Raw genomic sequence first — 72,089 nt, forward strand, 5'->3', positions numbered from 1 at the left:
ATCAGAGAAGGCAGGGAATGCTGCCTGTGGTGTGATTATGCAGGCGGGCTTTTGCTGGAGAGGGCACTTTTGATTCCTTAAACGGCGACTCTGTCGACTGTTGTTTTGAGCATGCGGCAGAGGGAGCTAGCATTCGCATGCTGCCATGTGCAGCACACTCGTACGATAGTCACGTATTCGCAAATGCTTTAGCGGTTGCGTGCTCCTGATGCTTTACCCACTAGACCATTGACCCCCCAGTGACCGAAGTTGGCATGAAAGAGGTTAGCCAAGGACAAACAGGCAAGGCGCAAAGCAGGTGAAATTGACGAAGAATAGCAATCACAAAAAAAAGAGATGATAAAATTCGCGCAAGGAACTTCGCTGTGACTGTAGCCTAGTGTGGATGCCCCAAATGACAGCGTTACAGAAAATACCTAATCTTAATCGAATATTGCAAAGCAGATCTTGCGAGTAACCGCTTTCTAGGGTTTCAATATCGTAGGATGAATAAAAAGAAGTACTCCATCAATTCAATTTTGCTACAAGTATGGCTTAGAAGGGGCACGGCAGCGTACTCTGGTGTACGGAATATCCAATTGCCGGGAGACGCCACTGCTTATTCGTGCAAGAACGGAGACGGGAGTCTAGAAACGTTGCCTGCAATAATTTCTTCTAGGAAAATGTTGGCCCTGAAACCAACAAAATATAAAAAAATGAAATCTTTATTGTTCGAGGTATGGTGCTGAAAACTTTCGCAGGTATGAATTGCTGTGTGGTTATTTTGAGTGCGAGGTCTATTTTCTTGTTTTTTATCGATTGGTTCTAATTTTGTGCAAGTTTCTTTGAAATAAATGTCTGCAAAATTTTTGCGAAACGTCAATACCTTAAGTTTTCCTAAACAGGACATCAAATGGTTTCCGTTCGATTCAGGGAATGCCTTTAGAACAACGGTTCCGAGACTTCCAGTTACGCTCCCGAGGAACACTATATGTCTTTTTCTTTCAACTCGAAGTTCTCGCAAGTCTTGTAGTAGGGTCGGCAAAGCAGTGCGGTTCTTCTTACTGAGCTGGAAAGCCACCGCCTCTGCTGCTTCCTCCCTCCGTACTTTATGCCTCTGGCGCACGTGGTCTTGCCCTTTCCTCCTCTTCCTCAAGCGTTGCCACTTCTCTTCTGTATTTCTATCTGTTCTTTGGGGCGCGGGCTCTCTTCTTTATTTCGTCTTTCTATATTGTTTCGCGTTTTCTCTCTCTCTCTCTCTGCCTCCGTAATTTACCAGAAAGTCGGAGGGGCTTGCATGTGTGCACCAGCTCCATATGGCTGCCGTCTTCGGGTTGTCGCGATCGCGCGGGTCTGTGATCTCACAGGCGGAACACAATACAAGGTGTCTCGAAGGCAGCCGGAGAGGGGGATCTATCTTTTTTTTTACTTGAGGGTGTGGACAGCCTGATACGTTCAGAGGAATAACTTTTGGTCCTCCCGTTCCCGGTCACGTTGTCAGGAATCGTAACCTTTTCGTACCGTGTTTAAAAGGACACCAAAAGAAAGTATTAGGTAAAGGTAGATAAATGTTAAGCATTCTGTTAATTGGAATTTGTTTTTTCCTAAGAAAATTAAAATATGAGGAAACTGAAAAAAGATATATGGTGGGGCTCCTCCTGTTCAGGACTGCGGTGCATCTCCCGGAACGTCGGTGCTGGCTGCATAGAGTTTCTCACTATAACACCTAGAGGGAAATCTGGTGCCACCGTCTAGGGAGTTTCCTAAGGGGCGCTGTGCCGTCATGGTAATAACGGTGTATGTGTATGCGACGCTTGTGTTGGTTGGTGTGGTAAGAGGCTTCGTCTGAAACTTTGATATGGCTAGGCAAATAACGCCTTCTTAAAGTAATATCTTCGTAAAGTGTTCCATTCTCGCATATTACATCTTCCAGTGAAGTTTGCTCACATGCAATGCACAACCAAGCGAAGAAAAGCAACAACAGACGACAAACTGTTCCAAAGCGAGCGCGAATCTTGTCGTCTGTCCTCCAACTTTAGCGGTCCGCTGATTGATTTAGCACCGTTCCGTCTGTCACAACGATTCATTTTCTACTAAAACTGCACGTAAAAAACTGTTTTAGCTTTATTATTACACAAAAACATATTTTGTGTAACTATGATAACTTGTTATTGCATGTACAATTATATGATAAGTAAAAAGTATCAGCGGGCCGCTAAAGTTGGAGGACAGACGACAAGATTCGCGCTCGCTTTGAAACAGCTTGTCGTCTCTTCTTGCTTTGCTTCCCTTCGTCATGCATTGTAGGTGAGTAAAGATGTAATTTGCGTGAATGGAAACATTTTATGAAGATTTTACTTCAAGAACGCGTTATTTGTGTATCATATCCACGTTTTAGACGCGGCCTATTACAACACCAGCCAACACAAGCCTTGCAGACACATATACCGTCATTCCCATGACGGCACGGCGCCCCTTAAGAAACTTCCATAGACGGTGGCGCCAGATTTCCCTCTTTGGCTGGCTGATTCTTACGAGAGATCGCGTGGAATTTACGTCACTCATCCGCGTTTGCGCAGGCGATTCAAAGTGGCGGGCAGTCGTGAGACCTTTGACGGCAATATTTTACACAGTGAAGTGACGTATTGGCACGAGGAAAACGATGACAGAATCTAGGCGAATAATTTATTGATCTTGGTCGACTTAATATTTTCTTTCAGTGTCACTTTAAAAAAGTGTCGTATGATTCCTTTAACATCAGGTGGCCGCCTAAGAGGACTCTGGTTATAAGTTATGTAGTGAGTGGTATCGGGGCATAGCTATCAACGGAATATATCTAGCGTTAGTAGCACCTGCTTATGCAAGCTTTGTCGCAGCCGTAAGTTGTGTAAATAATGTTTATTTAAGGAAAAAATGAGCACGGTTATTTTAGTATGTAGTAGGCGCTCAGAGAAGAGAATTATTTTACTGCGATATTAGGAATGTAGGGACACTCAAGGCACCCCTCCATGACCATGCTTCCCCGCGTAAGCCCACACATGTTTTGTATTTACCAACATGCAGCAGCAGCACCAGTAGCAACGACGAGTCAAAGCCCAGGACATGTATGGCGGGGGAAGCGGTAGCCATTTTGGAAGACGACGCGAGGTGAGCACTGCCAACGAAATGTTTCGTTAAATGAAATTTAATTTAAGGTGGTGTTGAGTGAAATATTCTGATTTTATTTTGTGGCCGTGCAGCAAATGTCAGAATCTATTATTTGCAGCGCAAGTTTAATATTATAAAGTTATATACAGAGCATGCACTGTAGTACTGAAGTCGTAGACTTGTCGCATTGTTTGATGATATAAGGCTATTTCGGTTAAAGGAGTGCCGAAATGCTTTTTGAACACATTGAGAAAGCGTTGCCGATTTGGTAACGAGGTTACTGTGGCCATATGAGCCAAATATTATTCGACTGCACGATGCAGGAAATTCAGTCTCGTGCCAAAAGAAATGAGCAGACGCAATGGCCCTCGCATCCACAATGTCGTCATCGGAAGCTGATCGAAATCAGTTGGACGACCAACGCTATTGGCTGATTTGGTGATCGCGAGAACAGTCTCTGTAATGCATAATTGCTAATTTTGAGTTCAGTAAATGAAAAAAATATATACGCGTGCGATCTAAAAAAAAAGGCAGAAAAATAATTTCACGTTTGCACAACGCGTAGCTGCGTCTGCTGCGCGTAGCCGTCTGCAACGGCAGCGGCGTGCTCCGTGGCGTAGTCCACCGTGGCTGCCACGAGGTGGCGCGACGAGCGCTTTCACTGCCGCGTCAGTGAACTTTTGGCCCTCTTGGCTTCTCCGCTGTGTAGCTTCCAGCGCGCTTGCTGAGAGAAAAAATAGAGAAAAATTGGGGTATCGGTGCGATAACTCCACTTATCGTTGAAGGATTCGAAAACAAACAACAACATTGCGGCATGACGTTCGTGGGTCGACTTACTTTAACAGTGAGTCCATTCGATGATTAGTTTGAAAACTAATTCGTGGCCCTTTTAACATATTGCTTGCTATGTAACATATATTTTGAAGTTTTTTTTCTCTCAATAGATGAGCATTAGTCGCTTTTTTATTATTGTTCATCAGTTCAGTTCTTTATTGCTCTACACTAATGAACACGACTAACTCGCCTGAGGCTTGCACCTGGCTTTTGCAGTTCAGAGTGCGATACGCGTGATTGATAGGAAACTTGCGGAGGTACGTTAAGCAGCGCCGTACTATGTTGCGACTGATTTTGCAAAAAGAAGGACACCTGCTTGCGATAAGTATGTCTCGTAATGCTGATAGCAGTGTACACTCAATTAGGAGAACCATATTTAAGTAGTATCCTTCATTCAGATCCCTATGATTCTATTTAAAGCCACAATGACTGTGCGTGAATATGCTCGTTTATTTATTTGTTATTTATTTGTTTAACTTGGTAATTTATTTAGCTGGGTATTCAAGTATATATATTACGTAATACAGTCTAGTTACTGTTCAAGCAGGCGGGGCTGCAAAATATCTAGAAGGTAGCAGCACGTGGGTTCAATCATGGCATAAAATTTTGTGAGCCCCGTAAACAATAACAAAAATAAACGTAAGTTTGCAAATGCATAGCATATCAGCGGTAAAAGTAATAGGGGCAAATTTTCATCAATTTGCGAATTTACTTGTTTTACGGTCGGCACAGAAATTCGATCCAGGAAGTGTGTCTTCGTATTCCCGATGTAGGGATGAAGTTATGACACATGATGTCCGACGGCGACTCAGTTTCACGGATGGTTATCAGAAATAACGCGAACTGTGCACTGCCTCTTAACCATTTGTAATTTATAATTATTGCTAACGCGGAAGAGGTTATAGAGGACGAATACGTCTTCCCGTTGGGCGAAAGTCTTTTTAAATATCGAACGCAGCACTTCCGTGGGCACATCTCATGACTGCATCCTCAAAACTCTTAGTTTTAGACTCGAAGGTGCACGAATATTGTCAACGCTTAAACCAGGTAAGCTTCTTAGTAAGAGTCAATCCCAGATATTTGTACCCACCTACTTCTTTTACATGTAGGCTACGTTTCACGTATTAGGCCAACAAAAGGAATTCCGTCTTATTCGCGACTCGAAGGAGGACCGTTTTTTTGTCAGGGTTAGGCGTCGTAGAGCGCCAACTGCACTAGTCTTCGATTACTGCTTAATGAGAGCCCAAATCGAGCGATAGACACAAATGCACGAAGTTATCACTGAACTCAAATGAGATTAGTTCGCCCAGCTCTCTAATTAACGAAAGCGCGTCGCAGTCTGCCGGAACAGCAGTCGGTGCGCCATTTTAAACCGTTTTGTCGGGCTGTACTTGCAGGAACGTTACCGGAACCGGGGAAAAGGAACGGCAAGAGTTCGGCGGTGACGTCTGCAGCGGCAAAGCCTGCAGCAGACAGGATGCCTCGCGCAAGAACGCCGTCCAGCAAACGGAAGATGAAGCCCGCATTACCGGAGCACGCATTCAGCCCCCCGCGAAGAAGTCCAACTCCGCGGGACAGCGTCGAAAGCGCGCGTGCCACAAACGCTCCACAAAGTCGCGCGCCACCAACGCTCCGCAAGGTCACGTGCCACCAACGCTCCGCAAAGCCGCGTGCCACCAACGCTCCACAAAGTCACGTGCCACAAACGCTCCACAAAGTCACGTGCCGCCAACGCTCCACGAAGTCACGTGCCACAAACGCTCCGCAGAGTCACGTGCCGCAGACGCTCCGCAAAGTCACGTGCCACGAACGCTCCACAAATGCGAGACGTGCCCAAAGTCGTTCGCGCGAGCCGCCAACCTTCGGGCCCACCAACGCGCCCACACCGGCGAGAAACCATACAAATGCGGCGCGTGCGACAAGTCGTTCACGCAGAAGGCCAATCTCAGCGCGCACCAGCGCACGCACACGGGCGAGAGACCGTACCTCTGCGAAGTGTGCGGCAATTCCTTCCGGCAGATGGCGACACTTAACGTGCACCGACGCACGCACACGGGCGAGAAACCGTACAGTTGCCAAGCGTGCGGTAAATCCTTCACGCAGAGGGCGAATCTGAACGCGCATCGATGCGCCCCCTGGCGCGAGAAGTCCCACGTCGGCCAGGAATTCGCTGAATCGTTCGAATGCGAGCGAAACCTCGGTGACTGGCTCGACCTGCCTACGGGCGCTGGAGCTTCCGCTCGCGAAATGTGCAACGAATCTTTTTCGGACACCTCAAGTCTCGGACTTGACCGTAGTAGCCACGCCGAGGAAATGCCGTATCAGTGCGATTACTGCGAAGCGTTTTTCGCAGACAGGTCGTCCCTAAACGGACACATGTGCCAGAAATTCGCGTGCGTTTTGTGCGGAGCGTTTTTTCCGGACACGGATCAACTGATCGCCCACCTCAAAGCGCACTGAAGTGTTCGGCGCTCGCAGCGTGACTAAGCACACGGACTAAGCGAGCTCGCTGCAAGACAAAGTCTAATTAGTGAGCCGCAAGTGCTTTGTGTAATTAGAGCGTCGAAACAAATGTACGTCGGGCGTTCTTGATTCCTCGTTCAGTGATATGTTTTCTCCGCAAGCGTTTTCACAGTGTTCTAGTAAGGAACGTTTATTACAGTTTTCCACCCTGCAGGGTGAATAAAAAAAGAACGTCTGCTGCCATAAAGTATTTTTCTAAGGCAATGGCGTGTTTTCTAGCAAAATAGGTGGGAAGCTCCACCAAATATTGAGGTACTTGAGGGCCCGTTGCCTACGAGAGAAAGTACTTGCAGATACTCTTGCGATAATATTTAGCCATATAGTATGCAAAACATTTCTTCTTTATTGTTATTTTGTTCGATGTATTCAGCTTTTTCTTTCTGATTGCCGAGACTCATGTGAAGCAGTCTTTAGCTCTTTTATTGATGCAGAAGGTATTTTCTGCGCCCCAAACTGGGAGCTGATGACATTGCATGGTAATACTGCATTAGGTTCAAATCATTGTAGTTTCACTGTACTGTATAATCTACTGCAATTTTTTTTTACTTAACATTGGTTTGACTTAGCGAAACCTTTGTCAGTCTTAAAGAGCATTTTTTTTTACCCACTCGGAAGTCGTGTGTTTTGACTCTCACTTTTCTGTTAGAGCTGTAGAATGCTTTTAGCCTTATGTGAGAAACATATTCGTGCGAACAATGACTAGGCAAGTAACGTATGGTGCTTAGGTGTATGAATGATTAAGCCTTGTCTTGACGGAATTTCAGTCGATAAATAAAGGCAAGCTTCTTATCGAATATGCAAAACGTCTGTGTCGACTCGCGCTGCTCTACTTGAAGATATGCAATCTATTTTTTTAGTCCAATGTAGACAAGGGAGAGTTGCAGTGAGGATAGCTGTACTTTGTTCTGCCTGCTACATCCCATATTGGAATGGGGTGAACATGTTGGATGAACTAATAAGCCGGGCAACAACATTGTGCTTGGCTGTGCGAATCATTACGTTGGTGTTACCACTCGTACATAAAGAAAAGAAAAAAAAAACGGCTACCGCCTCCGCCGAATAGTCAGTTAAATATTATCCTATGGTGGGAAACGTGCCTGGAAAGTGCGCGATTTCTCGACCGTTCTCGCCCATTCTAAAGTGCAATGAACACGTCTAATGAGTCTTCACTCGCTAAGTGAATAGCGTAATACATTATGAAAAGCACAAAAGCGAAACGAAAACAAGGAAAGAGGATGGTGAGACAAGTGAAAATATCGGACATAACTTCAGACAGACAGGCTTTCATTTCAGTGATGGAGCGTGTATGACAGTGCATCAAGTGGCAATAAAGGAATCTGCGCCCTCGTCCAGCCGATTCAGAACTGAGCGGGGAAGAACTATCGACTTCTTGAGAATTGCTCTCCAGATGTCGACACCCCACAACTGAAACCATGGTAAGACAAATAAAATGATTCTTACGCGATAACTGAAATGGGGTTGTGATTTCGAGGTACGTGCAACATTTTTCTGCATTGCCAAACGCTTTGTCCTTTGTAAGAAGGAAATTAAAACCACATTTACGCAGGCTACGTTGCCTGATTATCGCACTGTCCTAACTGCAGAATGCGGCAACATTAACAATTAGCTTCTATGCTTCTATAGCGCACTCGTATTGTATGTCTACGCTCCTTTCTTTCTTTGTGTCTACTTTGCTATCACTTTACCTCCCCCTCCCCTCTCTCTTCAACGCAGGGTAGCAAACCGGATCTTCCCATCTGCTTAACCTTTCTGATTTTCCCCTTTCTTCTGTCTCTCTCCCGTACAGAGCACGCGCTGCGGTGCGATGGAAGTAGGTATATTATATTGCATTCCCTTCAAGTGCGGCGCGATCTTCGGAGGCATTCAAATACTGGAAGTTCTGCGAGGCAGAAGCCCTCAGTCTAGGGTACGGTGGTCAGGGGCCCCTCTGAGCGCCGGTTACCCTTGTGGGAGTTGGACAGCGCAACTTCCCTGTGCGGAAATGGCGGCTGAGCAGACGAAGTCGGTGCAACTGACTGTTGGCGTAGAGCGGGTCTTCTCAGGCGTGCCATGAGGTCTAGGGTGGAAAGTGCGCTCGCGCTCCTTCGTTACTTGCGACACTTCGCGTGCGCGCGGCGTCCCGATGCTGTGCGAATGGACCGGCCATATCGAACGAGGCACCACGACGTAGCAGAAAGAGGGAGATCCTTTAGACGTGCACGAAAGAGAAACTTGTCATTTCCGTGTATTGCGCCTCGCACGAGAGCAAACTGGGAAAAGGTATTCATTCTGCAATGCACATGATTGGGCTGGACATCGTTGGCGTTAGCCGGTGATGGTTCTCGAGGCGAACAGTAGTGGCAGCGGATGCTGCCCAGTGAAGTGCTGGCGGACCAACTCAGGGCTGTCCAGAGGGCCCGTGCGACGGCAGAGGGGCTCGGCCTCTCTGTACCGACGTGGGAGCGGCCCGCATCAGTCCCAGACTGATCCCTCAGGACCTAAATAAAGTTATTCATACCATACCATCGTGATAGTGTCGAGTTCATGCGATCGGCAGAACGTTGTGCTCACATTTTCTAGCTATGTAGACACAAGCTGCGAAGGAACTCGGATCTGTCTCGGAAGTGGTGCTTTGTAAACTCTTTAAGGGACATTAAATTGGAGAAGCCTACCGGCGGTTGTGGGCTAAAAAAAGTTTGATTTCTGATTACTGGCACCAGTGGGCTCACGTTTATGAATGTGATTATGTTATCGGTCTGTATGGACATTCTTTTTCTTTGTGTTTGACATATCCTGTGAATTAGCTTGCCAGAGTAATCAATTGAACGTCAGTCCACGTGACGCAATGTTCGATTTATCCGGGCTTTTGTCGTGTGTGCTGCGGTCGAGCCAACCGGAAGTCGCCCAGCAGCTCTTCCTCGTTGCCCGGGCCATCTTATGTTTTTCCTTTCTGTCTTGCGTTGACGGAGTAATAACGCAATGGCGCACTGCGCAGAACATCATACTTCAGTGATGGCTCGGCGGTGGCACGAAAGAGGTGTCGAAGCGGTTCTCGTAAGCTAAAAAACAAACAAACAAAGAAATGCTCATTCACGAGACAAAATATGCCGTAAGCTTGCTGGTCGCAAAGCGTGCTGCTGCAAACGCGGTCTGGCGTTAATTGTTGTTGTTTTGCGGGGGCAAGAGAACAATCAAAATAGATCGGTGACAGCTTTTTTTCCCGAAGGTCTCAATCGCCCAATATTGCTTACAAGTGCTTGTGGTGAACAAACGCGCAGTTAAGGTAGGTCTACAACGCCACGTTCCTTGTTTCTTCTCAACTCATCCGTTCCTCTTACCTGGGGCAGCGCAAGAAGTTTTTTAGTTCCCCGTCTACAGCACCTTATTTCTTTTAAATGCGAAGCTTTCTTCGCCTCTTCTCCTCATCGTTGTGCACGCTGGCCGCTGCTGCCTAGTCGATTGTACAAACTTCGGTCACTGGGTATGTGAACATTCTTGGCTAATCCCCCAGAATGGGTTTCTGTCACTAGGCAAGAAAAGTGAGGAAGCCGGGAACAAAAGCGGCCGAGTGTTCGTCGTCTGCCTGCCTGCCAGACGGCAGGCAGGCAGGCGATGAACTTTAGTCAGGTCCTGAGGAGCGACTCCGAAACCCCGTTATGAGGGAGGAGCCGTCGCGAGCCCTCTGGAAAGGTGAGGGCAGGGGGGGGGGGGGGGGGGGCGCTAGGGACACGAAAAAAGTGAAGGCACATCAAAAACGATACTTCACGCTAACTGACAAATTATTTATTTTTTTGCAACGAACAAACATTTGCATGCGCTGGGACGCTTCGTCAAAGACATACGAACATGAAAACATTAAAAAGAAAAAAAAAAGACGGCCACGGGGCGGTCACACAACGGTGCAAGTGCGCGGGCAGTGCGCTAGTTGCACAGGTTTCAAGACAAGTATGCCATTTATTTGCAAGATTTAAAAAAAAAAAACAGATGATGCACTGACACATTTCTCCTGAAGTTTTGTCATTATCTGCTCTTCCGTTACTTGTTTTCTAGTTACTACTTCCCGTTCAGTTCGGCAGCCGTTCCAATGCCCGCCGTTTGCTTAGCGCTGTTCCCCCCTGAATGTGAACAATCAACCAGCCGAGGCTTTCAGGTTGAGTGGCCCTCTTATGCAGCAATTTACTACCATTTGTTATGGTAGCCGCAAGGAGCAATCATAACGACTACTTTATACTGACTGTCGTGCGGACATTTGCAAACTCGTCACGCAGCAGCTTCAGAGCCGACCGACAAGAAGGCGGCGGGTATCACAGGCCTCTGCAACAAAGGAAATTATAATCTTCAACTCAAAGTAGGCGACACTAGGAGAAATTTGAACACAATGACGTCATTTTCTGGGAAATGACGCAGGTGCGTGACTGGCCAAGCAGCAGGCGTCTGGACGAGGGAATGATTAGCGCTCGACAAAGACTGCCAGACCGTCACGGAAAGCAGGGAGGCCGCCATAGGCAGTTTGAAGGCCGAATGATGAAATGCGGCCTTACGTGAATTTGTTTCCGCTGTGTATTTGCAACCACAAATAAAGTGACAGATTAACTGGTACCGGACACTATCTAAGCAGTGCGATAACGCGTGTTGTGGTAAACACGGCCGCCCTTGTCACGCTCACCTATTTGCAGTTTTTTCTGAAATATATAATAAGGAATTGTCCTTAACTATTTAGGCTGTCATTCTCGATGAGATGGCACGCTGCTACGAGGACCTCGTCAAAAAAGATTGCGGCGCTCACTCGAACGTGACAAGAGTGCATCGCTTCATCGTCGACAGGAAAGGTCATGCTCGAAAAAGTGCAGTCTCATGTGGCCTGCGCTCTCTCCCTCTCACTAGTGGAACGCAAACCGTCGGAAACAGGTTCGAGCTCGTTTTGGACGAAAGGACCGAGTCACCCGCAAACGCTGTCACGTAAGTATCAGCGTGACGCGTTAAGAACTCATCGCCACTTGGCGAACAACGGGCCAGCCCTCCTAACACGTGGATGGCTCTGGTTAACTGAAATGATTTCCAGCCTTCGATGCTCGTCAAACGATGCGCATGCTTCTTTGGCGCCCTCTCATTGGTGCTCCCTTTGCTAGCGAGACGAGGCCGATTCCACTCGACTTTCTCATAAAGCAGCAAGCCTCGGTGGCCTCGGCTGCAGCTTGTACTAGCAGTCGTTGTTGCGCGCTTCGTTGAACTGACTGCCTGCGCACAGTCAATTGCCATCACGCTGCAGCGAGCGTTTAGTTCGCTACTCGTTTAGCTGCGTCTTTCCAGACGCGGGCCGAGATGGAAACCCACGGTACACGTTTCGCGGTGTCCAGCAGCTGCGACCGCGCTGACCTCGACGGTGCTGGCGAAGATGAAGACATCTTCAAAGGCTTTGAAACTAGGTGAGTGTACTTCGAACTTTCCAGAGATTTCCATTCGCTGAAGTCCGAGAGACGCAGCATTTGCTTCTAAATTACGGAGTAGCATGTTTACGTTGCGACACGTGCGCAGTCGCCATCTTTGTGAAAGGGAACACGCGAGCGTCTTTACCATTACTATGCTCTTGAGGCACGTGTGTTTTTGCACTGAGAATATTCGGTTACCGAGCGTTGTTTCACTGTGTAACGCTCCTAGAGAAGAGCCGGAAACCGGTAAATGTGTTCTTAAAAAAATGGAGTCCGTAATTAGTAAATGCGTGCGTTTACCGGATTTCTATGCATTTTATTACATTCTTACTAGTTATGTACTAGCCAACGGATAGTAAGTGCTGCCTTTACTAGCCAGAAAGGCTTTTTAGTGGCTTATACGAAGTATCTACTCAGCCACTACTATATCGTCAGGCCGTGGTGTATCATGCTGTGCCTGCGACAGTCTTGCGCAAAATTTAGGTCAACTGTATAGCATTGTTTGTTATGTTGGTCTGAAAGTTAGGTGCGCCGTCGTAGCGCACGTATATATATGTTCGCACTAAGCTATAGAAATTCGGCTACAAAGCTGAATCCTTAACGTAATACATGGGTGCTCACCTGTGGATCAAGTGCTCCCTCGAACTAGGCATATATATACTCTTGAAATTATCGTTAGAGTACGTTGCGACAAAAAAAAAAAAAAGACGTTGCTTGGAGTTAATTGTAGAACGTCGTTATCCGGAGTCGTGGTGCCGTAATGTCCCTGCTAAACATAACGTATACTAATAATTGATGCTTCATATTTAGTGAAAGGACGTGGTTCTCCTTTTTTTGCATGTATTATTTTACCTTCTTGTGCTTTTACAATACCATGCACTTACATGACAATGCCCTATTATATTGTTGATAATTATACTTCAGTGACATTAGTAACTGCGCTACCGACGTAGTGCAGTTGTCAAGTCTAGCAGGAGTGCAGCAAGGTTAGTCCTTTTGTTTTTTTCCTAGCTTCAGCAGGCATTGACAAGTGCTCTCCTTTTACCAACTGCATTTTCTAAGAAGGGAGTGGTTCTTGATGCGACAGCATCGAATGGCCCATTCAGCTCAAAAACCAGCGTCTACAGCCGCGAGACGGCACCTCAAATTCCCATTGGCTGCGACGCCAGGTCACGTGCACGCCTCGTGAAAGCAGAGGGGGTGACAGTGTACACCTCTCGTGGCGCTGGGGCGCCAGCTGCTGCGTGAGGACACCGTCACGACGCCACGTCACCCTCGATTTCGGGTGCCTGTGTCATCCGCGCGTTCTTCGTCAGCGCAAACTCTTTCCTGGGTTGTAACTTCGGCTCGTTAATCGCTATTAAAAAAAATCAATGCACACACACACACTAAAAAAGACAACGAAAGTAATTAGAAAGGAAGAACGTTGGTTACAGTGAGTTTTGAAACTACAATCCCACGCTCAGAAGCAGTGTCTTACCCACTGGACGCGACCAGCGCCTCCTAAATAGCAAGCCCGTCCGCTTCGTTTCATCACGTCACGCTACTTGGACCGAAATTTCCATGGCCAAGCCCGGCGTGACAAGGGCGATGAAGTCAAAATCGCCGATGCCTGCGAGGAGCGTCCCCATTAGATTCTGTGGCAGTTGGGCAAGGCAGCATGACGTCACGGATCGAAGCGCACCGGCCTTGCGCTACCTAGGAGGCGCTGGAAAAACGTCTCAACGCTCTCGCTTGCCCGCGAGGAGTTCATAACTCGAACGAACGCTCGGCAGCGTTCGATTAGAAGTTAATGCTTCTGCATTTACAACTTATTCGATATGCCTATACATCGCCTGTACGGCATTATCGTAGGGGGGGGAGTTAAAATACAGGGGGGGTCACAACGGAAAAAATGTTCCATATCGAAAGAATACAACAGTAAAAGCAAATTTGCAATAGCGGAAGGCAATAATTTCTAGGGCAAGAAAAACGGAAAAAACGGTGCTCACTGTTGTGTATGTTCAGAAATGAATAAAACAACCTTCGAAGAATATGACTCTCAATAGCATTTTAAATACTAGACGCGGCAATCACTTCATTAGAGAGCTCATTCCAACCTGTAATCATTTTCGAAAAAGAAAATATTTAAGCACATTGGCACGGCGCTGACAAGCTCTAACTTTGTTAGCGGGGTCTCTCGTAGATGGACCGCCATGCGGCTCCTTAATGACCCTTGTTTTGTCGATACCAGTTGTCATAGCAAGTCCTTAAGTGACCTTGAATTTTCTTTTTTATGCAAGTAGCCTGTTAGTATTTAGTTAGTTAATATGACGACTATTATAGGATGTAGCATAGTCGCGGCTACATTTGAGACATTCATGCATTATGTGATTGCTTGCGTGAGCGTGTATTATGAATGACGGCTGCCGCGGTCAGCAAGGCCAAGAAATATTCGCTAGGAAAACTTAACTTGCAAGGCATGCACGCATTTTACGTTTGAGACAATTCATGGTCGGGAAATAAGCCACGTTAACCGGCTCACCGTGCCTTTTTCGCGCCTTTTTAGCGCAGGACTAGAGGCACCCTCTATGATCTCGCAGTTAGTTCGCTTACAATAAATCTGGCACTCGCGTGTCCCTGAGGAGAGGACTTTCTTCCTTTCAATCAGTCGCGTTTACGACACGCTGCATTCCCCACGCTGCCGCTTCACAACTGTTGCGTTGTTGCGAGCAAATTCGCTTGGCGTTTCCTTCAGGCAACCGCAGATTACCCGTGAAGAAACGAACGGCGGCGCATCTGCGCCATCACGCAGCTCAAGCATCGAAGGAACCAGTACAAGCGACTCGGGCTTTGCCAGTGGATCTGTCGCCGCGGAAAACAACGTGAGGTAAGCTACCACTCGCCTTTACATTTACGTTGAATTAAGCCGCCGTCTGAGCAAAGACACCGCACACGACACATGATATGCTCTCATTTCTTGCCACCCAATTGTCTTCAGAGTAGGCAGCGTCTCAGTTATGGGATGTTTGCGATTTCGGATTGAGACGCTCGCGTGACTTTAGAAACTTCAGTACTGCTTCGCGGCGTGGAAACGATTGCTCAGCGTGTTTGTACTTCCCTTTATTTTGAAGTCGTCGAGGTAGCCAGCCGAAGAACGCCTCGTACCGATAACCATCATCGCCTCAGCAATCTGAAACGCCGACTTTCTTTAGGGACGAAAATTGACGGTTTCGCTCGTAGGCGCGAAGCATTGAAAGTGATAGCAATGTTTAGCGCTTCGCTGAAGGAATCTGAATGCGCTGACCCAGAGTCGCTTTTCCTGGTGACAAGTCCAACAACTAGAGCCGGGAAGCCCGGATAACCACTATTTCGAAACTATTTTTGCAAATTCCTCAGTGCGGGCGGCTCAATGTTTTCAGATCACGAACGTGCCGAGCGAACGATTACTAGGTCTATTTTGCGTTGCTGGACGGCACACTTAACCTGGAGGGTAGTTAGGAGTAATATACGCTCCTCGCTGCTCGAACTTGGGCATATTGTCTTGGTCACTCTTTGCCTGACGTTGTAAACACCAGAGAGAGAGAGAGAGAGAGAGAGAGGAAGACGGAAAGGCAGGGAGGTTAACCAGACTGAGTCCAGTTTGCTACCCTACACGTGGGGAGGGGAATGGGGAGTGAAAAAGAGAGAGAGAGAGAACTTAGGTGTAGGATGTCTATAGTCGGGCACTCAAGTCTGTTGCCCTCAGGTAGCGAAAAAACGCTCGAACTGCTTTCTGGGCTAATGAACTGTGAGGCCAGGCTCCCAAGATCTTCGCTTCCGTAAATGGCCTGTAAACACCAATAGCCTGCCAAAGACAATGCGGTAGTGAAAGAGAAGGCATATGAACACGTGAATGTTACTCTGCTTCTAAAATGGCTTAAAACCACGTGAATGGCGCATGCGCACCTGAAACCTGCCGTGATATCGGGCGCAAGTTATTAGCTGGTTGCCTGGGTATCACTGCTGAACAATCTCGAGATCGCTAATTCGGTTCTCAGACCCTGCCTCGGGTCGGATTACAATGTGGGCCGACCTGCACCAGGCCGCGGGATCGAATCCCGTCCACCGCGGCCTCAGTTTGATGGGGGGCTAAATGCAAGAGCGACCTGCCTTTGGTACTCATTAAAAAAAAACAGTGAATTCCACCAATTTGGGGTTTCATGATTGTAACGTATGCATATACCCTGTGTCCCACACCTACCTCTTCGAGGCTATCTTAGGACAGGGGTGCCCCGACTGACGAGAAAGGCACTCCGCTGGACGTGAGTAAACGCTTCCGAATCGCCCCCTACCTAAACATATGCATCCTATCTACAACAAAGAGAGGAGAGCTCACAGGGCTAAGGCTCTAGTAAATAAACTTAAAAACACACCGGTGCATAACGTAGCGTACGTGAACGCCACTTGCGGCAGAGACGGGGCTGCGGTATCGACGGTGGTTGATGGCGACGGGTGCGTTAAGATAGCGTGCTCCACATGCACGAGGGACGCCTGTACAACCGAGGAGGTTGCAGTAGCGCTCGCTTGTGCGGGTACAAAAGCGGGAGTAATATTATGCGATAACAAATTAGCTATCCGAAATTTTAACAAAGGGAGAATCTCGGAAGAAGCCCTCCACATTCTACTCAAAAACCCTCCCAGGAGGGACATAACTTTTATTTGGGTACCGGCCCATGAAGGTCCCAGGCAACGAAGCCGCTCACGAGCTCGCCCGAGCACTCTACCACCGGGCAACTCTAGAGCAACCAGTTTCAGGGATAAAATATAGCATGATCACGTACAGGGAAATTGTCGATCATTACAAAACCGAAAGAATCTTTCCACCTCCGCATCGGTCTCTCTCTCTGGAGGACGCTCGCATTTGGCGACGCCTGCAGGGAAACAATTATACATCACCACATTGGATCTACTTAACACAGACGAGGGACTATAACGACGCCCTCTGCAAAATTTGTAAGCAAAAAGGTACGCTGGACCATATAATGTGGGAGTGTCTGGCTCCCCAGGGGCCAAGGAAAACATTGACAGTAGAGAAGCCTGGGAGGCCTTGCTCCAGAGTGAGGCTGAAGACGACCAGCGTGGAGCAATCTGCCTGGCCGTTGAGGCCGTGAAGACTCCCCGTCCTCAACGCGCGGGGACTGCTTCGTCCTCCCCCCTACCTACGTGTAGATTAAGAGGCGGGCACCCCAGCTCGGTGGAATAATAGTTTTCAATCAATCATGATTGTAACAGCTGACACGTCCTAGTGGCCGGAAAAGGAGGCTTTTTTTTTTTTAGGTGAGCGTACTCTTCAGAAAAAGCGTCAACGGCGCTTAAAAAACTTCATGCTTGTAGAAACAAAAAGCAGTTTTCTAAATATTATGGAGTTTTGCGTGCCAAGACTGCGATTTGATTGACTACATATTGAAAAAGTTTGCGCGAGGACAATGCCGAGAAAAGACGGGGACGAGCGCTAACTAACCACTGAATTTTATTCCAAACGCACACACGAATAAATAGAAAAACCAAGACAGAAGAAAACAAGGCTATCCTTTTGAACATCACGTGTTACCCCGTGTACCTGATTGAGTTGGCCAAGAACCGAAACTCCCTATCGGAGAAGCGGTTATGAAGGGATTATAAGGCACGTCGTAGTGGGGGAATTAAGGAATAATTTGGATCACCTGGGGTTCTTTAATGTGCACCTAAATCTAAGTGCAGTTTTCGCCCACATCGAAATGCGGCCGCCATGGCCGGGATTCGATCCCGCGACCTCGTGCTCAGCAGCCCAACAACATAGACGCTAAGCAACTGCGGCGGGTGAATCGTTTTCTGTCGACGGAGATGAAGTTTCCGGAACCGAGTCGCATACAGCTAAGCTCTAAAAAGTTCTCAAGTGGAAGAAAGGGCCCGTTCCCTGGTGCTACACATTTCAACGGCTAGCTTCTGCTGTCAAGACCGCGAAGAACATTCAGCTTGATATCTCTTTTGCTATAATAACCCACGAGCCTCCTATACCTTTCAGAGAAATGGTATCTGAAAGAGACACGTGGCAAAAGGTAGTCTCGCGATATCTACAAAAGAACTTAGAGCGTGTGAGAATCTCGGATCGTTATCCTGTAAGCAAAGCCTTCCTGCCTCTCCCATCCCGTTTATCTCTGTCTATTCCGAAGCGATGGTTAAGTTTTCTAAACGACGATAATCCTACCAGGTACCGTGCATTTAGTGCAGATTCGGAAGACTTGTACTACTCTATCCTCCATGGTGAAATAATGACCTGCAATGTATAGCGGTTAATAATTACGAACTTTCTTTTCGCTTCAATAGTGGAAATTCCGTTGCAAACTTCCTTGAGTTCAGCGTTCTTGGATTTCTATAGGATCGTCAGTCGCACCAATGTTAAGCGAATTTAATTTAGGTACGCTTGATATAGGGCTAGAACGTCATCTTTCAGGACTAGTAAAAAAAAGTCCTTAGATAAGCGTGATTTTCTTAAATGTTTACTAACTCCAATACTTCATCCCGGAATGTCGAAGACGGTGTTGTTGCTGTTTAAATGGCACGAAGTATAAAAAATTCTTTTAAATAGCCCTACTATGACTACTTAGTTTCTTGCTCTGAAATTGATATTTTCAAACGCTTGGCGCCTGATGGTACTACCAACCTAGATATATTAAGCCTTTCCTTGACTACAGGTCGGGCCATTCGAAACTGGTAAAAAAAATGACATCCTTAAAACGAGCTTGAGTTGTGCGTTTAAAATTGTGTGACCACTGAATGGATTCGAGCTTCCCCAATAAGATCGACAAGCTGCCTGTCCCCGGAATATAATAAAATTAGTTCGCGCCGACGCTTTCAAAGAAATTAAAACGATCGAATTACAACGCGTAGTCACCAGGTACGAAGTTGACATTTTTCCAGCCAGAAAAAAAAAAAAAAACTTCACATTATTTGTGCGCGTACTCGCAGAAAGCCCGCAGAATGTGGCACTAACCGCAGTAAACAGCTTGTAGGCTGTGCGAAAGGCATCGCACACTTGTCGAAGTACATGTGGGCCAATCTGGGCGTTGCATCAACGTGTCTAAGAGAGCGCCAAGCGTCAATCGAATCCTCGGGGTCGTTGCACCTGGCTACTCACTGTAGAGAATGCTGCTGCTATCACGTGTTCAATGAAATGGAGGTCGTCTTCACAAGCAACAATCGGCTACCTCGAGAAATAGCAGAAGCCTGCCGTATCAGCGAAATGGGAAATGCCGGCGTCAGCCACCGTTCTGTCGTGCCCCACGACAAAGAATTTGCCTTTCTCGATAGGTAGCCCACATGTTTGTTCAGTTTTTTTTCACGATTTACTATTGGCCTTTTGTCACCCCTGTTTATACTGCGCATGCGCGATCACCCCATTTTTTGTGCATATTTATTTGCGCTTCCTTTCAATAAATCTTCCAGTTGCGAGTACGCGCCTTGTCTTGTTGTTTCTATCGCGCGCTGTTTTTGAGCTGCAAATCAATCGACTAGCCTGATTCCCCATTTTGTTGCCTCATCGCGGGTATTCTCACGTGAACCCCACATTTACATTTACCACACGTCGCTTTTTCCAGGTGATTTGGCACAGGGTTGCTTAGTTAACGCCATTTCTTTTAAACAGTTTAGTGTTTCGAATTTATTCCCCTGTTGCTGCCCCTACGCTATTCGCAGTCAATACCGTTGTCGTGCAGCCCTTTTCTTCAGATTCTTTAGCGGGCATAACAACCACGCCCAACTGCATTCCCGAATAGCTGCAAATCGAATCGCGCCTCTACCAGCGTGCGAACCACGGGAACTTTGCCCCCGTGCACGTGTGCTTTGCGCAAGTGTGACCCGAATAGGTCGTGCTAAACAAACTAGCCAAGGCGGCGGGAAACGGCAACAGTGAGCTTGATTCTATCATGCGGGTGTTTATCTCACATGGAGACGGAGTTATTTTCAGTGTGTTCAATGGGGCTGGTTGTTTCATCTTTAGAATAAAAACAGGAACGGCGCAACACAACGGCGCAACACAGGACGAGCGAGTAAAGAGCACAGGACAGCGCTCTGTCCTGTGTTGCACTGTTGCTGTTTTTTTTTTTCACAGACGGCGTAACTGGTAACCTTTCCTCTATGTGTGAGGGCCGCCCACACCTAACCCTAAATATGTTTTGCTTTCATCAACTGCAGCAGCAGCTGCGCCACCACCAGAAGAGAGGACAACGAATCAAAGCGCAGGACAAGTAAGGTGGCCACACAGAAAACGCCGTCTGTTTCGGAAGGCAACGCGGGGTGAGCACTGCCAACGAACTATTCCGCTAACATATTGCTTGTCCTGCAACCAATGTTCTGAAGCTTTTCTTTCAACAATTGAGTGTTAGTCGTCTTGTAGTATTCTTCGTCACTCTAGTTCTTCATTGCCCCCTAATAGAAATGACCAGCTCACTTGAGGGTAGCATCTAACTTCCGTAGCTGAGAGTGCAAAACATGTGTTTTACTGGGAAGTTGCCCAGGCAGCTTAAGCAGCGCCTTTCTTGTAGTGTGACTGATCTTGCAAAAAGAGTGACATGCGCTTCGAATAAGTGTGTACTGGAACATTTAAATGGGTTTACACTCGACTAGGAGACACGGCCAGCCACCGGAAGATCCGATAGAGATGACCGCACGCCAAGCAAAGTGCAAGCAAGTGGCCGAGCTCGAGGCGATAGCGCGCATCACCGTAGATCTTCACTCAGACTTGGTGCCTCCGTCACCAATCTTGGTGGATGGAAAGTGGATCTTCAGGTCTAATCTATTGAAAAAAATAAAAAACGCCCGACAGCCAAGGATGTAGTCCACGGATACGGCTACGCAGACACTGCCACGTATCGGCGCGCCTTCGAAGAGCGTCGTGCTGGAGCCGGAGCTCATGCTTATGGACGACTGCGGCTGCTGAAAAACGAATGCAGGAAAACTGACGAAAGGAGGCAACGACAAGGGTGCAAGACGAGCTCCCTGGCCGTCGACTCCAGAAAGAAAACCACGTGATTCGAAAGAATAAAGATATCTTTTATTGAATGTATTTCAAAGCGAGCTCTTTCCATGCAAGGAGGTGTGGTTCTGCCATATCACTGTGCCATATGTTAAGCCACTGTCATGTGTAAAAAAAAAAAAAATCTGTCAGACTGGAGCTTGGCGGGAGTACCTCTGCTTTGGTAAGCATGATAACCGGGGTGCGATTAATGTCTACATAGTCTTCGTACTTCTTCTTGGCCGACGACTTACCGCTCCCGAGTGTCATCTCGACGGTTTCGTAACTGGAGGGCTCAATATTGGGCTCATTCCCCAGAACGGCTGTCGCAGTCCTGAAATGAAAATTCAGTATGTTTATTAATGTTTCTCATTTGACCGGTGTTTAAATAAAAGTTTATTGTGCAATCAAAAACGTAGTTTATTCCACTGTTTGGTTCCGCTGCTTGGCATATTACATAGATGCAGTTTCTTTAGGAAGCTTCTCAAGCACTTATTGGAAGGCTTCATTTACAAACTCTTTTACCTAACCATTAGCTTCGAGTTCAAAAATGGTTTCTAGCATGACGACACTTTCCGGCATAGAGAGGTACGGAGTCATGGGTACGAACACAGGATTGGGTTGTACATTTTTGTAATGATGTACAAAGTCTTCACAGCTCCAGTACTGCAGTTGTTTTCCATTTTCTGACTCCCTCCACATACCCTGCTTCTTTGTCTGCATAAGTACTTAAAGGGTCATTCACCCACTGTAAGGTGAAGCAAGCGTATTTTGGCGACGAAACACATACGCCCTTCAAAAAAAGGTGTATCTGGTTTGCAGCGCTGCCGTGCTTACGGGGCACTTGAACTAATTCAGTGATTGGCTTCTCATGACGTCCTCCATATTATCATGGCCATCAGTAGGCGATTGTGGTCTAGGCAAAGGCCGAGCCGGCGCGTTTACAAATAACAAGGTAACATCATGCGGATTGAATCCCAGCATAAAAAAAGTTCATAGTTCGCGTGACCGACATTTAAAAGAAGAAATACAATTACGCCATCATATAGCTTGTAAACAGAAGAAACAGCGGAATATGTGCATCAGTGTACGAAGCAAAATAAGCGTCAGCCACCGAAAGAAAAGCAAGATAGATACGCAGGTTACTTAGATGTACACTGGGTCTCAACGAGCATAAAAAACGTATATTTGCCCCGTCAGGTAAGAAAAAGCGACAAGCTTGTACAACCTTCCAGAATCGTAAACAAATTCCCAGCGAGCAGCTACAATAAGACTTTCAGTTCCTGTAATTATACCATTTTAAAAAGGCTGCCCATATGCGACTATTGAGTTCGAAACGCTGCCCGTAAATAAAGCTTTCGAGCACTTGTAAAGGAATTCCGTTACGAAGGCCGTAATTCACTAGCACACATAGGCCATGATTCTGTGGCGTTGTTCAAGCTTCCGAGGGTACTGTACTATGGCTAGCCTGGTATTGCGCCGACGTTGCAGCAAGGTTGGTGGCTGTAGTGTGGGAGAAGCGAGGCTCATATTCAAAAGTTCTCAAATTTGTGTCTGGGATTGGAGTATTGGAGTGCCCTATGTTGTTCGGCTACTACCAGAATAAATTAAGCACTGATCTTGCTCGGAAGTCGGTGCGCTAAACGAACGTGTCATGCATAGCCGAGAGCTTTAAGGTACTAGTTTTTAAAACGAGAAGCCGTCCCTGGCCGGAAGTAGTAGCACAAAGTTTAGTTACCAGTATAGTTATCGCCATGCGCAAACGTTCTGCTGTAAACTGCTAAGCTACATATTTGCGTATTTGCTACGTTACATGTGTTTTGTATTCGCCAGCTTGCGCAGAAGTAAACGCAACCAGTGCCGAAATAACCGTACCAGCCGCACCGATGAGTCAAAGTCCAGGAAGAGGATGGCTGCCAAGCAGAAAGCGCCAGCCGTTTTGGAAGACGATGCGAGGTGAGGCCTGCCATATAAATTCATTTAATGAAGTCCTGTGAAAGAATCCCAAAGAAGTCAGCTCGTGGTGCAGTAGTTCTTCCAGGGGCAATTTCCCGTTCGGTACGGGAGTGGTGCTGATCGAAGGGTTCCGTTTATTCTTGTGACCGTGCAGCAGATGCCGATATCTCGTTTTCAGCGGAAGGTAAACGTTATCAATGCATATATTGAACCGGCAATGATATACACATGCCGCGCATAGGACGTCCCATAGTGTTATGTATTATTTCTATGAACCAAATGTGTAGTTAAGTGACCAATATTTTGAAGTTTTTCACCCAACGAATGAAGATTTGTCGTTTTGTAGCATCATTCATAACTTCGCTTTTTTGTAGCAGAGCAGGGGTCTTCAAACTTCCTGGGACGAAGGTCGGATTGGCGACCACTGGTTGGTGTCAAGGGCCGGACAATAAATATTTAAATAAATACTAGTGAATATAAATGCGTAAGCGTAAGCAGCGACACGGAGCGATGACTAAGGCCTTCTTTCCAATTATTCGACGTTATTTTTTCAAATAATTGCTTACTTTCATTAGTTGCGTTCACCTTCTGGCATGAATTAAAGAAAACGAAATAGTTATTTGAAGAATAGAATTTCGCTTTTACCGCCAATTCACCTCGTGTGTAATAATTTCAAGTACGAAACATTGGTAGTGGCAGACAAACTCGTGTTTATTTCCAGGTAGCACGCAGTTCTTTTTTGCTAGTCGAGTCATTCTGTCCGCACCAAGCAGATACCTACATTACGTTGAGGTTTTATGGGAAACATCGTCATTCTTCACAAGGGGCTCCTTGTTTTGCCTGTGTGTCGTTACGATAACTCCAGTATTCGTAGGTATTCGTAGGTGTATACTTTTGTGAATAGCATTTACTTTTGGGTTGTGTAGAAGTTAAGGGCAATGGGTGCAACGTTGTCTAGAATAAAAAGAAAAAAAAAAGATAGGGCGATACACAGGTCTCTGTGCTTTGTATTCCGATCATTTAACCTTGGCAACATTTCTGTTTTACGATTTTGCCGGATAATACGACTCGTCTAGGTTGGAGTATCGGCTTTTCTCAATGAACTCAGACTTGGAAATTCAACGCGACGAGTTGGTTGGACTAGTTGGTTTGGCATATTTAGACAAGCAGCGCAGGCTTTATACATTTTACAGTCGCGCTTTTAGTCTCAATATGCAGCCTTAATTGCTATATTTTGCGGTATGCTATTTATAAACAATTATTGGAGTATTACATATCCTTACTCCTTAGGAAGACGAGTGCCTTAAGAGATATCTTCAGGTGCGCGCAAGCATTTCCGAATCACAGGCTGAGCTAAGTTTTTGTTGCGCGGTTCAATCTAACAACTTCGTTGAAAAATTTACCGCGACTGAGCCATTATACATAACCTGATGGTTAGTCGACCAAATTGTCAAAAATTAAGAAGTACGCGTTTCGTCGCAGGTTCTCAAGTGGGGTTAAACAATATAAAGGAACTGAGGCAGTTGGTTACAAGCAATTTACGTGGGAACACCTTATTTGCCTTATAACAACGTTATTTAATTTTGACACAGAATACATCGAGCGTAAAGGGGCCTTCTAGAGTGCATAGGAACCTCACAATATTTACGGACAGAGGAATTCTAAATGGCAAACATGACAATCGCAACGTGTGTGCGAGAACTGAAACAAGGAACGAAATAGAATATGCACTAGGTCGGTAAGAGAACTTGACATAATTACGAAGGCTTTAAATTCGCAAGCAGTGTGTGACCGGCATAGTTCTTAAGCGATTGTAGATAACAATGTAATAATGGACGGAAGACAGAGCGAAGAGACGGACACAGTTAAGCGCTGACTTCCAACTAGCATTTTTGTTATGGATGGCACAACTATACTGTTTTTGTGTTCGCTGTTTGATGACATCAGACTACGGTCGTTACAAAGCATGCGAGTGGTCGCACAAGGGTGATAATTGAAACCACACTTATAGTCAAGGTGATGCTGTCAGTAAGCCTTCGGTTGCGTTGTCAGACGAAGAACTAGCTCGCATGTCCTGAATGTGCCGTGAATATTGCATTCTCCTAATCTTCATTTATTTTTTTAAAAGTAGTGAAAACCGTTTTGGTTCTGTTCATTTTTTTTACTTTTATGGCCTTTTTTTCGATTTTGTTTTGCAACGTGCCAACGCGGCAGTTCATTAAGAAATCACGTGTGCGAGTGCATGTGCATTTCTGGACTTTATATTACAAAAAAAAAGCGTACAACATGTAAAGCACTGTAACTATCCGAATGGCGCCCATTTAAACCAATACAAATTGCAGCATAATACAGCAGAAGCAGCTAACGAACTTACGACATGTCATAACTATGCCAATAAAAAATGTGGTGTAGAATGCTGACCTAAATATTAAGGAGGGAAGAAAATATTCACGTAGTTACAATAGCGTATTCATATATATTTGCAATATGTGCCGTATGTACAAAGTGGAAGAGCACGTGACAACAGCAAGTTGCCGGACATGGCACTAAGCATAATGTAGCATGTCTGAACGCATAGGGATTGCATCCCGTCGCCAAGATATGGGACGGGGCTCAATGTTAGTAGTGAAGTTAACGCTTTGACGTATTTCAGCGAAATGTGGCGGCAAGCCTGATGAGCGAATAACAAGTAGAAAACTCGGATGTTCGTCGTCATAAATTAATCCTGCATCTATACTTCATTCTGGAGAAGGTCTGCTCATTGAGTAGTGCCAAAAAATTGACATGTGCCTGCGGTGCTAAGTGCTTTAGCTTTGGGAACCGTTAGAATCTACTAATTTATGGAAATGAGATTTAATTCGTTGTACTTGTCCTTGAGGAAGTACTTTGACTGCAGTTCAATTACATCTTTCTTAATAGGTACTGGCGGACTAGTTAGGGATTGAAGACTTCGGTGAAGCAGCGCACCAGAAAAAAAAAACATTAACACAAGCATTGAGTGATAAGGGCACACCCCTGTGCATTTCCTCGTGCAAGTTGACTGCAAGATCTGTGTTAACAGAAAAGTTACCCAGCTAGATTAAGCGGCCTCTTTCTATACGGCGACTGATTTAGCAAGAAAGAACGGCTTCCAATAAGTATGTAGTGGAATACTCATTGCGATTTACACTCGGTCAGCACGACCATATTTAAATAGTGGAAAAGGTTAGGAATAAATAGTTTTCAGTAGCTTCGGAGCCTTCATGTAAAATGACACGATTCCTTGCAAAATCGCTTTTGCATCACGTCAAATCGCTCGTTTATTTATTCAGTTTTTTGTAACTTACTTATTTTTGATGTATTGCTTGCATAATGTGGTCTGGTTAGTCCAACCCAGCGGGGTCACAAAATATTCGGAAGGTAACAACACGTGAGTTCGAATACAACATAAAATATAATCGGTCGCATCATCAATGAAAACAAATATAAGTGTACAAATAGATAGCATTTTACCGGGATAAGATTTAGTGGATAATGTTCATCAATTTGCGAAGCAACGCAAGTCACAACCACCGAAAGAAAAGGATGAAACGTAAGCAGGTTGTCTATTTACATAATAGCAGATTGGAATGAACGTGGAAATGTATATTTGCAGAAAGAGATAAAAAAAGGCATCCCTCAGCAGCACATTTCATCCACTGTACGAGAAAACATGGAAGCAATTAACATATTTCTGCACGTGGCGCATGAAACTATAAGTTATGTGCGTATAGGTTGCTTAATGCGCTCAGCATTATCGGCCTAATGGTAAGATGCGTGCCAGTTCTTAACCGACTTGTTACGTAGGCAGCACGAAAATAATATCGCGTAAGTTCTTATTCATATTTGCAATGTAGACATTTAGTTATGGCACGTGATGCTCGACGGGGACACAGTCCACCTATATTTGTCAGAAATAACGCGAACAGTGCACTGCCTTGTAACCATTTATAAGAACGTAATCATTGTAACAATAACCCATTATTGTCGTAAGCGTAAAAGAGGTCATAAAGGGTGAAGACATCCTCCTCCTTGGAGAAAATTAGTTCTGAATGCCGAAGGCTTCTCTTCTGAGGGCAAAATTTATCGCTTGTTCCTCGAAATTCTTAGTTTTCGATTTGAAGGTGCACGAATATTCTCAATGGATTAACCAGGTAATTTCCTTGGTAAGTCAATTCCAGATAACTGAACTAACCTACTTCTTTTACATGTACGTTCTATTTAATGTTATAGGAGAACACGAAGTGTTCTAATTTGCGACTCGAAAGAGGGCTGTGTATCTCAGAGTTAGGCGTCACAGACCACCAAATGCATCAGTTTCCGCTAAACTTGAGCCTACCTAAATCGGGCGATAAATACAAGTGCACGAAGTTATCACTGAGGCTAAGCAAGCTAGTTTGCTAAGCTATATATTCACAAACAAGCGTCTCGCTGTCTGTCGTAACAAGAGACCATGCGCCATTTTGATCCACGTTGTCGAGCTATACGCGGAGAATGCTACCGGAACAGGGGAAAGAAAACGGCGATTGTTCCTCGGTGTCTGCGGCTAGACTTGCAGTAGACATGTCTTTTGCAGGCATACCTCAGAGTAAACGGGCGATAAAGCCTGTATTAGCAACGCATGTGATCGGGCCTCTGTAAGGGAGTCGAATTCCCTAAGACAGTTGCGAAAATGCACGGGCCGAATAAACCTCATCAAATGCAAAGCATGTGCTAAGTCGTTCACGTGACTAGCGAATCTTCAACTGCATGTGCGCGCGCACGTTGGCGTGAAGTTCCACAATGCAATGCGTGTGGTAAATGGCTCACGCAGATGGCGAGTGTTAATGCACATCAAGGCACGCACGTCGTACAAAAAAAATATGTGCCAAATCGTTTAAATGTGAGCGAATTCTTAGTGACCGTTTCACCCTGCCCCGTGGGCGTCAAATCGTTCGTTTGCCGAATAAGTAGTGAATCTTTTCCGTACAGCCCAGGTCTCGGACGTCACCGTCGTGGCCACACCGAGGGAATGCCGGGTCAGTGCGATTACTGCGAAGCCTTTTTCGCAGACAAGTCGGCTTTCGACAGACATATGTGCAAGAAATTTACGTGCGTTTTGTGTGGAGCGTATTTCCCGGATACGGATCATCTGGTGGCTCACCTCAAAGCGCACTAAAATGGGCGTAGCGTCACTGGTGCACGGATGAAGCAACTCACTCGGGGCTTTTGCGCGGGAACTTGAAGAGTGAAGCTGTGCATAAAAAAAAAAAAACAATGCCGATGTTCTTGCGCAAGTCTGAGAAACTGACCGCAAGCAGCGTGTGCAAAGAAAAAGCCTCTTTTGACGTGAAAAGCGGCCAAGTGAAATGAATTTTAGAAGAATGCTATAGCTGGCTCTTCTACATCACTGGACGAGACAGTCGCCTGAATAGTCTGGACATCTCCAATGCCAGAGAATCTTAAAGACCTTGTCCACAGCCCGTGGTTCGCATAACTGTGTTGTCCGAGAACTTGACTTTTGCGAACTCGCTTCAAGACGAACTGTAATGGGCTGCAAATTTGTGGTTTGCATAATTAGCACGTTTAAATGTACACATAAGGTCCTTGGTTCCTCGTTCACATATAGAAGTTTCCTCTGCAAGTGTTTTGAGTTCTCTAGTGAGAAACGTTCATTCAATTTTTTTACGGATCCTGCAGTGGGAATAAAAAAAACACATTTGTAGTTTTGCAGAATCTTGAAAGCAAAAAAAAAAAATAGCCGTGGTGTTCACGGTGCAGTTTTCTGAAAATTTGATCGATTCAGTCATTTGTTTCGTGATTGCCAAGATAAGCGCGAGGCATACTGCAGTCTTTGTGTATCTCACTGATTCCGAAGGACTTTGTGCTGTACCCGAAACTGAGCCGATGACATTGTATAATGAGAAGCTTTGTCAGATTCAAATTGCTTGAAGTTTCACTGCATGATGCGTTCTCTACAAATTTTTTACTTATCGTTGTTTTATCTTGACAGAACCTTTGTGACTTTCAAAGGGCAGTTTCGTATACACATGGAAGTGATCTGTGTCGACTTGCTCTGCTTCATGGTCACAGCTGTGGAATCATTTTAGCCTGTGACAGGTACGGATTCAATGAGTGATAGACGTATCTGTGCTAGCAATGACTGGACAAGTACGATAGAGTTTTTAGGCATGTGAACGATTAGCACTTATCCTGACGGGACTTTATTCGATAATAAATGGTCTCTTACCCAGATAGAGGGCATCTGTGTCGACTCGCATTGCTTTACTTGCACGTGCACAATATATTTAGTTCAATGCGGTGCAAGAAGAAAGGTGATGGAAGAAAATACGGGCAATAGCTAGACTGTGTTCAGGTCGCTACACCACACTTGGGAATGGGGGTAAACACGTTCAATCAAGTAATAACACAGGGAACAAGTTTGTGCTCGGTTGTGTGAAGAGAACCGTGAAATACATTCTCGGAGGTGCTGGAGCGAAATGAAAACCAAGGAATGGCGACGGCGAGACGTGCGAAAATTGCCGTCACACTTGAGACAGACTGTATTTGACCCGCTGACTGACCCACTGGCTTTGAGACTGACCTACTGCTGCCCAAATATATAACGCCTGGAATGAATAACTGTTACTCTAGTTCTCACGGACGTTTCCAACCTCCTATATCTATATTTAATGCCTTTGCGTTTTTTCTCTCCGTTATTCTTTCCCGGTTTCATTTCCCATTAACCAGGCTAGCAAACAAGAATCTTCGCTAGTTAAGCTCCCTGGCGGCTTTCCCACCCCGTGTGTGTGTGTGTGTGTGTGTGTGTGTGTGTGTGTGTGTGTGTGTGTGTGTGTGTGTGTGTGTGTGTGTGTGTGTGTGTATGTATGTATGTATGTATGTATGTATGTATGTATGTATGTATGTATGTAATCAGTGGCGTAGCCAGAAAATTTGTTCGGGGTGGGGGCTGAAGTTGCAGCTCGGCCTCCTCCATCTAGAATTTGCCTGAACATCAAGTACATTAACAACTACACTGCCATTGCCAAAGATGCAGCAAACGAATTCTTGAACGCTACACACTGTCAAGACACGTAGAATATGTATTTTTTCATGAAAGATTATATTCGTGTGTTCCAAAAACTGCGCAAAAAATAACTGATACCAATGCTTCCATGTTTTTTAATCTATTTAGCAAGTAAAAGTATCAGACCAACTTCAGAACTATATCAGTTCGAAACCGACTAAGCAGGGCATGCCGCTGACATGAAAAATGTAAAGTTCGTGAAATCAACAAGCTGGAGGATAAATATTGTTATGAAACTTTGTCATTTAGGAACACTGTTTACGTTTCTGTACATATGCAACGGCCAGGGAAAAATCTCAATGACGATGTCCTTCGTTCCAATGTATTGCGCAGGAGCAACTGTCACCGGTCGTGTATTGTAATTGCACCGAAATTACAGTCGGAACAGAGAGCACATATAAAAAGCAGGAGTTATGCAAAATATACATCAGAAATGCTAAGATGCAGCTTGATAAAGGGCATCAACTACATCCTATTTTTGTACCTACTCTCGCGATGTCTCCTCATGAGAAGCCAACGTGTGCAAATAAAAATAAATTTCACCGCCATTCCGCTTTCCGCTGTAGTCGCTTTCCGCTATTCTGTCGTTACACCAAGTCCTAAGAACGTTGAAGCTGTGTGCGTTGCAGCGCCTTCTTCGGGGCCCTGGCGTCGAATACAGAAGAATAGCGAGTAGTTCGTAGTGAGCAATGCGGTAGCTCCCACAAAGTAGGGGTAAGTAGGCAAAGAAAGCTTCGGTAACAATGACGTTTGCAAATCGGTACAAAGAGATGCGCATCCGGATGCTGAAAGCACTCTGTACTGTGTAGTACCGATTATTGGAAGTACTAGCAAAGTGGAAACCAATGGGCTGAGAGTACCTGAAGATCGGTTCATGACATTTAGTGACGTCATGCATGGCTACAGTCAGCACCGTCTAACGCGATCGACGAAAAAAAAAAGAAAAAACATGAGAAAATGACAACGAAGCCAGGTTGTCGCATAAAGTGCTGACTCGGCCAAATGAAAAATTAGCGCCGTGATAATACTTCAGGAGCGACGAAAGCTTTTTCTCCGATAAGCTGCGCTGTATTTCCGCTTATGGTTCATTCGATGTTCGCTAGAACGAAGGCGCCGGCCACCTTGCATACCACTTGGTGCAGTATATGCAGCGGTAGCAGCAGCATAGGTGCGGATAAAAAAAAAAGTCTGAGCGGAAATTGCTGACTGTCCACCACCAGCATATGCCACAATAAACGAGGCTCGTAGCCATCGTCTGTCGTGAACTGCTAGTCGAACAAGTAGCGAGCTGTACTTTAGGTGATCGGTGAAACTAAACGCTTGGCTCGCAGCCACCGTCGGGCTAGTATCCTACATTGCACACTAGTATCCTCCATTGTGAATACTAGTGTGCGCAAATCTGCTTAGGTGTGCTTTTGAGACACTGGCAAGAGTGATACATGCAAGAATGCTGCATTCAACGTGGGAACTTATTTTGAAAAAAAAAATAGTGCTGTTTGTTCTCTGGCTCGGCATTCGCCATGAGCTTGAAAAAAAAAATTGGAGGACGCTTAAGTTTCGCCGTCAAAAGTGGCACGCGATAGCGTTATCGGGCCCCGTTGGCACCGACACCGGATATTTTTCGACATGGGGCCCTATCGAAAACAATGGTGGGCCTATCCCGGCGGCTGTGCGGGGCAGTTCAATGACTCATATCCCCGTAAGGCCGAGTCTACAAGCACTGACACGTCAATGGCCGATGACCCCGTAAGCAAGGAAAAGGGGGTTTGTGTTTGAGTTTCCACGTGGCAGAATTATGTTTTCTCGTATATTCAAATTACAGTAAGATTTTGTCATGTCTGTAGATTGTGAGTATGTCGATCTTTACAAATTTTCTACGCATATTGCTTTGAGAAATTCAATTAGTTCAGTAACGCCCGTGCGCCGCGCGGAGGGCCTGCGTGGTTGTGGTTCGGGGTGATTTTTTTCTGACGGAGTCCTCTGCGCGCTGTGTTTTCGCGGCTTAGTTCGCGTTTATGTGAGAGGCAGCAGGAACGACAATCCACTCGCTGCTGCTGCCGCGCTTCCTCCCTCCACCGTTTTGACAGCGAGCTTCCGTGGTTGTCGGGTTAGATGTGTACATGTTTACTTGTGCGTGCGTGACACCGTGCTTGTTAATTTAGTTAGTATGCCTATGTTTACAAGTTTACATCTAATATCCTTACTACGAATAACTGTCCACTGATTTTCTTCGCAATCGATGCTTCGCGTTTCTGGCGAAACTGCGACCTTTCTTTGTTTAAATTGTCCTTTGCCACTTATAAAGCTACAAATCATATACGTTTACACTAGTATAACGGTTAACTATCGTAGCTTTGCGAATTACTCATTTTTGTGCAGATAAAAGTCATTACACCTCTCCTGTGACGGGGCTGGGGTACTCGCCAAAAAACTCCATGCTCGTCATTTTCTCGTTCGGCACCTGTTAAGCTGGTCCCAAATGATTACTTGTTTGCTTTGACAACCATTAAACAATCATACACAAAATGGAGACACAGAAAGTAGTGAATGGCTATTAGAGGTTCAATACTCGTACATATTTAATAAGCTCGCAGAGGTTCGCTGTGAGAACTAATATGCGAAGAAAACTGCAAAACTGCCTCTTGTCACGTTCCTTGCTCTGTTTTGTCCAATCATGTAAAAACTAGCCCAATAGCAAACTCTTCTCAAGTAAAGCTGAAAATAAGCATCGCCATATGTTACCGTAAAGCAATCAAATGGCCAGAAAACTTAGCGTTTTTGTTTGCCTTTACAACAACAAAGAAAACGTAAAGCTTCCTTGATATTTTGTATCTTGTTTTTCATGCCGAGCTCCTGGCAATAGTTCTTTTACGAAAGTTACCGCTTCATGTTACAAAGGTTGTCACAGATTTTCGTTTTGTATGCAGCGCGCTTAACGCGTCTACGCAGACTTGAACATATTTTAACGCCGCAGAGTTAAGGAGCCCGTGTCACGGAAAATCATGTGTCGGCGTCGGACGTCGTTTCGGTGATTTTCGAACCACCCATACCAAGGCCCTCCATGTGACGCAAGGAATTTACGGAACTAATTGAATTTCTCAAGCTAGAATACGGAGGAAAATCGCTAACTACGACTTACGCACAACCTACAGACGTGATAGCTCTCGGATTGTAATCTGACTATACGAGAAAACACAATTCTGTTACGCGACAACTCAAAGAAACCCCTTTTCCAGCGTTTCTACCATTCATAAACCAGCCGCGGCGTCCGCCATTTGCGCGCGCCGGCGCACAGGTGTCTCGGGGGCCACGGAGCGGCGCTCCCGGTTCCTTGCATTAACCACAGCTGGCGCTCGCCTCCATCGCATCTCGGCCCATGCAAGAGGCCGCGTTTCTACCAGAAAGCCCGCCTTCATGCATAGCGTTCGCGGCCAGTGTTTCCCGGTAGACATTAGGTTTACATACGATCCAGTTACCGGGAAGCGTGAGAAGCAGTCAGGGATCTTTGAATGCTATCGCGTTCCACTCTTAAAGGCGAAGCTTAAGCGTTCTCCAAATTTTTATGCATTAGCCTCGCCCCACATAAGTTTAGCTCCATTAGTATTTGTACCAGGCCACTGAGGCATTCATCTTATAGAAATAGATGATTCTCTAGCATGAGCTTCTTTAAATGGTCCGGTGATATCTGTGCTGTCAGTAACTGCACATATCACTGTGGCTAGATATAGGCAGTTTTCTTGGAGCGAAGACAGAAAAAGCCTCTCATTAGGAAAATATACGGACTTAATAGATTTAAATTATTCTTGGAACTGACTATGTTGCCCTAGCCAACATTTCGAAGTATTATTTACAAGCCTGCCCGTTGCCGTGTTCCACCGCATAATTTTTACTTGCGCAGGTGTGGTCTGGCGGTATCCCCTTTATGCTACCCCTGCAATGAACCAGACTCCATCGACCACTTTTTACTATCGCGTCGGTGGTTTTCTGCCCAACGAAAGCGATATTTGTATATTCTACTACATATTCTAGGACTGCCTTTATGCAGTACTGTTCTAGTGTTACTTGGAGCAACGGTATTAGGATACAGCTACACTAATGTTTGCCGATCTATTTATAGTTACCTTCGTGACGCAAAATATTACTTCTGTGACACAAAAACATGTTTCCCATTTCTTATGATTGATTTATTTCTCGTTCAATAACTTATCAATTTAGAAAACTGAAATAGAAAAATAACACAGTATTATTATTATTACTACTACTATATTATTATCACTATTATTATTATCATTATTATTATTATTATTATTATTATTATTATTATTATTATTATTATTATTATTATTCAACATTTAACTTAGTCGTTATTTACGTCTACCCTTTAGGTATTATTAAAATTAAGTTCATGTTACTATTCCTGTCTGTGCAAAGATGACTACCTTATCATACACTATCTTGTTTAATTTATTATCAGCTTCTTTTTCATCTTCAATTATTCATATATTTTCCCTCGTATTATTTATCATCTTACCACCATGTTCGGGGCCTATCCCCACAGTGGGTTCGTGCCATTAAATGGGACATCATGATCATCATCATCATGTTTACAGGCAGTTGTGATTATTATGCGTGGGGTAATTTTCTTCTAGAAACCTCTGCAGTACACTAACTCCCCATGCGGCTGCTTCAGTGTGTTTGAGTATAAACCGAGAGTTCAAGCTTTGTGTGTCTCATTATGTTGTGTGTGGAAGAGTTATTCAAGCGCGCTGGGTCTTCCCATTGCTTATCATCAAGACAACGATCACGGTCATCTATCTCAGCACGCGCGCATGCGCTGGAGAAAAAGAAGAATCAAGCAACCGGTGTTCGCGTACTGCTATCTGCGGCCATGAACAGAGAACGCGGTACGCCGAGCGGTATTTCTAAGCGGTCCATCACCGCAAGTACCGCACCGAGTAACGCCGCGTCAGTGGTTCCCGTGGTTGGTGGCAGGATAGGCGACCACAATGGCGCCAAAGGACCCCCGCATGACGCTCCGGAACGACTGACGCTGCCTGACGCGGTGGAGACTGGTTCACACCGCGGATGCAGTGGAACAGCGGCTAAACATCGTCACGCTGATGTTGAAGACGCCGAAGAGAAGTTTTCCTTGGAGCACGAAAAGAGCCAGGAGAGCCTGCAGCCAGAGTCGCCACGTCGTGGCCAAGGTAATAAAAAAATTTTGTGGTCTTTATTCCCAAAGAAGGTGTTAAGGTAAGATTAATTAGTAAGAGCAGGTACTAGCCAATCTTGATGCCAAACGTGTCGTTAGAGAAGGCTAAAGGCCAATGGCAACCAGCACATACGAGTTGTAAGCTTTGTGAACACTGATCCACATTATTAACCCCGTTTTCTGTAGGTGGCTGTCGCGCCGAATAAGCTGGGCCGAAAACGGAAACTGTAATCGAAGCTTGCCCGATCCCGGGTGAAGTGTAATCAAAGTTTATAACTTGATACGTCGATACTGATCGCATTGCACGATGCGTGACCGTGTGAGTATTTTCATGTCGTTCACAACGCGGGCCGATCCAATCTTTGAGGCAGTGCGAAGTCACGTCGCCCCAAACTGCTTAACACAACAACAAATATGGCTAACCAGTAGCTTATCTCAGAAGATCTATCGGGAAGCTTTCACTTGAATTTGATGGCACTTCTCCCTTTGGTTTCCGCCCAATTTTCTTGATGTTCGCAGTGCGAATTTCTTTCACATGCTTAATATTTCCGAAGACTGCGATATCATATTTTTGCACGTTGGAGTGCAGAAAGATGTAACGTAGTATATAAATTGGTAGAAAAATAATTGCACGTTGTAGTATGTAAGTCAATAAAACATATGTTCATGAAAAAGGAACAGGTACTATATAGGTGGCATCAGATTACGTCCCTTTATTACTTTAGCCACCTCAAAGTTTTACACAAGAGGTGGGTTACATGAAGAAATTCACCGATGATTACCATACTTCCTGATGCCAAATTTGAGCGCAGCTCTATACGTGTTTTCATTTCGCGATATATTGAGGGAAGGAATTTGAAAGGGACATGTAGCAATGGTCGGCAATCGGTCAAAAATCTGATCTGCGGGTGAAGCGCGTCAGCTTTTAAACATGACTCGTCGAAGGTTTCACAGTGCAATCGCTGGTGCCGCTTGGCTTTCAGAAAGTACTACACCATTCGCGTCGCGCATACAGTCAGATTACAAAAACAATCGCAAATTATTATAATCGAAACAAGCGCGAACGAGACCAAACCAAGCAAACCAAACAAGCGCCAGCGAGAGCTGACGCGAGCAGACGATAGTAGACGATGGTGCGAAACGAGCGGTTCGGCTGAGACCACGTACGAGTACGCATCGAGTGGTCGGGCGGGTCCGCATGACACCAGTTTCCCGCGCGCACGTCGCTGAAAGGGCCTCTCTCATTGGTCTCTTCCGTTCGCGACTCGAGTCTTTCATCTGCCGCTCCGCATTCGCTCTTTCATCTTTCGCTGTTGTACTCGTTCGCTCGGTTACGCCGTCACCGCCGCCACTCACCGCAGGAACGGGCCATTAAGAGCTGTGATCTAAAGGACAATTCGCATTGAAGTATTAAAAGTTAATTATTGCTCGTAACCGTTTCCACATAAATCAGACGAAGCCGTTATTTCTTTGACGTAGAAAGCGGTGTTGTAAGAAAGGCTGTATGTCCTTTCGGGAAGCAATGCTTGTCAAGGATGCCGGCAACACTTCATTGATAAACCCAGTCATCTTTAGTAAGAATATGTAAAGCATTTTTGTGGGTGCGTGTATGAACGAGCTTTGTGGTGGCATGCTTTCTTACTAAAAGTAGACTCGTCTAGCGAGGTGACTTCTCTGACTCCCTTTGTTATGATATTCCTGCTTTAGATGCGAAGTGCATTTTCCGCTGTCGAGACACTGAATTTAAGTTCTAATGAGCTGTTCTGTTACTCTTCAAGCATCCGATATGAAAAGTGAACTGCTTCAATTTGGTGACTTTCGGGAACACTAGTATTTCTTTCGTAAACGGGTTTATGGCTGTTTCGACGTATTGTAACCTAGACGAAAAAGTCGCTTATGTGAGTGCCCGACGATATATATGTGTCATAATCTGAATACACGAACAAGTCTCATACGACCCCATGGTCTATCACATAAAGCTTTGTGTGATTGTATGATATAGTTCAATATGAACGCCATGAAGGTATAGCATGGGCATGCTTTGAAGAACGTTTTTCACCTGCTAATTCGATCCTAATATTTAATGTAGTAAAGGAATGGGCAAGTGATCGGTAAATGTGCCTCTTCGTTTGAATTAAACAAAACTCTTTAGTGCGTAACAGATGGGGATAATTAGGCTGGATCAGGTTCATCATACATGCCGGAGCGAAAAATTCATCAGTGGTCTATAGTATCATTTGCTTTATTTCCTCATTCCTAATGTAACAACAATTTCGCTCCCAAAGCAACTTACACGACCCAGTTATCAGCGCTTGTTTACGAAGAACTCCCTTTTTCAGCGAAGGCTCTTTGAAGTTGAAAGTGCTGAAGCTGCGCATTGTGACATGAGGAAAGCCGTAGAGCAAGTAGTGCCCAATACAGGAGGAGGAGGAGGAGTAGGAGGAGGAGGAGGAGGAGGAAATAACTTTATTGTGCGCCCTGCGAGTTGGTGGGGAGGGCCAAAGGCCCCGCCTAGGTGACGGCCACGAGTTCGTGGGTCCTGGCGGCATCCTCGGCCCGCTGGAAGGCCCATAGTTGATCCTCGAGGGCGGGGCTGAGCAGCGCGGCTTCCCAGCGCTTGCGAAGGCTGCTGCTAGAGGCCGCGTTTTCTTTATTGTTATGTATCCCTCGGCATTCCCATGATATATGCTCCAGAGTGGCTCTGGATTCACACGTTTTGCATTTGTCCGTTGGATATACGTCCGGATATATGATGTGTGAGAGATTCCCAATACAGGAGCATTCCTTTTTTTTTTGTTCCACGCTTAGCGGAATGCAGCCGCCACCGCTGCCAGAAATGGAACTCGTGATCACGTGTTCAGCCGCAAACTCCACCATGGGCACTCCTATCTTAATAAATTGAAATAGAAATCTCTTTTCCATCGTCACCTGAACAGATTTTCACATTTAAAAGCATGCTAAACTCCACCTCGCAGGCGGCTTTTCAATTATATTTGTTGCACCGCACATCACTGGAATCGATTACGGTGATACACATCTTCAGGTCTTTGGCGCCATTTCTTTTTCGCGGGTAACCTCGCAGTCCACTTACTATCGTGCTTTCAATAAAATTTTCAGTTGTAAGTCAACCCTGGTGACAATTCTAGTCCACTGCATCGTAATTTGTTGATTCGCGCTGTTTTTCACAAGTACGGAATACCAACACGCCCAACGTATGATTCTCGTAGTATTTGAGTTGGCAGCTTTTGTCATAGACTCTAACGGCGTCTATGTCTGCGTGAGAGAGTTGGCAAAGGCCATATATTAAACGTGTCAGTGAAGAATACTAATAATTTGTGGCTAGGGCATTGTAAACATTGGCCTGTTAGCGATTCCATCCAACGTGCCTAGATTTTTGCATAAAGCGTCAGGCTTGTCCGCCGTGCGCTTTGCAGAGTTGATAGTCTATTTTTCGTGCAAACCTTTAGTGTTGTAAACGTTCTGCTTCAATTTTCTGAAATTTTCTTGAATTCTCGGACGCCTTTTTGCGCAATTACTCCAAAGAAATTTCGGGTCGTAAGCCAAATTCTGCTAATTATAGTCTGCAGAATTTAGCGGTTCCCTTTAAGTGCAACTAGTTTTGTCCCCTCGGTGGTTGCCTAGAGGTATCGGCGGTGACACCGAGCGAAATATTGTTTTTAAGAAAAGCTACATGACCTCTCTTACTATTTGATATTACTTTGAAGAGTACAAGCGCAGGGTGGCATTTTCAACCAACAGAGGCCGTGCGGAAACCAGCAGGTTCGCGTGGCAGGAACCGGAAAAAAGTTCCGTCCGGCAGCTATGCCGAAGGGCCAGGAATTCCGGCGACCTCTCCACTGCCGACGGCCAACTCACGACGTGAGCTTCCACGGCACCACATTGTCGGACCGTCGCCTTCGGTGGTCCACGGCTCCGGCGGTGCTGACATGCAGGGAGCTGACGTGCCTGGTCCTTCCTCGGCGGTCCAGGTGGAACCATCTCGTGGAGCGTGCGAAGTCCACGACCACGCTACGCAGCCAATAACGGTGTCGCCAAGTGTCGAGACGCACGAACTCGTCGGGCACTCGAATGCACCACAGTCGGCACAGCGCGAGCTCCCTCCGCCACTGGTGAGTACTGCCACGATTTTCAAGCGGCAACACCGATTGGATTGCTCCTTTTTTTTTCTTATTCGTCATCGCAGATATTTGAGGACATTGTCTCATGCACAAGGTTACGTTGGCGGATCTAAAAAAAAAGAAAAGTCGTACTTTTGTATTGGCGTTGACCCCACCGCTGGACCATCGCCCCGGCTAAAGTTCACATTTCGTAGTTAAAGAAAGAAAACTAGCTTCGGTGATATGAAATCCTGATGAGGCTTTCTCCAGCAATAGATTATTGATTGTGTTATCAAGGGTGAGCTGAATGCGCCTTCATTTTCCCCTCCAGGTTTGCAAAATATCGGTTCCACATTTTGCGGGAGAGAGCAAGTACTTCGAAGATAGCGAGTCCGAGCAGACAGACTGGCTGCATCCCACGTCGAAGGCGAACACTTGGACAATGTCTTCGTGTAGACCGCAGCGACGAATCGGCAACAGCACATTGGCTTCCGCATCTCCAGCGCACCCTCTGGATGCGACAGAGTCGCAAGTGGCTGGTTTTCACGCAACCGCAAGAAGCAGCAGTGTTCAGCAAATGCCATCCTTCTCCGATATGCGTGAAGAGGAGCTGCAGTCAATTAGGAGACGGCGTGAACATCTCGATCGACCAAGCACCGATACTCGGGCCACAATGGACGGCATATCTGTGCGAAGGCATCATTCGCATGCGACGCCATCATCGAGATTCCTTTCAGCCTCGTTAAGCAAAGACGACGCCTTCAGGAACGAAGAGGCGGAACGCAAGAAAATTTCTCGGCCGGCTACCGGGACCTCCACGTGGTCTTCTGGCGTGCGCTCGCGAATCCCATGGAAAGATGCTGCGACATCCGCAGTTGTTACTGCCGATCTTCCACAAATGGCTGCGGGCGCGAAGTTTGTGACGGCTCAGTCATCTCCTTCGCCTTCTGATCACCTCATGTTCCCGGACCAGAGCACTACCTCCGAGCCGAGACCGGAGAAGTGGCCGCCTTCACCCCCGCCAAGTGCGTCGTTTGAATCGCCCGAGCAACGGAGTCTTCGCTCGAAGCAACATTTCATGTTACAGCCGCCATGGATGAAGAAATTGCAGGACAGCGATGCTCCGTCTCTCAGTTTCCACAGCAACACCGCTTCGGTCCCGACTCCGTCGTCATGGACGCGGGGCTCGTCGCCTAAGACCGCGGGATGCCGGGCAGACGTTCACCCCGAGGGCGCGACTCCGTCTTCTAAGCAGCTGAGCTCACGGTACTTCCTCTCCAGCTCGATGCAGGTATTGTTCGCCGACAAGAGCGTGAAGGTGCTCGACGCAGTTAGCCGTCATTTTGGGCGCCTAGAAAGGTGAAGCCTATGTCAAATTGACAAATGCGGAGGCTGGCGCGTTATGGTCATAGCAGGGGCTTGGCCGCATCGGGGCGCTTCGATTGTCTGGACTCGCGGAGGCCGAGTATTCGAACGTGTGGAGGTGGCCACATGACTCTCTGCGCATGGAGGAAGGTGAAAGACTAGGAGGGAGCATCACGACACAATCTCGAAGCCCAGTCTCAAAACAATAAATCAAGGTATCATATTAAACAGGCTCTCAGAACGTGATGCTCTAGCAATTCTATCTAGCTCCCAATGAAAGTATACAGCGCCAAGTAACAAGAACAAGATAGAAGATAGGATGAACGCTCCCATACAACTGAGATTTCTTAAGGAATCTTGGGATGTACATACATGTCAGAATTACACCTGGCAGATAACAAAAGCTACGGCACCCTTAATCTAACAGATTCATCCAGAACAGAGTCACCCAGCACTAAATTCACCAGAGCATGCGTGAACACTGAACGACAGTCGATCAGGTTCATGAAACTGACGTCATTAGCACAAGTAGACATGAAATCACGAGGCTTGTGACAGAGGGCTATCACAATGTGCGCTGTATGCGTGCATCGATCAACCATCCGTCACGCACTCGGAGACTCGGACACAGAGGTGCTATATGTGTTATCTCTGTTATCTGGGATCAGGTGTTATCAGATAACACAGACTGGCGAAACTGAGCACGGGCGCACCAGCTTGCCTGACCAGCCTGCCTCCCACAAAGCTTTCTTTGCCTATAACTCTGCGTGATAGGGCGCGTAGTCATCGCCTGTCTCGCCATGTTGAAGGTTGTTTGTACTGTCTATTGGGGATGTGATTACTTTCGAGATGTTTCGCGTTGCTCGACATACGACGCGTTGGCGTTTATTTATGGCCGATAACGTTTCTGGTGCTGTGCCAAGCTTGCTATCTTTCCACAGTGCCTGCAATACTTTCGGCCGTCTACTTCGACGCGTCCGCTGCCGAGTCACTCGAAATGTTGTTGAGATGATGATATCACCAGAGGTGATCTCTCGAGATTACCCCGGAAGAAGAAAAAATACCTTTAGTATGTATGGTACGCCACCACGGCTGAAGACCTTTACGGTGCACGTTGGAGCAGTGCATAGCTGAAAAATGTTCTTTATTCCCCCTTAGGAATGTCTATAGTCTATGGTCGAATGAATTAAAATTACCGGAGACACTTCACAGTTATCGGGGCAAATCTTTATTGCTCGAGACAAATGAAACTCATATTTTATTTCTAGACCACAAGACCCACGCGTGCTTGTTTGTAGTACAGTCCTTATGGAGCTGCTCTTCAAAACTGAATAAAGGTAAATGTCATCGACAACAAACAAGCAAAGTGCTTTCTAAGCTGGAATTTGTGAAGACAGCGAGGTTGTGCGTGCATGTTATTGCCGTATTAAACATGCGGCCGCACCTCCTTGGTGTACTCAACGTTGTCCGCATATGCAAAGAAAAGCCTAATACTTTTAATTGCAGGTCTTTCTTTTGTAGCCAGTTAAATCGTGACACCAAAGTGAAACACGTGGACCGAAACGGTGACTGAATATCCACGTCTGTCGAGTCCCGACAGTTTTACGCAAGCCGAACCCGAGCTTTGGAATCTTGAGCTCCGTAAACGCCACCATGATGCCATCCACACTTGAGCCAACATGAGTACCTGCTTAAAGTTAGTAGCTGCAGCAGTCGCACATGCCCTTTGTACACACTAAACACCTGGAGAGATTAGCAGCACCTGCAGACGGGCTAGATGGTGCATTGCAGACCTGGAGAGATGTTCCCGTGTCCCGACGAAACGCCAAACAGGCTAAACTGAACCTGTGACTGCGTAATCGTTCTGCTTCGACGGTTTGCAGGCGTTGCTCAGAAAGCGGCAGACGACGGTCATCTTGTGCGCTGCGCTTCTGCTGGCCGCGGCTGTAGCCTCTTTCCTCCTGCTCGGCTTACTCGGGGGCCATGGCGACGAAAGGCGACGCCGCGTGGCCGCGTTGTGTCGCACCGAGCCGTGTCTCGAGTACTCGCGCCGCCTCGCGGAGTCGGTCAACACTTCGCTGAGACCCTGCGAGAGTTTCACGCGCTTCGTGTGCGACGGCTGGCGGCGCCGCAACCATCTCTCCGTGCGCGAGGAGGCGTTCCTCTTTCAGCAGCGCCGCCTGTCGGACCTGCTGCGTTCGGTGCCGATGCCGCGCGAGCCTCAGGGTCCGCTCGAGGCGGCGGGAGCTTTCTTCCGCAGCTGCGAAGCCGTGAGCAGCGGCGAGGTCGACGAGTTGCCCAAGGTGAAGGATGCTCTTTTTAATGCGTGAACATTGGGAGTGTCAAAGCAGAACAAAAAGTATATGTCTGTTAAGTGTTGGATTCCGGTCACGTGGTAGCGGTAGAGAGGCGATGGGAGAGCTTGGAAAAGCGCTTGTTTATAATATGTAGATGCACACACAACACTCACACACACACGCGCACACAAACAAGCACACACACACACACACACACACACACACACACACACACACACACACACACACACACACACACACACACACACACACACACAAACACACACACAAACACACACACACACACACACACACACACACACACACACACACACACACACACACACACACACACACACACACACACACACACACACACACACACACACACACACACACACACACACACACACACACACACACACACACACACACACACACACACACACACACACACACACACACACACACACACACACACACACACACGCACGCACGCACGCACGCACGCAGGCGCACACATATGTAATTCGATTACGGGTGATCTGCTCCGCACCGCTGTCAATCGGACCGGTCCTCGAACAGGCAGGACGTGTGTTGAGTGACCTCTTGTACAACAACTTGGGATTTGGCGAGCGTGGTCCAAATCGCGCATCAGGGACCTCAAAGACTAGCGACGTAATGCTAACGCATTCCTCTCGGTGTTCACTGTCGAACTGCCACTGACTTCTTTAATTGCGGCATCATTCACAAAGCGTGAGACATCGTAACAATCGCGCACTGTTGTTACAAATACGCTCGGGGTCCCTTCTTTGTCTCATTTCAGGTGAAGGCTGCTCTGCTCGAAGCAGGCATTCTGTGGCCTCGAATGCCCAGCGACTCGGACAAGGTGGACGTGCTGGGGACGTGGCTGCGCGCGTCGCTCACGCTGCACTGGAGCGTCGTGCTGCACGTGTTCGTCCGGCAAACCGAGGACGGCACCAGGATCGCACTGAGACCACTCCGAGAGTTTGAGCGCATCGTGGAGAAGCACCGAGGATTGACACGCAGTGACCGAGAGGCCAAGAACTACTTTGATACGCTCAGGCGCGCAGGACGTTCCGAGTATTCCGCATGATAAGAGAATCGTTACAATATAATGTCGCCGCAAATTCCGGACAATCTTAATGAAATGCTGAATGATAGCACAGCAAAAGTGCGACATTGATATATCCCCGCACATTAACTGATAAGGAATGAAACGTAAGACCGAAACGTTTAGCTACTGAATACTGTTGTCAAGCTTTCCCCTACAAGATGCCCACTCGAACGCTCCCCTCTGAATGTCAGCGAAAATTTATTCAAAGTGTGTGAAAATTAAGTACACCTTGTAGCATTTCTAAGGGGCCCGTCTGTGTGGCTTGTAAGGTCGGGTGTCCACTACTCGACCGATTTGTTCGCTCTTCCCTTGCTTCGCAATTAAACACTTCAGAAATTTTGGGAGAATTGGTAGGTGCTAGGCTTGGAATAAGGAAGTATTTGGCATGTTAGCGATGATGGCAGACGTAAGCTAATAATTGAAATAGCAAGACACTTTGTTCATATACACCAATGTTTCTCGTTGCATTTTAGTGCGCTTCTTGATATCGACCGGCCTGTCTGGACGCCTTTTGTGTTACGTGTTCCTGCTTCCTTTCCCCTGTCTCTCTTTGCCCTCTTTTTAACCTCTATAGCCCCCTCCCAGTGAAGGGTAGCAAGCCGCAAATTCGCTTCTCTGGTTAACCTCTCTGCCTTTCTCTCTCTTTCTGAGCGTTAGAGCTGTACGGTGTAATCAACCAACGCGTCGCTTCACGACTACTCAACGTACCACGATGAGTCTTAAAAGGAATAGTGTCATGACAAAGACAGCGAGTACACTTGATTCTTTCGAAAACGTTTGTTTAGCAATGTTTTCTGCCTAGGGCGGCCATGATGACATGCTTCAGAGCTAGGAGAATGCAGTTACCAAGGAGCCATCGGTCGGTAAGGGTGGTTCTGGCCCTCAAGCGACTACGTGCACAACGAGCGTGCTGTGTATATCCAGTTTCCTTTGATATTCTGTTTGCAGGGCGAACGTATTTATCACCTGCAAAAATAGCTGGCGGCCCTGCGTCCATGAAAAGAGTGGGAAGTGTAATTTGAAGCTGCAGTTTCCTCTACAAAGGTTTATCTGCTCTAGTGAAAGTTTACAAGTTCCATGTGATTGTGAAAAGTAGGGCCGCAGTTCTCTGTACTTTGCGCACTCTGACAACATATTTTGCAAGCTTAATATATAAGTTTTTGTACTTTCTTTTTCTGAAAGAAAGAAGTATACGTCAACATCACGCCCTTGACGTTAAGACACTGGTATTCGGATACTTTTTTTTTAATTTGCAATGACGGTGATATCGTATAATGCATCCCCTGTAGGGCCCATAATCTGGTCTAACGCACATTGCAATACCAACACAATATTACCTTTTTTCATTAGGAGCCTTCATATAGGCGGTAGCGTATGTATGCATTCGTTACCGATTGCCGGTAGGGGACGCAGACACCTAGTCGGACCGAATTATTGGTTCGTTGTGCATGCCCTTGTTGTATGTATGTCGTATGGATGCGAAATAAAATTTAACTTTTAGGGTAATTCAGTCATACACATTCTTACAATATGTTTTTATTTACTGTTTGAATGTGTCTCTCTGATCTCGACACAGTCCTGCTTCAGGCACATCCCATTTTTCATTAGTTTGGTTATTGTCACGCTATGCAAATTAGGTTTTCTTTGAAACAGCCTCAGCGCGATTGTGTTCGTCAAGATAACTGTTGGCAATTTTGTCGAGAAGCTGTTATTTTGCAAAGCATTTATGTAACCTAACTGAAGGCTTCCTTCATTTTATCTACAGGCGAGAATTCGGCAGCCCCGGCCCACTTTCTGCAGAGGAGATGCGAGACACCGTGAGCTTCGCCGACCACAGAAACGTGGACAAAGCCTACATGACTCCGCTCTCGGAGGCCATGGAGTCGCCTGCACGCTCTGTCCGGCTCGACGTTGCCGAGCTCTTCGGCACCGTCCCGGGCTTCACCGAGGAGCGATGGCTGGCTGAGCTGAAAAGATACGAAGACGTCTCGAAGAGCGCCGTCTACGAGTCCACCAGGCCGGCCTACGTGAGGACCTTCCTGCAACTGTGGAAGGCGCGGGGCGAGAGGGAGACGCACCTGTTCCTTTCCTGGTGCATTGTCCAGACTGCGGCGCTGTTCACAAACCGACGGCTGTTGGTCAACTTCTACGAGAGGTAAGAGGCGCTGGCATTCACTCCGTTTTCATTGTGAGGAAGTGAGTGCGTCATTCACTGCGCACAGAACGGTCATCGAGGAAGCACTCGATAACAGAAGACAAATATTCTTCAAGGATTACGATGCCACAAGAAGTGGGAAATGACCCCAACATCTCTTATGGCATATTCGGGTGGTCCTCTTGCAGTGCTCCGGCAGCGCTACAAAGGTCATACTACAGAACAACAACTATAAGCGTTACTGCTCACATAAGCGGGCTCTATTGGTAAGGAAGTAGGATCATAAGTTCCATTCCCGGTTATTGTCATGCGTCTTTAAAGTTATTTTTTTCACCAGCTTCCTGTCACGGCTAGAAAGCTTGTAACGGCTACCTGAATATGCTATTAGCCAACTTACGAATGCTTTGTTTTTCTTGGCTTTAAACATTGAGTAGCGGCCCCCTGTACAATAAAGCTGTAGATATACAAAGGTAAGGTGAATATCAGGAATAATTATTTCTCGAAGTTGTCGCCACTCTGTGAGGGGATACCACAGTTAATTATACCTGACATTTTCGGCATCAGCGACGTATGAGAGTTTGAACTAGCAATGACTCAAGAAGGGTTGTCGGTCTAACCGTCCGCGGCCGTGCTGAGAGCAAACCTTCGATGGACAAGAATCAGACGAATGCGTCATCAGAAACAACTACCGCACTTATGCAGTGCATTTTGGGGGTAAGTGAATTACCGAAATTACTGGGTATCGTGGCAGCAATCCGTTTGTGTTGATACTGATCAGTTTCACGTTTACCGGACGTCAGAATACTATTCGATAGAGAAATTCTCATCGGAATAAGTGGTTTCAACAGAATATCAACCGTGAGGCAACAATTTTAACGTAAACCTATCTCGCTTTGATTTCGCTGCACTTCATGAACCAGTTATGCAGGCTGACATTCACTGCACTTGCGTGCCTCATCACTTTTGCAGATCCAGGACGCAGATGCAACTACGAACGATGCCTCGTCACCTGCTTTGGGCGATTAGACCTTATTGAGGAGATCTTGAATTGCAGTCTTCGTAACAACAATTACGCTCATTAAGGTAATAGCCTGATGACAGCAAAGTAGCCGCCGTGGATGTGCCTTTCTAGTCAGAAATCGCATTCGTAAAGACAGGTGTTCGAATCAACGGTATTTAGCCTGTTAGAATCCTTTAACTAACTGTCCTGACAAACATACAAGCACCGCACTTGCAAGGCGCCTCGTTAAGCCAGCTCGACTGACTGTTGCAAACCAAAGACGCCATGTCGTCTGCGACATTCGTAGTTCCAAAGTATCGAGGGCAGCTAGCTGCAGTAGTTACCTGGCCGTGAGAAACCTAAGAGTGCTGTGCAGACGGTTCGCTGCGTTGTAAAATTGATGACAATGCTTCACTCCCTTATCTAGTGCCGAAACAGAGGCCAAATCAAAAGAAAATTGATTGCTCTTTTTAGGCTATTAGTGCTCAGCTCCGCCACACACCGCCGGTGCCTACCCCGCAATCCGTCGTGCCGCCATTATCGCTGGGATCAGTAACTCGGCAGAGCGCGCGATAAGGTAAACAGAATGGAAGACGAAACATGTACGAACCCTTTGTAGCCGTGCGTTCTTGCTTTCTACTTTCGGGTGCCTTTGCGTCGTCTGTATCGAGCGAATAAATGCACGCGATAACTTTCACAGCGACAGCAGCACGGACATGTACCACGGCGCCTTCTGCCTTGGCAAGGCGTACCTGTGGTGTGGCAGCCAGATGTTCGGCGATTACTTCGAGGATCTGCTCTCGGAGCGAGCAAGCCGCGTGGCTGGTCGGATGGTTGCCGAAACCCGAGACGCCTTCTCGCGTCGCCTCAGCCAGTGGCCACGGGGGGACGCGAACCGCACCGTGGTCCAGAACTCCACCGACGTCGCCCTCGACTACTTCGACCCGCGCTTGGACCTGCGACTACCGAAGGTCCGAAAACCGTCCGCTACATATCCTCTCGTGCCACGAGTGCATGTATTCGTTGTGCCACGCCTTACAAGAATCGTTAAATATGTCAGTTGTAGCAAACAAATTTTCCTACATATGTTGCATCTCGCACCGTGAGCCTTATTAAATGATGCATCATTTCAGGGGTTACATACTCCTTACGCGAACACACAAACCCTTTCTAGTGAAGCTAGCTTAGTAGGACGCTTTGAGGAACTGTCAGGCATTGCGTGGGATATTATTAGCCTTAGTGAGGCTAGAAGAACTGGTGAGGTTTATGCAGTGCTGACTAACGGCCACGCCCTCTGCTACAGAGGACTTCCAGATAAGAAACGATACGGGATAGGATTTATAATCTATAAAGACTTAGGTGGCAACATTGATGATTTCTACAGCATTAATGAGCAGTAGTCGTAATAATGCTGAATAGGAGGTATAAAATAAACGTAGCATAAGGGGGCCTACGCTTCTACCTCCAGTCACGATGATGAAGAAATAGAACAATTTTATGAAGATGTTCAATTAGCGATGAGAAAAGTGCAAACACAGTATACTGTAGTAATGGGCGACTTCAATGCAAAAGTGGGGGAAAAGAAGGCTGGTGAACAAGCACTTGGCAGCTACGGCATCAATTCTAGTAACACTAGAGAGATGCTGGTAGCATTCACAGAAACGAATAAGCTCCGAATAATGAATACCTTCTTGGGGAAGCGTAGCAACGAAACGTGGACCTGGAATAGCCTTAATGAAGAAACAGGACATGAAATAAGTTTCGTACTCTCTGCCGATCGCAACATGGTGCAGGATGTAGAAGTATTAGGTAGGGTACAGTGAAGTGGTCATAGATTAGTGAGGTCTAGGATTCCCCTCAATAGGAAGACAGAAAGAGTAAAATTGCTCAAGAACAAACAGGCCAACCTAGACGCAACAAAGGTAAAAGCAGACCACTTCAGGCTGGTGCATGCAAACAAATATGCAGCTTTAGAAAAGAGAGATGAAGATGATAAAGAAATAACGAATGAAAGCGTAACTAGAATGATTTCAGTAGCAGTAATTGAAGTGGGTGGTAAGGCACCGAGGCAACCAGTAGGTAAGCTTTCCCAAGTAATAAAGGACATAATAAACGAGAAAGCATGAAAGTGTCCAACTCAAGAGACCAGATAAAATTCGCAGAACTGTGAAAACTTATCAACAAGAAGAAAGCAAGGCATATTCGAAGTTGTAATCTGAGAATGGCGGAGGAAGCAGTAAAAAATGCATGCAGCATGAAATCAGTGAGAAGAAAACTTGGCACATGACAAGCCAAGATGTATGCAGTGAAAGATAAGCAGGGTAATATCATCAGAAATGTCGAAGATTAGTAAAAGCAGCGGAAGAATTCTATAATGACCCACACAGTACCCAGAACAGCCACGATACCTTCATTCGTACTAGTAATGAACAGGATATAGGGACTCCTCCTCTGACTAGCGATAAAGTTAGAAGGGCCTTGGAAGACATGGTCCAAGGAAAATCGGCAGAAGAAGATGGAACAACAGTCGATGTAATCGAAGACGGAGGAGATAGTGATGGATGAAAATCTTGCTGCCCTTTATACGCGATGCCTCACGGCTTGACGTTTACTAGAGAACTGGAAGAACGACAACATTATACCAATCCACAAGAGGGGAGACGTTAAAGAATTGAAATATTATAGGCGCATTAGCTTGCTTTCAGTATTGTATAAAATATTTACCAAGACAATTTCCAATAAGATAAGGGCAACACTTCAGTCAACCAAGAGAACAGGCTAGCTTCAGCAAGGAATATTCTACAATGGATCATATCCATGTCATTAATCAGGTAATCGAGAAATATACGGAGTGCAATCAACCTTTCTATTCGGCTTTAATAGATTATGAAAAGGCATTTGATTCAGTAGAGATACCAGTAGTCATAAAGGCATTAAGTAATCAAGGAGTACGCAAGGCATACGTGAATATGTTGGGAAGTATCTACAAAGATGCCACAGCTAGCTTGGTTCTTCACAAGTCAGAAGTTACCTATCAAGGAAGGGGTCAGGCAAGGAGATACAATTGCTCCAGTGCTATGCACTGCATCCTTGGAAGTATTATTGAAGTTATTAAAATGGGCAGGGTTACGAGTGAGAATGAACGGCAAATACCTCAGCAACCTTCGCTTTTGAGATCACATTATCCTGTTCAGCAACACTGGGTACGATTTACAACAAGGGATTGAGGACCTTAACAGAGAAAGTGCAAGAATGGGGTTAAATATTAATATGCGGAAGATGATGTATTGAATTGCCTGGCAAGGGAACAAGATTTCAGGATCGCCAGTCAGCCTCTAGAGTTTGCACAGGAGTACGTTTATCTAGGTTGATTACTCACAAGGAACCCGGATCATGAGAAGGAAATTTACAGAAAAATAAAATTGGGTTGGAGTACATAGTCGACAAAGAAACTTGAGAACAAGTTAAGGACAACACAAAGAGCGATGGAACGAAAAAATTTTAGGCGTAACGTTAAGATACAGGAAGAGAGCGGTGTGGATCAGAGAGCAAACGGGGATAACCGATATTCTGATGGACATCAGGAGCAAAAAATGGCGCTGGCAGGCCGTGTAATGCGCAGGATGGATGGTCAGTGGACTATTCCAGTTACAGAATGGGTGCCAAGAGGAGGGAAGCGCAGTCGAGGACGACAGAAAACTATGTGGGGTGATGAAATTAAGAAATTTGCAGGCGCAAGTTGGAATCAATTGGCGCAGGACAGCGGTAATTGGATACCGCAGGAAGCGTGTTTCGTCCTGCAGTTAACAGGCTCATGACGATAATCCCTTTGCAGTGTGGTCCACTGTTCAAGGGAAGCATGGGGTTCGCGAGCATGTTCCCATCTGGCACGTGTGGAAGCGCCCGGCAACTGCTGTCACTTTTCTAGTTTTCTGGTTTGGAAAGCAACGAAAGCAGTCTGGTTTCACCTGGTTCTTAATGGCTTAGCGCAATGCGTACCGCTGCTGCTCAGTGGAAGTGTCTTAAGGGGCTGTCGACCGCCTAATGAGTTTCCATCTTAACCTACCAAATCTCGACGGAGCCTAAGATGCAGTGACGTCCGCGCAGCGAGAGACGGCAGTCTTCTTCAGCCTGGGCAACTCTCTGGTCGAGAACTGGGAGTCGCTCGTCCTGAATCACGCTGACGTTCTCGACCGCTTAGCAGCCGCCGAGCAGATCGAGTTCGCCGAGTGGACCGTGCTGCTTCCGGGTCGCCAGCTGGCGGTGCTCCCGTACGCCCTCACCTTCCCCGCGTTCGACGAGGGCGCCACGCGGTTCATGAACCAAGGTGGCCTCGGCAACCACGTCGCTTCGGCGCTGAGCCAACTGTTTTTCCACAGGTAAACGGGGCAATTAAGACGCGGGAAATGGAGCGTGGCGGCACTACTTTATTCTGTGCAAATGCTCGAAGCTTTTTTTTTTCTTTTTCGGCCTGTGTCGTCCCACAACTCATAAACGGCGTGCTACCTTCAGCTCTAAGGGTGTCCAAGCAGGCTTCAACCGTAGAAACCTGAAAACCTTCGCCTGCAAAAACTCACACATTTTACTTAGCACCACACACACCCCTCATTTTATCCACACACACCCCTCATTTTATCTGCCGTACTTAACTACAACTTGTTACTTTACCACTCTTTGTTCTCTTCCATAGCCAACTACGGATGTATGGTGTGGGCAACAACAACAGCTGGAAACATTAACAAACTCACTGTCTTAAAAAACGTATTATACGCATTGCATGTAAAGTGCCGTATTTCTTCCACACTGCAGGCCTTTTCCATCAACACAACATTATACAGATGAAGTCCATGTATAACTACAGACTGTGCTATAAATATAAACTCGCCATGATGAAAAATGATGACTCCTTGCTTAGACTTGCTGGGTTAGAGCAGAGCAGAACTGTGTATGATACCCGCACAACAGAACCTTGAAATATAAAGAAATGTCGCACAAACTATGGCAAACAAATGTTGCAGCATACCTTACCGACACTTCTGAACCATTTGTACTGCTACGAGAATATTGATTTATCTAATATTTCTCTGAAAGAATTGCCCCAAATGTTCGTGTAGTTTTGTACTGTACAAGTACAATGTACTGCGTACTGAACGTGCATGTCTCATTCTCTGTACCGAACGTACGTGATTTTTTTGTGTTTTTTTTTTGTTTTTCTCCTCACGTTTTGTTTGTTGTTGTACTCCGCCGCCGTCAATGCTGCACTGTAAAGGCCGCCCCACATTCAGCGTTTCTACCGGCGTTTTTTGGCGTTGCGTCTCCCGGCGTGGTCGCATGAACGGCGCCAGAGAGGGCGTCCAGCCACACGAGCGGCACGCGGACCAGCGCCAGCGCAGCGTCGCACAATGTGACCAGATTTATTTTACCAGATACCTCCTAAGCTAATTGTGTAATATCAATGAAAAGAGCTGTCATAAGTATTCTTCAATGCAATACTCATGCCTTTTGCATAGTTTTACGCTAAATAAAATATTCAGGGCTGTGTAGAAAAATTACACAAGGCTAAGCTTCAGAAAACTGGCAGCAATATCGGCGTGAACATCACGAGCGGTCGGCGCGTCGGCGTGCGAAGCTGAGCATCGAGGGTTCTTTATTCTATGATAGAGGGGGAAGTAGGTGCTTTTTATTGCTAGACGCCATACGCCACATCATGGAAAGAAGGCAGCAGCTTTTGCTGCTAAAAAAGAAGCTCCTGCTTCTCATTTGGTACACCCGGCAGGACGATGGCGGCGACTTCAATCCACAAAACGTTTTTTTTAACACGATTCTTGTGTTCCTTGTGTTTGGTCTGCCACAATATCGGCCTTGCTTCTACAATGGCTATAAGAAGCTCATTATCGATGTTCGCCGGTAGCATGATTGAAGCAACCAAACAAACAGCAATGGCGGCGCGAACTGCGAATCTGCGGAAGTTTCTTGCAAGAGTTGCCAGCAGCGCGGCCACGCCCTGCCACGCGCTGATTGGTCGGCGCTGTCGAGCCGCTTCCGACGGCGGCGGCGAGATCTGGTGTCCCTTGAACACGACGTTTTGGCTTGGCGCCAGCCTCAGCGTCGACGCCGAGCGACGCCGGGTGACAAAACGCCAGAAAACGCCGGGAAAACGCTGAATGTGGGGCGGCCTTAAGAGGAAGCCAGGACCTCTCAAGCTGTCTATACAGCTTTTTCCCTGGCTGTCCTCGCAACACCAGTTGCGGAAATAAACCTTCAACCAACCTTCAACCTAAATGCGGTCCGAACGTGTGTTTTCGCACAATCGTCATATTCACCATCCTCTTTAAGTCTACTGTAGGGACGTTCGCTTCTCCTAAAAGCCTCCTGTTTCCGATGTGAACCTATTTGGGAACGTATTCGTGAATCCATGGCGCTCCAGCAGCTCTCTTGAATTGCGAGCGGCTGTATAGTGAGTGTTTCTACAAAGAATTTATTAATATAAAGAACATGTATTTTAAGATAAAAGCGCAGTTCATTCGGAGACTCGTCGTCTGCCGGGGCGACTACGAAGTGACAAGTGGCTCGTTACGATCAGTCGCTAATTAGTAAAAATGTTCTAATTAACTTTCAAGCTTTTATTATCAGCCGGCTCATAATAATTCAGAAATTCGTGCGAGCTCTGCGTATACAGAGCGTGTAAACTTTTACGTCTGGAAGAAATGTAGCACGGGCAATTGGCAGCTCCCAGGGCGCGCGCGACCGCGGCCTTGCTGCGTGCGTCATAAAGTGCTGGGCAGCCGGCGCACTGTGTCTCCCGAAGAAATGCCGCCGCACAATCTCCATGACTGACAACCTGAGCCCCAGCCACGTCTGGGCAGGTTTCTCCAGATTTAAAACGCCTACAGCGCAAACCATAACTAATATCTATTTCTGAACAGTTAAGATTTAAACTACCTCGTTTACATTCATCTCGTCCATCAGGAGATTGATTGGATTGGATTGGAGCCAATTGAGAATTTGCGGAATACAACCACATCTCTATATTGCTTTCATAGATTAGGAAGATACATATCATTCATTAAAGATACCAGCAATCATGAAGGCATCGCCTATTAAAGGAGTACTGGAAACATGCGTGAATATCTTGGCAAGTATCTACAAAGATTCCACAGCTTTCTTAGTTCTGCACAAAAATGTTAGAAAAAAATTCCTATGAGCAATAGCGTCAGGCCAATACACAATCTCTTCAGTACTATTCTCGGCATGCATAAATGAAGTATTCAAGCTACTAGATTGTGAATGATGGAATTGATTAAGAAGTGAGGATCAATGGAGAATATCTCATCAACTTTGCAATTGTCTTGTTCAGTAACTATGGTGACGAATCACGACACATCACTGAGGACCTTAACGAAGAAATTGTAAAGGCAGAATTGAAAATAACGTAAAGAAAAGAAAGGTGCTCTTCAACAGCTTGCAAAAGACCAATAATTCATGATCGGCAGTTAGCCTGTAGAATTGTTTCAGGAGTACACTTATATAGGTCAGTTACTCACCGGGGACCCTGGTCACGACTAGAAAACTTACAGAAAAATAAAAATGGGTTGGAGTGCATATGGCAGGCATCACCAAGTCATGACCAGTAAGACACCGCAATTCCTAAATGGAAAAGTGTACACTCATTACATTTTTCCAGTACTAACATATATTTAAGGAAGAAGCTTGACAACAGGTTGAGACAACGAAACGAGTGAGGGAACGAAAAATCTCAGGCGTAACGTTAGAAACAGGAAGAGAGCAGAATGGATCAGAAAGCAAACGGGAGTAGCCGTTATTCTAGTTCATATCAAAAGGAATAAATAGACCTGCGCAGGCCACGTGAGGCGTAGGGCAGGTAACCGCTGTCCCATTAGAAATACAGAACGGGTGCCAAGGGATGGGACGCGCAATCTATGACGGCTGAAAATAAGATGGAGGGGGATGAAATTAGGACATTTCCAGGCACAAGCTGGAACCGGCTAGCTCAAGACAAAGGTAATTGGAGATCGTGATGGAGTCCTTCGTCCTGATTTGGGCATAAAAAGAGGCTGCCGCTGCTGCCGCCGTCGCGGACGACGACGACATTTTCTTCTTCCCTCGATTTACTGTCTTCTACCTGCTTATGATCCTCGCCTATGGGGTGAGAGCGAGCTATGTAAATGGTGTCAAGGAACATAGTTCTTACCATTGCATTCATCCCATTCTGTGTGCATTGCATCTAAGCGAAACGAGGCCGTCCAACGCCACATGGTATACCTTCTGACGGTACAGGTGCTATGGTAGAACAAGAAATGAAAAGAAAGAACTTGTCAGGCTGGTTTCCTCACGGAGATCACCGCGAAATCTTCGCTTGAAGCTCTTATATACGAATGATAATAACCAAACTGGACTTCTGGTCTTGTACCTACGCCAGCCTCGTTATGTATCTGCCCGCAGGCAGCGCGCTTTCGAAATTCAGAAGCACCTCACAGGTATTTATCTGCGTTTCTGTCCGAGGAAAATTTCGGATTAAGATTATTCTCTTTTTACAACATTTTTCGCCCTGAATAAAAGTTATTACGATGAAAAATGTGAATCGTTTTTATTTTATTTAATGCCTCCATGCATTATTGGATGGATGCGATGCGGGATTTCATTCAACAGTGAATATAACAAATGAAGCCCCCTTGTCGCAACGTTTACTCAAGGCGGAGGCTTTCCCGTTTCGCCCATGGCTGAGCACGCCATCTCATGCTAGAATGCGCTGTGTAGCCCAAACAGAAGCCTCGATCAGTCGTCAGAAACGTCCAAATAATGATAGTGTTGACGAGTTACTTATCTAGAACAGTGCTAACCTTGCTCAGGTGTAATTAATGATGCGTCAGGTAAACAGTTACTCCCGCTAAGAAATTAGCAGCACTGCATTCGCTCTCTATTTGTGTGTATAACGTCATCAATTCTAATCATACTACTAGTAAGCTGCATTTATTATATCGCGTCATTCATTCGTGCAGCTACGCGGACTCCTTGGACGCCGACGAGCCCTCGTTGCTGCAGTGCGCAGGCGCAAACTCTAGCACTTTCGGCGACAGGCACGCTGCCCCGAAGCTCGCGAGCCTTGCACTTAGCACGCTGGCTCTCGAGGCGTCGCTCGAGGCATATCGTGCAGGTGGCGCCTCTGTCGACAGCGAGCGCCTAGACGGCTTCGAGGATTACGGCGGGACCGCGATGTTCTTCGTCGCTTCGTGCTACGCCCTCTGCCGGGGTGGAGGCGGCATGAACCCCTACGTCGGCGACGAATACGACAAGCTGTTCAGTAACGTCGAAGGGTTCGCCGAAGCGTTCGGCTGTGACCCGGGTGGCCGCACGAACCCCTTAGACAAATGCACCTTCGGGTGAATTGGCGTTGCCATTTGCCTGTGTGACGCTTATGTTACCTGATGTTATTGTCGATTCTGAGATATTCGCAATGCTGTATTGGCACAAACTCTAGACTTTCTGCTGACAAGGGCACTGAACACGCATATGTAGTTCAACGCGGTAGCATCTAAAGAAACGTGGTTATTAGGTGACTCGGAATGAAGGGGGACACATTATGATGCTTTGCCATTACAAATAGCTTTCCCCCGAATGCAGATGCTGCAGTATTTACCAACTTACACTTCAGCGTGCCAGTGCTAAAGCTGCTCCTGTGTTCCAATTTCCAGTTTCAAGTTTATAAGTTTATCGGTAGTTTATAAATAAAGAAGTAACCAATTACGCAACAACCGGCGAGCATTCGAACTCCGGCTTCCGGAAAGAGAGAGAGAGAAAACGTTTGTCATGAGATTGGGCGACTTCCTCGAAGGGTGGAGCTCTTGGTTCAGGGCCCCATTGGCTCGCGCCACTCCGCGTGCCCGCCGGGTCAGCCGTCGCTGCTCTTGCGGGTCTGAGCTGGTCAGCGCAGACTCCCAGGGGGAAGGTGAAGGTGAAGGAATAGGGGAGTAGCCCGGAGGGTGTGGGCACTCCTAGGTGCAATGATATACGGTGGGCTTTGCTTCACAATAGGGACAGTACGAGGGATATTGTGTGGGGTGGAATAGGTGAAGATAAGAGGCAGGGAAATGAATTAGTGTGAAGCTGTCGCCACGCGACGGCATCTTCTTGATTAAGGGAATTATGTGGTGGAGGGAAGTGTCTCCTGGTATCCCTAATACTGTAGAGTTTCAGTGTAGTTCAGTGTTTCTGTCGGTGTGTCGTCTGGGTTGGACAGCTCTTCCAATGTCGCCCGGTTAGCGAGCTCTCGGGCTATCGCATTAGCGCGTTCATTACCATGGAGAGAGGCGTGTCCAGGTGTCCAGACGATACGCACCCTGTGTAACGCTGTGGGGTGTAATGATGTAAGGATGCGGTGTGTGTAGGGTGTCACCCTCCCTTGTGCCAAAGTCCTGCAGGCGGTCTGAGAATCAGTGACCACTGTGATAGGTCCATCCGGCGCCGGCATGGTTGAAGCGTGTAGGATGGCTAGGGCGATAGCAGCCTCTTCCGCCGTGCCACTGTCCACAGCGTTGAGCGTGGCCGAAGCTCTCAGAATGTCTGCACTATCTAGTACGACTAGACATAGGGCACGTTTCTGTTGGTTGCGGGCCACGTCGGTGTATAGGATTGGTGTGTTTGATGTGTCATCGCCAAAGAGTCGAGCCGTTTACTGCATAAGTAAAGAACCTCGCAGTTTCGCCCGACAGCCTAAGGAAGCATCGACTGGGATAGCAAATTAGTAGGCGGCTATTCGAAGTAAGGTTAATAGTTTTATTGACCGTATAAACTTGGAAACATTCGTTTGCTAACTGAGTTAACAAGCATGGTGTCAGCGCGCACGAGCAAACGTGAACACATCACACTCGATGAGGGCGGACGCTCGCCAAGGCAAATATACCAGGTAGCGAAGCTTCCCTAGCAGCCCATACGTTCAAAACATGGCAGTTCATCGGCGGTTCATGGGGCTTAGCGCCATCTGTGGGACGAGGGAACACTTCCGGTGGAGGAAAATGACGCCATACCCGTTCAGAATAGAAGTGCGGTCATTTTGTTCTCGAAGGCACGAAATTGGTTTTGGTGGCCTGCAATTAGAGCTCTATATTCAAATGCCCCGCCATTCCGACTTAATGGGCGTTTCGAGCTGTCAGCGCGCAAAGCGTTGCAGGAAAACGCCAGCCGTACGTCTGTAGAAGTCTCACCCCTACACCGAACACACTTTCTTTGGAGGCCGACGAAAGGTGTAGACTGCTGGTACTGTCGTCCGACGCCAGCCCCGTCGGCGGTCGGAACTCGCTACTTTTGACTGAACAGGTTAAGAAACGATGAAGCTACCTGTGTCATCACATTCAGACATTGCATCGCAAGTGATAGCGGCGTCAACCTCTTACTATGGGCGCTGAAAAAAAGTATTTATAGATAAGAAAATAAAATAGACTTGTCTTTTCTTTACACGCCACACATCTATATAACGGATTAGGAATTTTATTGTTTAAAGAATCTGTCTCTCCTTTTGATTAAAAGGGTGTTTTTTCTTTCTCAGTGTTTGTTCCCTTCAAATATAGTCGCGCTTCAATCACAACTCCCATAACCGCCCTTGCTGATGTCGGTGACAACTTGTTCTGGACCGGTTTCCGCCCGAAGCTTCGCGGCCTACTTGGATTGACCTTGCACTCGCTCTCAAAGCGCTGGTGTGAGCAAACGCGGCGGTAGCAGGAGCGAGCGAAGTGACATTCATACGGCGGATCGCTTCAGAGCAAGAGCGGCGAGAACACAGCGCGCCCGAAGGTATGCGCCGTGTGCAGAACCCTTTCAAGATACGCCATAGAAAAAAAAAACCCAACAAGAGGGGACACTGGGCGAAAACTGGCAACAGGAAAACACGTAACGGCTATACTCCCTTCCATAACTAGCAGTGAACGCTGTGGAAGCTACGCAAGAAGTTCGGTCAAGAAAAGCGATCGCTCCACGCGTTCCGTCCACGCTTTGCTGCGCGCCAAGTGCGTTCGCTCGCGCAAGCATGCATGGGAGGCTCCTCGCGACGGGTTGCAAATAAAAACCTGAAAAGAACCAAATAAAAATTATCTAAAACAACGTATCAGCAGCCGCATACCACGGCGTGTTTGTTTCTAAGGATTAAGGCTTGTTTCATTCAATATTGAGCCCACATGAAAAAACAAAAAACTGTTGCGCACAATTGCGGTAAAAAAAACACCTAAGTATATTCAAGTACGAACGAAGCCATTGCAAGAAGTCTCTCTAGCCTCCACAGCGTTGACTGCTATACTCCGCTATGTATGGAGCGGAGTATTGTGTTCCCCCAATCCCTTAGCTGTCGCGAACACCAGGAAAAAAATACAATGTCTCTCAAGATCTCTCTTAAGAGCCGAACGGCGAAAGCCTACTCTTCCTCCTCTTACCATTCGCCTCATCTCTTTCTCTTCTTTCTTTTAGTCATTACTGCTCACTACTAAGCATTTTAGTCATTTGTAATCAATTGTGGTCACTACAAGCCGTCGTTAGACATATTGGTTATTTCGTAGTCATTAGTAGTCATCACAAGTCATTTCAGTCATTAGTCGTAACTGCTCACTACTAAGTATGTTTAGTGATTTGTAATCAATTGTGGTTGTTACAAGCCGTTGTTAGACATGCTGGTCGCATCATAGTCATCAGTAGTCTTTAGAAGTAATTTCAGTCATTACTAAGCATTTCTAGTAATTTCCAATCAGTTGCAGTTGTTACAATTTGCCGTTAGACATATTGGTCATTTCGTAGTCATTAGTAGTCACTAAAAGTCATTTCAGTCATTATTAGTCATTACTAAGCATTTTTAGTCATAATAATAATATTTGGGGTTTTACGTGCCAAAACCACTTTCTGATTATGAGGCACGCCGTAGTGGAGGACTCCGGAAATTTTGACCACCTGGGGTTCTTTAACGTGCACCTAAATCTAAGCACACGGGTGTTTTCGCATTTCGCCCCCATCGAAATGCGGCCGCCGTGGCCGGGATTCGATCCCGCGACCTCGTGCTCAGCAGCCCAACACCATAGCCACTGAACAACCACGGCGGGTTTTTTAGTCATTTCTAATAACTTGTAGACGTTACAAGTTGTTAGGCATATCGGTAATTTCATAGCCATTAGTAGGCATAACAAGTCATTTCAGTCATTATTAGTCATTAATGCTCACTAGTAAGTATTTTTGGTCATTTGTAATCAAATGTGGTCATTACAAGCCGTCGTTAGGCATATTGGTCATTTCGGAGTCTTTAGTAGCCAACACAAGTCATTGGTAGTAATTATTAGTCATTACTGGTCATTACTAAGCTTTTTTATTAACTTCTAATCACTTGTAGTCGTCACAATTTGCCGTTATACATATTGGTCATTTCGTAGTAATTACAAGTAATTTCAGTCATTATTAGTCATTACTAAGCATTTTTAGTCATTTCTAATCACTTGTAGTCGTTACAAGTTGTTGTTAAACATTTTGGCAATTTCGTAGTGATTTCAGTCATTATCAGTCATTACTGCTCACTACTAAGCATTTCTGGTCATTTGTAATCAATTGCGGTCATTACAAGCCGTCGTTACACATATTGGTTATTTCGGAGTCTTTTATAGTAGCCATTACAAGTCATTGGTAGTAAATATTGGTCAGTACTAGTCATTATTAACCTCTACCAATCTCTGTTATAATCTCATCCTTCACTAACTGTCACTATCAATCATTTTTCATACTTTAATCTGTCTTCATATGGCGTCACGACGCTTTGGCGGGCGCTCCGGGGGTCAAGCCTGCAGGCACAAATTTCGCCATGAATCTAGAAAGGCTTTCGCCTTAAAAAAATAGTGATATGGACTTCCAGACAATGTTTTTTTTCTTTAATTCTTTCCCGCGAAAATAAAAAGAAACGGATTGCGTATAAATGAACGTTCTCTTCCTATTTTTTCTTGCATCACCTAGCAACAAGATAACGGCACGCCAGACGCGTGCATACGTAATGCGCCAGACAGGCTACCGAAGCGAGCGAGGCCGGCTGCGTATGTGGAGTTGCTCTGTTCAGCGACCGGACTCGCTTGGATGTCGTCTGTCGTTTGGGCTCCCGGCGTATTGCGTTCATTCTGCACTTCGACACGGCACCGCTGCCCTGTTGGACAACGGCAAGGTGATAAATTTCGTTGGATAGTCTGCTACGCATTTCAAACAATGTTGGCTTTTACAGCACGGAACCAAGACTTGCGATGCAGTTACCGGAATATATAGGCAATATGCCTTCGCGGCTCAGCCGTCCTGGCGCAGTTGTGTTAATGACTCGGAGGTGTTCGCGACGCTTTCTGTGAGTCCCAGATTATTGTAACTAATTTCGTAAGTTTTTTTGGGGTACCTTTGAAGCACAGTGGCCGCGCCCGGCGTTGTGACGCAGTTAGCGAAACTAAGCTCGACCATGAGACGCTTTTAGTTTCGCGTGTACTCAATCTTACTGGGACAAGTTCATGAGACATTCTCTGACCTCCAACGTTATTGTAATTAATTTCGTTACTTTTTTTTGGGACACTTTTGAGGCACGCCTGCCGCGCCTGGCGTTGTGACGCACTTAGCAAGAGGCATCTCGGCCGTGGTGACAATTAGTTTGGTGTGTACTGAATCTTAGTGAGAGAAGTTTGTCACGCTTTCTATGGCCCCGCAACGTATGCCTTCTTTCGGTAGTCAGTGTGTTCCTTGCGCCGGGAGAACGCGCGAAAGGTTTCTTCTGGCCGGTTTGGCTTGTTCCTTCCTTTCATGTAGCACTGTGCCAATCTTAGAATGCAAAAAGGACACCCGAGTATAAATAGGCACCCTCAAGAAGAATTACGCAGGAGCTGACAAATTAGAAGCATATTGAGCCATAAATTCTCACTCGTGTACGGGGGCGCAAGTAAAATATGGAACGGCGTCCACTTTTTTTATTGAGTTTTGCACCCTGTGGTGGCGCATCGCAACGTGTGACCCCCGGGGCCATTTACCACGCACTCTCGTGTTCCCTTTCCCAAAGATGACGGTTGTAAGTACGTACTGCGAAAAACAGATAAGGCCTACGTCTTTCGTTGTGCTGGCGATCGAAAGGTCATGCGGGCGCTAAGGAATCACAGGCGGCAGAAGTTTGTTTCCCCCCCTCTCTCTTTCTATCGGAATTCCTTCATCGACACGGTAACTTGGCGTTGGTAGGATGACGTGGACCAAATCGGCTCCGTCATCGTTTATTTCGCGCCATTTTATTTCTGCGTGTCATCTGCGTTTGAACGTTGGCTTCGCGGCGATAGCGAGGGGCGTAGCCTGCACCGATACCACGGCTTGCTTCGTTCTCGGCTGCCGTGTTGCCGTATGTCGGTGCATGCGATCGCGTCCAATAGCGCCCGCCTGCTTTCGTGCATAGCTGACGCTTCCGGCGTCAGGCCGCAACTCGCGCGCTTTTTTCGGAAGGAACAAAGAGTGACTGAGATTGCTGGCTGCTCGTTTTTGTAGGACATTCCGGTGGCTCGTGGTTCGAACAAAGGGATGGGCGGACAGGCGGGCCAAGTTACGTGTTCCCGCAGACTAGGTGAGACTAATATTTGCAAGTGCTTTGAAATAGTTCCGCACAATCAGCATTTCCCGTAGCAGCTACACTGAATGCCTTGCACTCCCCCTTTGTTTTTTTGCTAACGCCTTTTTCTGCTTGCGAATTAGGCATGTCGACCATTAGACGAAATCCATACAGCTGCCAGTCCAGTGTAGCATTCCACCGAATTTGATGTCGACGTGTTGACCAAAGAAATATTCGTTCCTTTCACGCTGTATAACTTCGGCCATTTCCTCGTGCTTCAACGTTGTCTTTGCCGCAGTAGCAGGCGAGATAGCATTGCACTGATATTGCGGCTTGCTTTAGCGCTGGCTGCCATTTCGCCATTCGTTGCTTCCTGTTACTGAGCTCTCAGCAAGGGGATTCACCTGTTTTCGCGAGTAACTTTAGCTTGTGCCATGAGGCCGCAACCAGTTTCGACTGCACCACAATTTTACTGAAGGAATGCTGGCTACTCTTGCACGTAGGGCTTCTTCGTGGCTCATGGTTTGAACAGCGGGGAGACGAACAGCCGGGCCAAGTTCCACGTATGTACCAAGAAACAGGTGAGCGCAATTCTTTCTGTTGATTTGAAGTGATTACGCTGAATGAACTTTTTTTGTATAGCAGCTATGCGATATGTACCTTCGGCTGATTTTTGCCGTCAAAAATTTTTCCGCAGGTCTCGAAGTAGGGTGTATCAGCCGTTCGATAAATACACGCCAGCTGCCAGTTCCGTGTGCATGTCGCCGAGTCTGATGTCGGCGTGTTGAAAACGTAACCTGTTCGTTACGTATTCCGAAACGCATTAGAAAATTTGCCAAAATTGCATTTCAGGAGTATTGTCGGTACCTTTGCGTTTTGCCGTAGTCTTGGTGGTTTTTGCCGCGTCACCGTCAGTGAAAAACTTGCCGAATCAGGGAGGGACCAAGAACAAAACCTTGCTCATAAATTGATTGCAGAGCCAGGGAGTATGTTGGAATCTATTTGAAGCAAAGCTTTATATTAAAATCGTATACAATTAACGGTGACGCGCACAATTTTTTAAATGCCATCCTACGCAACGAGTAAATTCATGCAATGTTTATTCGCAACTTTCGTTTCGTGCAATTTTTAAGGCGAAAGTATTTCTTGGCTCATGGTGAAGTTTGTGTCGGCAGACCTGAACGCCGGAGTGTCCGCCGAAGCGTCATCAAGCCTTATGAAGACAGATTAGAGAATGAAAAATGATTGATAGTGACAGTTAGTGAATGATAATGTTATAATAGAGATTGGTAGAGGTTAATGACTACAAAATGACCGATATGTCTGACGGCTTGTAATGACCACAGTTGATTCCAAATGACAAAAAATGCTTACTAGAGAGCAGTAATGACTAATAATTACTGCAATGACTTGTAATGACTATGAAAGGACTAGGAAATGACCAATATGCCTGACGAATTCTAACGACAACAGTTGATTAGAAATGACTAAAAATGCTTTGTAAGGACTAATAATGTCTGAAATGAGTTGTAATGACTACTGATGACTAGGATATGACCAACATGTCTAACGACGGCTTGTACGGACTACAACTGATTACAAATGATTAAAATGCTTAGTAGTAAGTAGTAATGACTAGTAATGACTGAAATGACTTGTAATGACTATGAAATGACCAATATGTCTAACAACTTGTAATGACTACAATTAATTAGAAATTACTGAAAATGCTTATCAATGACCAGTAATTAGTAATAAGGACCGAAATGACTTGTAATGACTACTAATGACTAGGAAATGACCAATACGTCTAACGACGGCTTGTAATGACTACAATCGATTACAAATGACTAAAATGCTTAGTAGTGAGTAGTAATGACTAATACTGACTGAAATGACTTCTACTGACTAGTGATGACGAATATGTCACAAGAGGAGGGAGAGTAGGCTTTCCCCGTTCACCTCTTACGAGAGATCTTAAGAGACCCTGTAAAATTTTATTCTGGTGCTCTACACTGTTCAGAAGCTACTTCGTATTTCGTATTCAGAAGCTATTTAGACGGATGCACGGCGTGACACAGCTGTGCAGCCATGTCACGGGTACGAAGGCGACGTGCGATGCTTGTCAGTGGAACAATGCCGATGTCATGTGTGTGCAGAGAAGTGGGAGGCATTTGCAATCACGCCCAATCGGAACACATTTGAGGCATCTTTAAAGAAAGCGCGGTTCAGCAGCTCTGCGTAGACGGACCGCCGCGTACAGTCGCGATATTTTTGAGCGTGAACGCGGGGGCGCGTGGCTTTCCGTACGGCCAGCGCAGTTTAGTGACGGCACCGAAAAGCAGTGCGCATGCGCCGTGCGTCCGGAGTGCGAGAATTCTACCTTCGAGTGCATTGCGTCACGCGAGCACGTGCGTGTCGTCTTCCTGCACGCGTTACGCAATAAGGGAGCCGTACGCTTGCAGAGCGGCAACAGTGTTGAAGTTGCAATTACGTTCAATGCGATGTACGAGTAAGCTTCAAACTACGTTATCATTTGCCGACGTTCCCCAAAATAATTTGTTGTGTAGCTAGGTTGTTTCCACGTATGCGTGTTATATTTGTGGGCGTATTGTAACAATGACATCCTGTCTTCGAGGAAGGTATTTATGCATGTATTCGTCCACATTACCACATTGTTCGAAGCAGCTGTTGAACCTCGGCATGGCCCGTGTTCCTAGAGAAAGAGGTGGAACACTCGATCACTCGCTCGATGGGTATTCTCAGGCGCTCCGACAGTGCCCTGTTGCAGACGCCGCACCAGGGATTATCCAGAGTCAATAGGATTATCCAAACATTCAGCGAGGAAGGCGGCATTTCCGACGCTCCACGTAGGCGTCGACCGACTGCAACGAGGGATGACGAGGACGCGCTTACATGGCTGCAGTCGTGGATACGATCCGTTTCAGTCCGCTAGGGAAGGGCGAGAGCTGCCGGGTGCGGACGCTTCCGTCGTTACCATGCGGCGACGTCTCGGGAGTGCTGGACTGCGAAGTTCTGTGGTAGCGCAGAAGCCCAGCCTCACGTGATTCGAGCAAGGCGTCACGACTCCAATTTGCCGAAGCGCAAGCCTCATGTACTACCGATGACTGGGGCCGAGTTTTGTTCCGGACGAGTCGACTTTTTTTCAACACGCCTAAACCAACGCGTGCGAGCGTAGCGAGCAACAGGGACAGGGTAAGAACTATTTTCCGAACGGTCATTATTTTGTATGAAGGACTCAATGTGATTTCCATGCAGTTACGTACGAGCCAGACAATCTGCAGGGAGTCGCCGGGAGCGTACGCAGCTGCGTGATCGTGTGGGGCGTGGTGTCGAGCCACGATCTCGGGCCTCTACACCTCGTCGAGGGCGCTCTTACTCCGCAGCGCTGCTGTTACTTCTCGGAGTGTTTCAATATTTTGTAAAAAGTGCGCAAAATAAACAGGTTGAACGTTCATGTTACGCAGCCTGTTCTCTGCACTGTGTGACTAAAAACTCGCAAGGAAGAAATTGCTTAAGGATTTCCAGGTAATAAAGGTAACGCTAAGCATTAGGAACGCATCGTTTTAAATGGAAGCATCCAAATTTTGCTTAATCCTGATGCGATCATCACCCAGAGGGAAAAGGAGAAAAACACGTAGCAGGCAAGCCAGCCCTTAGATGACGTCATACGTCCGAAGGGAAGCTGCACTCGGCGTGCATGCGCACGGACATTGCGAGACGTCGCCTCAAGGAACACTCGCCAGGTCACGTGACAACTTTTGGTTATAGGCTGCAAGTTACGTGTCCTCTGGGGAGAGTTCTACCGGAGGAATTTTTTCGAATTGCTTGATTAATAGCGGTGATAGGAATACGTCAGTGCCACGAACACACAATTTCAGTTTTTTTTTTGACGCAAGCGCAGGATTACATGTGATTAATATCACGTCGTGAACGCGCGCTCGAACACTGTAGATCACCTGTTCCGCTCTCTGCGCGCGCGACTGCACGATAAGGGAACAAGCAGACGAAAGTACATCTCTTGCTACGGTACGAAGTAAAATAGGGATGCAGAGATTGGCTATGTAGGTTTACTGTTCAACTTTCATTTCAACTGTGCGGGAAGGGGGTGGAGGGTGCTCCTTCTGGCAAAGTTCCGAATAATCTTAATAAGCAAGGAAGGCATGCTGTTTCAATGCCTTTCGCCTCCTTATTTTGTCGACATTGAAATACTCATGAAGGATGACCTCCACTTTTGGCTGAACAAAGGCTCAGCATGGGCTACTCATAACGGCTTCAAGCTGAATACGTAGAACAGCTTGTGTGTCCTCTCTACAAGGAAGAGGGGCCTTGTTCCGGAACCTAGTATCCGCCTCCATGGTCAGCGCTTACTTTTGAACACATAGCACATATTTTATATAATATTTGACTTTAAGCTAGCGTTCATTCCACATATAAATTATGTGAGAGCGAAATCTTTGAATACAATGAACATTCTTAAAGTTCTGGTGCACATGACATGGAGCAGTGACATTGGCTGCTTAATGATCCTGTACAGGATCCTCATACGGTCACGTCTGGACTATGGTCTTGCTGTGTATCAATGTACCGCTCCAAGTGCATTAAAGATTTTGGATCTCGTTCACATTTAGGTATTGGCCTGGCCCCATGCGTCTTCAGAACAAGTCCTATACAGGATTTATACGTAGAACCGAATGAGTGGTCACTCCACCTGCGGAGAACATTATAAGCTTCGAATACTACCTCAAAGTTTAGTCTAATCCTTAGCACCCTTGTTATAAAACTGGTAATGATTGGACGTCTTCCACGCTATTTCAAAACCGACCTTCGATGATAAAAGCTTTCTTACTACACGTGAGGAAGCATAGCGAGGAAATCAACGGGCCACTTCACGTGCATCCATTGATGTCTCCAACAAGGCTGTTGCCACCGTGGCTGCTACAACTGATAGAACCCGACACGTCTTTTCTCGAAGTTAAAAAGCATGCTCCAAAAGGTGCACATCCGTATGCGCTTTCCGGAACTACAACAGAAATACTTCTTCAGGCTATTCCATCAGGCTATTAATGTTTTTCCAGAAAACACCGAGGCCCGTACCTTTGCGTTTCGACTAGCGTTCCTGTATATGGGACTATGTAGGTGAATGATTATCATAGAAGCTCGGACGGTCAGTGGTTGGAGAGCAATATCTGGGCCGATCACTTCTCGGACGATCACTGTCGGAGGCGATCGTACCAGATCAGTGCGAGCATACGGCCGAAAGTGGTTCCGGCTCTGTGCCGACCTCGCCGGCTCACGGTGAACAGAATTGTTCAAGGCTTCGCGCTCCCATCGCTCTCTCGGCGCTTCTCACTCATGCGTATCGTTTCTTCTTTTATTTTCCATCGGTGCCGAGAACGAGCGATCAACACGTTCCTGTCGTGCCAACATCTGTTGGAGAAAGACGAGGCTGGCCTTTCGTTCATCACCGGGTGTTGTTGTGACGCATCACAGGCCACAACAACAACAACAACAACAACAACAAGCCTGGGTGGCACCGCGGTGCCCTACTCTTGTCAGGCCAGCAAGGTGAGCGCATCGAAAACGGGACGTGTTGCGTCGTAATATTTCAATTGCATTTCGCTCTGCCAAAAGTAATTCCTTATACAACGATTTCACTCAGACTAAGTGTATGAAGTAAGGTTAGTCGTTTTATCAGCCGCATACACTGCTGTAAACATTCGCTTACTAACTAAATTAACAAGCACGTTGTCACGCACACAGGCGAACGCGGACCCTCGCTGTTGTGCCTTCGAATTATTGCGGTTAACATTCCACGGGGACTTCGCCCAGTTTGAGCTAGATTTGTCTGTTTGTTGATTCCGGTGGACTGTAGGCTGATATTTATGCCACGATAACTAATTCGGGCAAATTCCTTTGTCAGTTATGAGCGCTATGTCAGGATATATGCATATACATAGGTAGTGATGTACGTATCAAACAGTCTTTCAGAGAATTCACCCAATTGTCGGGCGCTGAAGTTCCAACAGACTACACGCAGATATTTGTTCCACGATAGCATATTTGGGCAAGTTCGCTCATCAGTCATGAAAGTTAGTTTCATATACGTGCATTTTCAGAGGTAGGAATGTATGCGCGGAACATTAGATTTTTAGAAAGTTGAGTAAAATAGGCGGGCACTGGAAGTCTAATGGGCCATAGCGTGATGTTTCCACGATAACTTGTTTCGGCAAATTCGTTTATCAAGCATGCAATTTAGTGTCAGTATACGTGTATTTGGAGAATTGAGCGACTAGGAGGGCGCTGAAGATCTCACTGGCTATAGGCTGATAATATGTGCGCGAAAACTTGTTTGGGCAAACTCGTTTATTAATCGTCAAAGTTGGTGTCAGTAGGCGTCGAACTTTAGCTTTTCAAATAATTGTGCACATAAGAGGGCACTGAAATTGTAGTGGGCTATAGTCTACATATTCAACGATAACTAATTTGGTCTAATTCGTTTATCGATCATGAAAGTTGGTGTCAGTATACTAGTGTTTGCATAGGTAGCGACGTATACGTCGTAAATCCGGTTTTCAGAAACTTCAGCAAATAGGAGGGCACTGACGTACTAACGGGCTGTGTGCTTATGTTGTTTTCCATGATAACTAATTTGGTCAATTTCATGTATCAATCAGGAAAGTTGGTGTCAGTATACGAGTAATTGCAGAGGTAATGACGTATGCGTGGAACATTAGATACTCAGAGTATAGAGTGGATAGGCGGGCGCTGAATTTCTAACGGGGCCAGAGGCTCATATTTTTCGACAACTGATTTGGACAAACTCATTTATCAATCACGAAAATTAATGTCAGTATACGAGCATTTGGAAACGTAGTGATGTATACGTCAAACATCAGATTTTCAGAGAATTGAGCGAATAGGAGGGCATGGAAGTTTTAATGAGCTTTAGGCTATTTCTTCCATGGTAACTAATTTGGCTAAATTATTTCAGCAATCATGAAAGTTAGTGTCACTATAGGAGTGTTTGTAAAGGTAGTTATGTATGGGGTGGGACATAGCTTTTCAGAAAATTGAGCAAATAGGAGGACACTGAAATCCTGGCGGATTGTAGGTTCATATTTATGCCACGATAACTAATTCTGGCAAATTTGTTTATCAATTATCAAGGTTAGTTTCAGTATGTATGCATTTGTATAGTTTGTGATGTACGTGTCTAACATTAGCATTTCAGAGAATTCACGAAATAGTAGGAGGGCACTGAAGTTCTAACGGACTATACGGATATATGCAGATATTGTTTCCACAATAAAATATTTGGGCAACCAAATTTTTCTTATCAAGAAAGAGCTTTTATTTCTTGATCAGTGTAAAGGTGCATAGATAAGGGGTTCACCGTGTTTTTGTTGTCTTGCGCATGTTCAGTCCGCACTTGGGGGACGTCGTTTTCATGAATGAAGTTCAGTTGTTAGCCCTGCTACCTTCCTGTCGCTTGGTCTATGTTCTGCTTCTCGATTTGGTGTTTCTCGAAAAACGGTGTGGAACTCGCCGCAACTTACAAGTACCTTGCCATCAATCTTCAAATTTTTCATGGAATAATCATAATTATCGTACCCTTGCCTCTTCAAACCGCACTCTCGGACTTATTAAACTTAACTTAAAACGAGCCCCAATGCATGTTTAAAACTAGCGTACACAACATTAATCCGACCTAAACTAGAATACGCGTCGGCTATTTGGGATCCCGAACAAACTTATATTATCAGTAATATCGAAGCCTTTCAAAAGCGTGCTGCGCGATTTATTTTCAGATTATTCACGTTACACCAGCGTCACCTCGTTAAAGAACAAAGCTGAGTTGGACAACTTAGCACTTCGCCGTAAAATTTCTCGCCTATCACTCTTCCATAAGCTTTATCACCATCCATCACTTTATGATGATTTCTTTCAGTCATCATCAGTTAATATTCCAGGTCGCGGCCATCCATACAAAGTCGAACACATTAACTGCCAGTCATCCCATTATGCATATTCGATCTTACTAAGCACAATAACCGAATGTAACGTCTTACCATAAGACACTGCCACGGAACCAGACTGGACTAAGTTTCAAGATTTAATTCGCTCACGACTTTTCGACTAATCTTATTATTAATATTTTGGGACTTTTACGGTGTTTTTGATGTTGCTGTTTGCATTTCAATGCAGTTGCCTTATGCTCTCCTAATATGTACTAATGTTCTCTCTGCAATAATTGTGACTTGTATATTACCTATGTTTCATTCTATTCTTACTTTTCTAAGATTCTCTTATGTTTAGTATGATATATAATCTATGACCAGTGCCTGTGATCGCCCCCCCCCCCCCATGTAATGCCCTCGTAATGAGGGCCTTTGGGGGTATTTTTGAATAAACAAAATCTTTTAAGCGACCGGCCACGGCGGCCGCATTTCGATGGGGGCGAAATGCGAAAACACCCGTGTGCTTAGATTTAGGTGCACGTTAAAGAACCCCAGGTGGTCAAAATTTCCGGAGTCCTCCACTACGGCGTGCCTCATAATCAGAAAGTGGTTTTGGCACGTAAAACCCCAAATATTATTATTATTAAAATCTTTTAAGCGAATTGAGCAAATACGAGGGCACTGATGCTCTAAGGGGCTATAGGCTGATATTTCTTCCAAGATAACTGGTCTGGGCAAACTGGTTTATTAATAATCAAAGTTAGTCTGAGTACAAGAGCATTTGCAGACGTAATGATGTATACATCGAACATTCGCCTTTCAGAGAACTGTGCACATAAGAGCGCACTGAAGTTCTAGTGCGATATAGGCTCATATATTTTCCATGATAACCAGTTTGGGCAAACTAGTATATCAGTCATGAAAGTTAGTATCAGTATACGAGTATTCGCAGAGGTAATGACGTATGAGTCGAGAATTGTGCTTTTAAGAGAATTGTGCCCATAAGAGGGCACTAAATTTGTAACGGGCTATAGGCTATATATTGAACGATAAATAATTTGGTCAAATTTGTTTATCACTCATGGACGTTAGTATCACTATATGAGTGTTTGCAGAGGTGTTGATGGATGAGCTGAACATTCCCTTTTCGGAGAATTGAGAAAATAGGTGGGCACTGAAGTTCCAATGGGCTATATGTGGTTTCCGTGATAACTAATTTCGGCAGATTTGTTTATCAATCTTATAAGTGAGTGTCAGTATAAGTA

General features: G+C 46.2%; 2 protein-coding genes across 5 annotated transcripts; both read left to right on the top strand.

Annotated features, from left to right (window-relative positions):
* Positions 1 to 3,046: 3,046 nt before the first annotated feature.
* On the top strand, positions 3,047 to 7,464 carry LOC142559588 (uncharacterized). Its single transcript, XM_075671171.1, has 2 exons — positions 3,047 to 3,126; positions 5,358 to 7,464. The coding sequence occupies exons 1-2, from the start codon at positions 3,086 to 3,088 to the stop codon at positions 6,418 to 6,420; spliced, it is 1,104 nt and encodes a 367-aa protein (XP_075527286.1). The 5' UTR covers positions 3,047 to 3,085; the 3' UTR covers positions 6,421 to 7,464.
* Positions 7,465 to 11,787: 4,323 nt separating this feature from the next.
* On the top strand, positions 11,788 to 29,133 carry LOC142560652 (uncharacterized). Of its 4 annotated transcripts, none has more exons than XM_075672885.1 (5): positions 11,788 to 11,909; positions 14,650 to 14,781; positions 20,106 to 20,207; positions 22,759 to 22,881; positions 27,871 to 29,133. In XM_075672885.1, exons 1-5 carry the CDS (start codon positions 11,806 to 11,808, stop codon positions 28,055 to 28,057), a joined length of 648 nt encoding a protein of 215 aa, XP_075529000.1. In that variant the 5' UTR covers positions 11,788 to 11,805; the 3' UTR covers positions 28,058 to 29,133. The 4 variants fall into 4 exon arrangements, with proteins under 4 accessions (XP_075529000.1, XP_075528998.1, XP_075528999.1 ...); XM_075672883.1 differs by having other exon boundaries at positions 27,876 to 29,133; XM_075672884.1 differs by having other exon boundaries at positions 20,109 to 20,207; positions 27,876 to 29,133.
* Positions 29,134 to 72,089: the final 42,956 nt, after the last annotated feature.

The sequence above is a fragment of the Dermacentor variabilis genome, chromosome 10 (genome assembly GCF_050947875.1).
Source record: "Dermacentor variabilis isolate Ectoservices chromosome 10, ASM5094787v1, whole genome shotgun sequence".
Classification (NCBI taxonomy): domain Eukaryota; kingdom Metazoa; phylum Arthropoda; class Arachnida; order Ixodida; family Ixodidae; genus Dermacentor; species Dermacentor variabilis.

Coding starts and splice junctions, on each gene's coding strand:
- LOC142559588 (XM_075671171.1), top strand. CDS start 3,086: ATGGCGGGGGAAGCGGTAGCCATTTTGGAAGACGACGCGAG. Junction 3,127..5,357: donor ATTTTGGAAGACGACGCGAG/GTGAGCACTGCC, acceptor CTGTACTTGCAG/GAACGTTACCGGAACCGGGG.
- LOC142560652 (XM_075672883.1), top strand. CDS start 11,806: ATGGAAACCCACGGTACACGTTTCGCGGTGTCCAGCAGCTGCGACCGC. Junction 14,782..20,105: donor GCCGCGGAAAACAACGTGAG/GTAAGCTACCAC, acceptor CATCAACTGCAG/CAGCAGCTGCGCCACCACCA. Junction 22,882..27,875: donor GTTTTGGAAGACGATGCGAG/GTGAGGCCTGCC, acceptor CGTACAGCCCAG/GTCTCGGACGTCACCGTCGT.